Source organism: Phyllobates terribilis, unplaced genomic scaffold, assembly GCF_046119375.1.
Source record: "Phyllobates terribilis strain yellow unplaced genomic scaffold, ASM4611937v1 Scaffold_3__8_contigs__length_932513732, whole genome shotgun sequence".
In the NCBI taxonomy this organism is placed as follows: domain Eukaryota; kingdom Metazoa; phylum Chordata; class Amphibia; order Anura; family Dendrobatidae; genus Phyllobates; species Phyllobates terribilis.
This window is the reverse complement of record NW_027362763.1, coordinates 616,411,539-616,483,627: the sequence shown is the minus strand read 5'-3', so window position 1 is coordinate 616,483,627 and position 72,089 is coordinate 616,411,539.

Sequence of the window (72,089 nt, the reverse complement as noted above, 5' to 3'; positions counted from 1 at the left end):
CACCTGTGATGTTCCAGTGGCTTACTGGGTTAATGCACCTGTCTTATAAACAATAGTTCATGAGTTCTAATCCTTAGAAAGATTTTTTCATTTCCTTACTAATAAGCTTCCTATAGAGCTAATGGAAATTTGCATTCATTTTGGGCTTGAGATAGTGCAATTGTGAGATAGAATCTGTATTTCGTTAAGTGTTCAGAAAGGACAATATTTCATCAAACACTATAAGATTGGCATTAAGAATAACAGAGTGAAACCAATGGGTTTGTTTTTGAACTTACCTAATAGTGATTCATTGTTCCCTGCCCTTTTTGATATTACTTTGCATTTGTGAGGTTCTAGTGGCTTAGTGGGTTAATGCACCTGTCTTGTAAACAGGCGTTCATGAGTTCTAATCCTTGCAGAGTCTTTTTCATTTCCTTACTAATAAGCTTCCTATAGAGCCAATGGAAATTTGCATTGATTTTGGGCTTGAGATAGTGCAATTGTAAGATATAGAATCTGTATTAAGTGTTCATCAAGAGCATTATGTCATCATGCGCTGCAAAGATTGGCATTAAGAATAACATAGTGAAACCAATGGATTTCTTTTTGAACTTACCTAATAGTGATTCATTGTTCACTGCCCTTCTTGACATCGCTTTGCACATGTGATGTTCCAGTGGCTTACTGGGTTAATGCACCTGTCTTGTAACTGGAGTTTATGAGTTCTAATCCTTGGAGAGATTTTTTCATTTCCTTACTAATAAGCTTCCTATAGAGCTAATGGAAATTTGCATTGATTTTGGGCTTGAGATAGTGCAATTGTGAGATAGAATCTGTATTTCGTTAAGTGTTCAGAAAGGACAATATTTCATCAAACACTATAAGATTGGCATTAAGAATAACAGAGTGAAACCAATGGGTTTGTTTTTGAACTTACCTAATAGTGATTCATTGTTCCCTGCCCTTTTTGATATTGCTTTGCATTTGTGAGGTTCTAGTGGCTTAGTGGGTTAATGCACCTGTCTTGTAAACAGGCGTTCATGAGTTCTAATCCTTGCAGAGTCTTTTTCATTTCCTTACTAATAAGCTTCCTATAGAGCCAATGGAAATTTGCATTGATTTTGGGCTTGAGATAGTGCAATTGTAAGATATAGAATCTGTATTAAGTGTTCATCAAGAGCATTATGTCATCATGCGCTGCAAAGATTGGCATTAAGAATAACATAGTGAAACCAATGGATTTGTTTTTGAACTTACCTAATAGTGATTCATTGTTCACTGCCCTTCTTGACATCGCTTTGCACATGTGATGTTCCAGTGCCTTACTGGGTTAATGCACCTGTCTTGTAACTGGAGTTTATGAGTTCTAATCCTTGGAGAGATTTTTTCATTTCCTTACTAATAAGCTTCCTATAGAGCTAATGGAAATTTGCATTGATTTTGGGCTTGAGATAGTGCAATTGTGAGATAGAATCTGTATTACGGTAAGTGTTCATAAAGGACAATATTTCATCAAACACTCTAAGATTGGCATTAAGAATAACAGAGTGAAACCAATGGGTTTCTTTTTGAACTTACCTAATAGTGATTCATTGTTCACTGCCCTTCTTGACATCACTTTGCACCTGTGATGTTCCAGTGGCTTACTGGGTTAATGCACCTGTCTTATAAACAATAGTTCATGAGTTCTAATCCTTAGAAAGATTTTTTCATTTCCTTACTAATAAGCTTCCTATAGAGCTAATGGAAATTTGCATTGATTTTGGGCTTGAGATAGTGCAATTGTGAGATAGAATCTGTATTTCGTTAAGTGTTCAGAAAGGACAATATTTCATCAAACACTATAAGATTGGCATTAAGAATAACAGAGTGAAACCAATGGGTTTGTTTTTGAACTTACCTCATAGTGATTCATTGTTCCCTGCCCTTTTTGATATTGCTTTGCATTTGTGAGGTTCTAGTGGCTTAGTGGGTTAATGCACCTGTGTTGTAAACAGGTGTTCATGAGTTCTAATCCTTGCAGAGTCTTTTTCATTTCCTTACTAATAAGCTTCCTATAGAGCCAATGGAAATTTGCATTGATTTTGGGCTTGAGATAGTGCAATTGTAAGATATAGAATCTGTATTAAGTGTTCATCAAGAGCATTATGTCATCATGCGCTGCAAAGATTGGCATTAAGAATAACATAGTGAAACCAATGGATTTCTCTTTGAACTTACCTAATAGTGATTCATTGTTCACTGCCCTTCTTGACATCGCTTTGCACATGTGATGTTCCAGTGGCTTACTGGGTTAATGCACCTGTCTTGTAACTGGAGTTTATGAGTTCTAATCCTTAGAGAGATTTTTTCATTTCCTTACTAATAAGCTTCCTATAGAGCTAATGGAAATTTGCATTGATTTTGGGCTTGAGATAGTGCAATTGTGAGATAGAATCTGTATTACGGTAAGTGTTCATAAAGGACAATATTTCATCAAACACTCTAAGATTGGCATTAAGAATAACAGAGTGAAACCAATGGGTTTCTTTTTGAACTTACCTAATAGTGATTCATTGTTCACTGCCCTTCTTGACATCACTTTGCACCTGTGATGTTCCAGTGGCTTACTGGGTTAATGCACCTGTCTTATAAACAATAGTTCATGAGTTCTAATCCTTAGAAAGATTTTTTCATTTCCTTACTAATAAGCTTCCTATAGAGCTAATGGAAATTTGCATTGATTTTGGGCTTGAGATAGTGCAATTGTGAGATAGAATCTGTATTTCGTTAAGTGTTCAGAAAGGACAATATTTCATCAAACACTATAAGACTGGCATTAAGAATAACAGAGTGAAACCAATGGGTTTGTTTTTGAACTTACCTAATAGTGATTCATTGTTCCCTGCCCTTTTTGATATTGCTTTGCATTTGTGAGGTTCTAGTGGCTTAGTGGGTTAATGCACCTGTCTTGTAAACAGGCGTTCATGATTTCTAAGCCTTGCAGAGTCTTTTTCATTTCCTTACTAATAAGCTTCCTATAGAGCCAATGGAAATTTGCATTTATTTTGGGCTTGAGATAGTGCAATTGTAAGATATAGAATCTGTATTAAGTGTTCATCAAGAGCATTATGTCATCATGCGCTGCAAAGATTGGCATTAAGAATAACATAGTGAAACCAATGGATTTCTTTTTGAACTTACCTAATAGTGATTCATTGTTCACTGCCCTTCTTGACATCGCTTTGCACATGTGATGTTCCAGTGGCTTACTGGGTTAATGCACCTGTCTTGTAACTGGAGTTTATGAGTTCTAATCCTTGGAGAGATTTTTTCATTTCCTTACTAATAAGCTTCCTATAGAGCTAATGGAAATTTGCATTGATTTTGGGCTTGAGATAGTGCAATTGTGAGATAGAATCTGTATTACGGTAAGTGTTCATAAAGGACAATATTTCATCAAACACTCTAAGATTGGCATTAAGAATAACAGAGTGAAACCAATGGGTTTCTTTTTGAACTTACCTAATAGTGATTCATTGTTCACTGCCCTTCTTGACATCGCTTTGCACCTGTGATGTTCCAGTGGCTTACTGGGTTAATGCACCTGTCTTATAAACAGTAGTTCATGAGTTCTATTCCTTGGAGTGTCTTTTTCATTTCCTTACTAATAAGCTTCCTATAGAGCCAATGGAAATTTGCGTTGATTTTGGGCTTGAGATAGTGCAATTGTGAGATATAGAATCTGTATTAAGTGTTCATCAAGAGCAATATGTCATCATGCGCTGCAAAGATTGGCATTAAGAATAACATAGTGAAACCAACGGATTTCTTTTTGAACTTACCTAATAGTGATTCATTGTTCACTGCCCTTCTTGATATCGCTTTGCATTTGTGAGTTTCTAGTGGCTTAGTGGGTTAATGCACCTGTCTTGTAAACAGGAGTTCATAAGTTCTAATCGTTGCAGAGTCTTTTTCATTTCCTTACTAATAAGCTTCCTATAGAGCCAACGGAAATTTGCATTGATTTTGGGGTTGAGATAGTGCAATTGTGAGATAGAATCTGTATCACGTTAAGTGTTCATAAAGGACAATATTTCATCAAACATTTCAAGATTGGCATTAAGAATAACAGAGTGAAACCAATGGATTTCTTTTTGAACTTACCTAATAGTGATTCATTGTTCACTGCCCTTCTTGATATCGCTTTGCATTTGTGATGTTCCAGTGGCTTACTGGGTTAATGCACCTGTCTTGTAACAGGAGTTCATGAGTAGTGTTGAGCGATACCTTCCGATATCAGGAAATATCGTATCGGATTGGATCGGGCCGATACCCAAAAAGTATTGGATATCGCCGATTCCGATACCGGAAACCAATGCAAATCAATGGGACACAAATATCGGAATGAAAATAAACCCTTTCTTTCCTTGTAGGTTAATTCTACATGAAGTAAAACAACTAAGAATAATGTAGAATGACATGAAAAGCCGGCAATTCATCAGCGGCATTCACCGGTACCCGACAATTTACAACAGAAAGAATAGAGCTTCACACATAGATTAGATAGATAGAAACATGTCAGCCACATATATAAGAAGTACAGTGACAGTGTTGCTTACTGTACTTGTCATTTAGTGTAAAGGATTTATTTAAAAAAATAATAGTGTTTTCATGCACTGTCTCTTTAAGAAAGCCGGCTGGCAATTCAGCAGCGGTACCCGACAATTTATAACAGAAAGAATAGAGCTTCACACATAGATTAGATAGATAGAAACATGTCAGCCACATATATAAGAAGTACAGTGACAGTGTTGCTTACTGTACTTGTCATTTAGTGTAAAGGATTTATTTAAAAAAATAATAGTGTTTTCATGCACTGTCTCTTTAAGAAAGCCGGCCGGCAATTCAGCAGCGGTACCCGACAATTTATAACAGAAAGAATAGAGCTTCACACATAGATTAGATAGATAGAAACATGTCAGCCACATATATAAGAAGTACAGTGACAGTGTTGATTACTGTACTTGTCATTTAGTGTTAAAATAAAGGATTTATTTAAAAAAAAATTGGCGTGGTGTTCCCCTTAATTTTAGGCTCTAGCGGAGGTTAAGCAGACAGCTGGGGCAAATGTTTGAAGCCTGGGAAGGGGGTAATACCCACGGAGCTTCCCAGGCTACTAATATCAGCCCCCAGCTGAATACCTAGCCTTTACTAGCTATTAAAATGGGGGTCCCCCCTAATTTAATAGTTAGCACAGGCTAGGCAGACAGCTGGGGGCTGATATTAATAGCCCAGGAAGGGTGCCATGAATATTGGCCCCCTCCCAGGCTAGAAACACCAGCCGTCAGCCGCCCCAGAAATGGCGCATCCATAGGATGCGCCAATTCTGGCACTTAGCCTCGCTCTTCCACGCTGCCCTGGTGCGGTGGCAGGGGGTAATAGGGTTGGGGTTGATGTCAGCTTATAATGCCAGCTGACATCAAGCCCAGGTTAGTAATGGAGAGGCGTCTATAAGACACCCCCATTACTAACCCCATAGTCAAAGTTAAAATAAAACACAAACACCCAGAATAAAGTCCTTTAATTGAAATAAAGACACAATTCTTTATTGTTCTAAATTAAACCATACTTACCATCACGCCCATTCCAGCTGAAGCCAACGATCTCCTGCAATAAAAGTAAAATAATAAAGCAACCTCATCCTTACCTTTCCATGGTTCCCACGACAGCTTCAGCTCTGCTACATCGAGATGACAGGCTGGACCGCAGCAGAACGCTGCCATCCAGCCTGTCATCCCGCAGACACTGAGAAGCGCAGGCATGCTTGCGCTCCTCAGTGTCTCTCTGTGACGTCATCCAGATGAGCCGAGTTCATGTCCAATGAACTCAGCTCACCTCATGCACGTCACTGACAGCGTGGGAAAATTCTCCTGCACTCAGCGCTTCAGCGTGAGAATTCTCCCACGCTGTCAGTGACATACATGAGGTGAGGTCATGTCCAATGAACTCAGCTCACCTCATGCACGTCACTGACAGCGTGGGAAAATTCTCACGCTGAAGTGCTGAGTGCAGGAGAATTTTCCCACGCTGTCAGTGACGTACATGAGGTGAGCTGAGTTCATTGGACATGACCTCGGTTCATCTTTATGCCGTCACAGCGAGACACTGAGGAGCGCAAGCATGCCTGCGCTTCTCAGTGTCTGCGGGATGACAGGCTGGATGGCAGCGTTCTCCTGCGGTCCAGCCTGTCATCTCGATGTAGCAGAGCTGAAGCTGTCGTGGGAACCATGGAAAGGTAAGGATGATGTTGCTTTATTATTTTACTTTTATTGCAGGAGATCGTTGGCTTCAGCTGGAATGGGCGTGATGGTAAGTATGGTTTAATTTAGAACAATAAAGAATTGTGTGTTTATTTCAATTAAAGGACTTTTTTCTGGGTGTTTGTGTTTTTTTAAATACTTTACTAGAAATTCATGGTGGTCATGTCTAATATTGGCGTGACCCCATGAATTTCGGGCTTAGGGCCAGCTGATAATGCCAAGCTGGCCTTAACCCCTTTATTACCCAGTGAGCCACCGCACCAGGGCCCTGGATGAGTTGGGTACAGCGCCAGAAGATGGCGCTTCTATGAACGCGCCATTTTCTGGGGCGGCTGCGGACTGCAATTTGCAGCGGGGGTGGCCCAGAAAGCTTGGGTCTCCCTGCGCTGCGGATTCTAGCCCCCAGCTGCCTAGTTGTATCTGGCTGGGCACAAAAATAGGGCAAAGCCCCACGCATTTTTTTTTTAAATTATTTCATGAAATTCATGGAATAATTAAGAAAAAAAGGGCTTCCCTATATTGTTGTGTCCAACCAGGTACAAATAGGCAGCTGGTGGTTGGGGGCAGCCCATTCCTGCCTGCTGTACCTGGCTGGACACAAATATAGTGCGAAGCCCCACTTCAATTTTTTTTTAATTATTTCATGAAATAATTTTTTTAAAAAAGGGCTTCCCTATATTGTTGTGTCTGGCCAGGTACAAATAGGCAGCTGGTGGTTGGGGGCAGCCTGTTCCTGCCTGCTGTACCTGGCTGGACACAAATATAGGGCGAAGCCCCACGTCAATTTTTTTTAAAATAAATCCTTTATTTTAACACTAAATGACATTTGAGGAGTTAATAAAGATGCAGTCCCTAAATTATTATTTATTTTTTAATTAATTTTTCCCAAAACTTTTGACGTGGGCTTCGCCATATTTTTGTATGCCAGCCAGGTACAGCATCCAGCTTCTATGAACGCGCCATTTTCCGGGGTGGCTGCGGACTGCAATTTTCAGCGGGGAGGGGGGGGGGGGGCAGAAAGCTTGGGCCTCCCTGCGCTGCAGATTCCATCCCCCAGCTGCCTAGTTGTACCTGGCTGGACACACAAATAGGGCGAAGCCCCACGTTTTTTTTTTTTAAATTCATGAAATTCATGGAATAATTAAGAAAAAAAGGGCTTCCCTATATTGTTGTGTCCAACCAAGTACAAATAGGCAGCTGGTGGTTGGGGGCAGCCCGTTCCTGCCTGCTGTACCTGGCTGGACACAAATATAGTGCGAAGCCCCACGTCAATTTTTTTTAAATCATTTCAGGAAATTCATGAAATAATTAAAAAAAATTGATGTGGGGCTTCGCCCTATATTTGTGTCCAGTCAGGTACAGCAGGCAGGAACGGGCTGCCCCCAACCACCAGCTGCCTATTTGTACCTAGCCGGACACAACAATATAGGGAAGCCCTTTTTTTCTTAATTATTCCATGAATTTCATGAATTTAAAAAAAAAAAACGTGGGGCTTCGCCCTATTTTTGTGTCCAGCCAGGTACAACTAGGCAGCTGGGGGCTGGAATCTGCAGCGCAGGGAGGCCCAAGCTTTCTGGGCCCCACCCGCTGCAAATTGCAGTCCGCAGCCGCCCCGGAAAATGGCGCGTTCATAGAAGCGCCATCTTCTGGCGCTGTACCCAACTCATCTCATTATGCGAAGCCCCACATAATTTTTTTTTAATTATTTCATGAATTTCCTGAAATAATTAAAAAAAAATTGACGTGGGGCTTTGCACTATATTTGGGTCCAGCCAGGTACAGCAGGCAGGAACGGGCTGCCCCCAACCACCAGCTGCCTATTTGTACCTGGTTGGACACAACAATATAGGGAAGCCCTTTTTTTCTTAATTATTCCATGAATTTCATGAAATAATTAAAAAAAAAAAAACGTGGAGCTTCTCCCTATTTTTGTGTCCAGCCAGGTACAACTAGGCAGCTGGGGGATGGAATCTGCAGCGCAGGGAGGCCCAAGCTTTCTGCCCCCCGCTGAAAATTGCAGTCCGCAGCCGCCCCGGAAAATGGCGCCTTCATAGAAGCTGGATGCTGTACCTGGCTGGCATACAAAAATATGGCGAAGCCCACGTCAAAAGTTTTGGGAAAAATTAATTAAAAAATAAATAATAATTTAGGGACTGCATCTTTATTAACTCCTCAAATGTCATTTAGTGTTAAAATAATGGATTTATTTTAAAAAAAAATGGCGTGGGATCCCCCATAATTTTAGTCTCTAGCGGAGGTTAAGCAGACGGCTGGGGCAGATGTTTGAAGCCTGGGAAGGGGGTAAAACCCACGGAGCTTCCCAGGCTACTAATATCAGCCCCCAGCTGAATACCTAGCCTTTACTAGCTATTAAAATGGGGGACCCCGCCAAAAAAAATGACGTGGGGTCCCCCCTATTTTAATAGCTAGCAAAGGCTAGGCAGACAGCTGGGGGCTGATATTAATAGCCCAGGAAGGGTGCCATGAATATTGGCCCCCTCCCAGGCTAGAAACACCAGTCATCAGCCGCCCCAGAAATGGCGCATCCATAGGATGCGCCAACTCTGGCACTTAGCCTCGCTCTTCCATGCTGCCCTGGTGCGGTGGCAGGGGGTAATAGTGGTGGGGTTCATGTCAGCGCCAGCTGCCATGAAGCCCAGGTTAGTAATGATGGGCGTCTATAAGACACCCCCATTACTAACCTACAAAGTGTTAAAAAGAAAAAACACACTACACCCAGAAAAAAATAATTTATTTGAAATAAAACACACAATTTTATTTAATTCTTAGTTTACTAAAAATAATAGTTACCTGTCCACGTTCCTGCGCTGATCTCCCATGCACAGCTGTCACATCTGGAGAAGGTGACAGCTGTGCATGGCTGCTGTAAGCTCACGCTGCCGGGAACACGTCCGCTCCCGGCAGCGGGAGCCACTGACTGAGGTCACCGGAGTGCATTCAGGCAGCGCAGCTCCGGAGACCTCCTTTACGGCAGTGCTGTACCGTGGGAATTTCTCACGATACAGCAGGGCCGTAAAGGAGCTAACCGGAGCAGCGCTGCCTGAACTCCGGTGAACCCTTACGGCCCCGTCATTCTAGCGGCGGCAGCGGTTCAGAGCGGTCACATTCTATGTGGCTGCTCTGAACTGGAGATCTTCGTGGGACACTCGTGGACTGCTACGGAGGGGTAAGGATAAGGTTGTGGTTTATTATTTTATATTTTATTACAGGAGATCGATGGCTTCGGGGAATTAGGTGTCTAGGTGAGTATAGGTGTAGTTTTTTATTTTTTACTTTATTTTAGGTGGCGATTGGCGGGGACAGGTAATGTATGAACTAATTTATTGTAGGTAACCACTGGCCACCAATGACATGTATTTAACATTTATTGGGGACACAGTAGGGCAATTTAAATAGCAGGATCAGGCTGATGGGAACTACTACTCCCATCGAGCTGATCCTGCTGGCAGGAGTGGACGGGGGACAGACATAGGCCGATGGGAGTAGTAGTGTCACATCGGCCTATGTCTGCCTGCACGCACAGACACCGCGCACACCCGCACAAACATCGCACAGACACCCCGCACACACACCCCGCACACACACCCCGCACACACACCCCGCACACATCGCACAGACACCGCGCACACCCGCACAAACATCGCGCACACACCCCGCACACACACACCAATCATGACGGGTCTGGGAGGTGAGGCTGACCTGTGCGGCCGTGGGAAAGTTCATGTGAGTTCATGCAGTCAAGCATGAACTCACATGAACCCTCTGAGGGCAACGCGGCGACTTCAAATGAACAGCTGATCAGCATCACCTGATACCTCAGCTGTTCATTTGATATAACCGGCGGGAAAGCGCAGCACAGAATGGGAAAGCCGGCGGTGAAGTCTTTTCACTGCCGGCTTCCCCGCCCGGGTCCTTCACTCCCCGCTCCTTGGAGCTGCGCTGCCCGCCCGGTCCTAACTTACGATCGGGATCGGAGGTGGCGAGGGGAGCGGAAGATCGGGGTGGGAGGCTGCGGTGAAGCAGTATGGGGCTGTGTGATTGTTTAAAAGCCGGCGGCTTTTTACCGCCCGCCGGCTTTTAAACAATCAGGAGAATTCTCCCCCGCTGGGATGGCATTCTGATGACAGGCTGGATCGCGCTGCCATCCAACTTGTCATCCTTCACAGACACTGCAGAGTGCAGGCATTATGGGAACTTTTGATTCCGGTATCCGATATTGCAAAAGTATCGGAATTAAGTATCGGAATTCCGATACCGCGAATATCGGCCGATACCCGATATTACAGTATCGGAATGCTCAACACTATTCATGAGTTCTAATCCTTTGAGAGATTTTTTCATTCCCTTACTAATAAGCTTCCTATAGAGCCAATGGAAATTTGCATTGATTTTGGGGTTGACATAGTGCAATTGTGAGATAGAATCTGTATCACGGTAAGTGTTCATAAAGGACAATATTTCATCAAACACTTCAAGATTGGCATTGCGAATAACATGGTGAAACCAATGGATTTCTTTTTGAACTTACCTAATAGTGATTCATTGGTCACTGCCCTTCTTGACATCACTTTGCACCTGTGATGTTCCAGTGGCTTATTGGGTTAATGCACCTGTCTTGCAAATGGAGTTCATGAGTTCTAATCCTTGGAGAGATTTTTTCATTTCCTTTCTAATAAGCTTCCTATAGAGCCAATGGAAATTTGCTTTGATTTTGGGCTTGAGATAGTGCAATTGTGAGATAGAATCTGTATTACTGTATGTGTTCATAAAGGACAATATTTCATCAAACACTCTAAGATTGGTATTAAGAATAACAGAGTGAAACCAATGGGTTTCTTTTTGAACTTACCTAATAGTGATTCATTGTTCACTGCCCTTCTTGACATCACTTTGCACCTGTGATGTTCCAGTGGCTTACTGTGTTAATGCACCTGTCTTGTAAACAGGAGTTCATGAGTTCTAATCCTTGCAGAGTCTTTTTCATTTCCTTACTAATAAGCTTCCTATAGAGCCAATGGAAATTTGCATTGGTTTTGGGCTTGAGATAGTGCAATTGTGAGATATAGAATCTGTATTAAGTGTTCATCAAGAACAATATGTCATCATGCGCTGCAAAGATTGGCATTAAGAATAAAATAGTGAAACCAACGGATTTCTTTTTGAACTTACCTAATAGTGATTCATTGTTCACTGCCCTTCTTGATATCACTTTGCACCTGTGTTGGTCTAGTGGCTTAATGGGTTAATGCACATGTTTTGTATACAGGAGATTATGAGTTCTCATCCTGGGAGAGGTTATTTCATTTACTTACTAATAAGCTTCCTATAGAGCCAATGGAAATTTGCGTTGATTTTGGGCTTGAGATAGTGCAATTGTGAGATATAGAATCTGTATTAAGTGTTCATCAAGAGCAATATGTCATCATGCGCTGCAAAGATTGGCATTAAGAATAACATAGTGAAACCAATGGATTTCTTTTTGAACTTACCTAATAGTGATTCATTGGTCACTGCCCTTCTTGACATCACTTTGCACCTGTGATGGTCTAGTGGCTTAATGGGTTAATGGACATGTTTTGTATACAGGAGATTATGAGTTCTAATCCTTGGAGAGATTTTTTCATTTCCTTACTAATAAGCTTCCTATAGAGCCAATGGAAATTTGCGTTGATTTTGGGCTTGAGATGGTGCAATTGTGAGATAGAATCTGTATTACTGTAAGTGTTCATAAAGGACAATATTTCATCAAACACTCTAAGATTGGTATTAAGAATAACAGAGTGAAACCAATGGGTTTCTTTTTGAACTTACCTAATAGTGATTCATTGTTCACTGCCCTTCTTGACATCACTTTGCACCTGTGATGTTCCAGTGGCTTACTGGGTTAATGCACCTGTCTTATAAACAATAGTTCATGAGTTCTATTCCTTGGAGTGTCTTTTTCATTTCCTTACTAATAAGCTTCCTATAGAGCCAATGGAAATTTGCATTGATTTTGGGCTTGAGATAGTGCAATTGTGAGATATAGAATCTGTATTAAGTGTTCATCAAGAACAATATGTCATCATGCGCTGCAAAGATTGGCATTAAGAATAACATAGTGAAACCAACGGATTTTTGTTTGAACTTACCTAATAGTGATTCATTGTTCACTGCCCTTCTTGACATCACTTTGCACCTGTGTTGGTCTAGTGGCTTAATGGGTTAATGCACATGTTTTGTATACAGGAGATTATGAGTTCTCATCCTCGGAGAGGTTATTTCATTTACTTACTAATAAGCTTCCTATAGAGCCAATGGAAATTTGCGTTGATTTTGGGCTTCAGATAGTGTAATTGTGAGATATAGCATCTGTATTAAGTGTACATCAAGAGCAATATGTCATCATGCGCTGCAAAGATTGGCATTAAGAATAACATAGTGAAACCAATGGATTTCTTTTTGAACTTACCTAATAGTGATTCATTGGTCACTGCCCTTCTTGACATCACTTTGCACCTGTGATGTTCCAGTGGCTTATTGGGTTAATGCACCTGTCTTGCAAATGGAGTTCATGAGTTCTAATCCTTGGAGAGATTTTTTCATTTCCTTTCTAATAAGCTTCCTATAAAGCCAATAGAAATTTGCTTTGATTTTGGGCTTGAGATAGTGCAATTGTGAGATAGAATCTGTATTACTGTTAGTGTTCATAAAGGACAATATTTCATCAAACACTCTAAGATTGGTATTAAGAATAACAGAGTGAAACCAATGGGTTTCTTTTTGAACTTACCTAATGTTTTGTATACAGGAGATTATGAGTTCTAATCCTTGGAGAGATTTTTTCATTTCTTTACTAATAAGCTTCCTATAGAGCCAATGGAAATTTGCATTGATTTTGGGGTTGAGATAGTGCAATTGTGAGATAGAATCTGTATCACGGTAAGTGTTCATAAAGGACAATATTTCATCAAACACTTCAAGATTGGCATTGAGAATAACATAGTGAAAAAAACGGATTTCTTTTTGAACTTACCTAATAGTGATTCATTGTTCACTGCCCTTCTTGACATCATTTTGCACCTGTGATGTTCCAGTGGCTTATTGGGTTAATGCACCTGTCTTGTAACAGGAGTTCATGAGTTCTAATCCTTGGAGAGATTTTTTCATTTCCTTACTAATAGTCTTCCTATAGAGCCAATGGAAATTTGCATTGATTTTGGGCTTGAGATAGTGCAATTGTGAGATAGAATCTGTATTACGGTAAGTGTTCATAAAGGACAATATTTCATCAAACACTCTAAGGTTGGCATTAAGAATAACAGAGTGAAACCAATGGGTGTCTTTTTGAACATACCTAATAGTGATTCATTGTTCACTGCCCTTCTTGATATCACTTTGCATTTGTGTCGTTCTAGTGGCTTAGTGGGTTAATGCAACTGTCTTGTAAACAGGAGTTCATGAGTTCTAATCCTTGCATAGTCTTTTTCATTTCCTTACTAATAAGCTTCCTACAGAGCCAATGGAAATTTGCATTGATTTTGCGGTTGAGATAGTGCAATTGTGAGATTGAATCTGTATTACGGTAAGTGTTCATGAAGGACAATATTTCATCAAACACTCTAAGATTGGCATTAAGAATAACAGAGTGAAACCAATGGGTTTCTTTTTGAACTTACCTAATAGTGATTCATTGTTCACTGCCCTTCTTGATATCGCTTTACATTTGTGAGGTTCTAGTGGCTTAGTGGGTTAATGCACCTGTCTTGTAAACAGGAGTTCATGAGTTCTAATCCTTGCAGAGTCTTTTTCATTTCCTTACTAATAAGCTTCCTATAGAGCCAATGGAAATTTGCATTGATTTTGGGCTTGAGATAGTGCAATTGTGAGATATAGAATCTGTATTAAGTGTTCATCAAGAACAATATGTCATCATGCGCTGCAAAGATTGGCATTAAGAATAAAATAGTGAAACCAACGGATTTCTTTTTGAACTTACCTAATAGTGATTCATTGTTCACTGCCCTTCTTGATATCACTTTGCACCTGTGTTGGTCTAGTGGCTTAATGGGTTAATGCACATGTTTTGTATACAGGAGATTATGAGTTCTCATCCTGGGAGAGGTTATTTCATTTACTTACTAATAAGCTTCCTATAGAGCCAATGGAAATTTGCGTTGATTTTGGGCTTGAGATGGTGCAATTGTGAGATAGAATCTGTATTACTGTAAGTGTTCATAAAGGACAATATTTCATCAAACACTCTAAGATTGGTATTAAGAATAACAGAGTGAAACCAATGGATTTCTTTTTGAACTTGCCTAATAGTGATTCATTGTTCACTGCCCTTCTTGACATCACTTTGCACCTGTGGTGTTCCAGTGGCTTACTGGGTTAATGCACCTGTCTTATAAACAATAGTTCATGAGTTCTAATCCTTGCAGAGTCTGTTTCATTTCCTTACTAATAAGCTTCCTATAGAGCCAATGGAAATTTGCATTGATTTTGGGCTTGAGATAGTGCAATTGTGAGATATAGAATCTGTATTAAGTGTTCATCTAGAACAATATGTCATCATGCGCTGCAAATATTGGCATTAAGAATAACATAGTGAAACCAATGGATTTCTTTTTGAACTTATCTAATAGTGATTCATTGTTCACTGCCCTTCTTGACATCACTTTGCACCTGTGTTGTTACAGTGGCTTACTGGGTTAATGCGTCTGTCTTGTAAAACGGAGTTCACAAGCTCTAATACATATAGAGATTTTTTCATTTCCTTACTAATAAGCTTCCTATAGAGCCAATGGAAATTTGCATTGATTTTGGGTTTGAGATAGTGCAATTGTGAGTTAGAATCTGTATTACTGTAAGTGTTCATAAAGGACAATATTTCATCAAACACTCTAAGATTGGCATTAAGAATAACAGAGTGAAACCAATGGGTTTCTTTTTGAACTTACCTAATATCGATTCATTGTTCACTGCCCTTCTTGATATCGCTTTGCATTTTTGAGGTTCTAGTGGCTTAGTGGGTTAATGCACCTGTCTTGTAAACAGGAGTTCATGAGTTCTAATCCTTGCAGAGTCTGTTTCATTTCCTTACTAATAAGCTTCCTATAGAGCCAATGGAAATTTGCATTGATTTTGGGCTTGAGATAGTGCAATTGTGAGATAGAATCTGTATTAAGTGTTCATCTAGAACAATATGTCATCATGCGCTGCAAATATTGGCATTAAGAATAACATAGTGAAACCAATGGATTTTTTTTGAACTTATCTAATAGTGATTCATTGTTCACTGCCCTTCTTGACATCACTTTGCACCTGTGTTGTTACAGTGGCTTACTGGGTTAATGCGTCTGTCTTGTAAAACGGAGTTCACAAGCTCTAATACATATAGAGATTTTTTCATTTCCTTACTAATAAGCTTCCTATAGAGCCAATGGAAATTTTGCATTGATTTTGGGCTTGAGAAATTGCAATTGTGAGATATAGAATCTGTATTAAGTGTTCATCAAGAACAATATGTCATCATGCGCTGCAAAGATTGGCATTAAGAATAACATAGTGAAACCAACGGATTTCTTTTTGAACTTACCTAATAGTGATTCATTGGTCACTGCCCTTCTTGACATCACTTTGCACCTAAGATGGTCTAGTGGCTTAATGGGTTAATGCACATGTTTTGTATACAGGAGTTTATGAGTTCTAATCTTTGCAGAGTCTTTTACATTTCCTTACTATTAAGCTTCCTTTAGAGCCAATGGAAATTTGCATTGATTTTGGGCTTGAGATAGTGCAATTGTGAGATATAGAATCTGTATTAAGTGTTCATCAAGAGCAATATGTCATCATGCGCTGCAAAGATTGGCATTAAGAATAACATAGTGAAACCAATGGATTTCTTTTTGAACTTACCTAATAGTGATTCATTGTTCACTGCCCTTCTTGACATCACTTTGCAACTGTGTTGTTCCAGTGGCTTACTGGGTTAATGCGTCTGTCTTATAAACAATAGTTCATGAGTTCTATTCCTTGGAGTGTTTTTTTCATTTCCTTACTAATAAGATTCCTATAGAGTAAATGGAACAATATGTCATCATGCGCTGCAAAGATTGGCATTAAGAATAACATAGTGAAACCAATGGATTTCTTTTTGAACTTATCTAATAGTGATTCATTGTTCACTGCCCTTCTTGACATCACTTTGCACCTGTGTTGGTCTAGTGGCTTAATGGGTTAATGCACATGTTTTGTATACAGGAGATTATGAGTTCTCATCCTCGGATAGGTTATCTCATTTACTTACTAATAAGCTTCCGATAGAGCCAATGGAAATTTGCGTTGATTTTGGGCTTGAGATAGCGCAAATGTAAGATAGAATCTGCACTAAGTGTTCATCAAGAACAATATGTCATCATGCACTGCAAAGATTGGCATTAGGAATAACATAGTGAAACCAATGAATTTCTTTTTGAACTTACCTAATAGTGATTCATTGTTCACTGCCCTTCTTGACATCACTTTGTACCTGTGTTGTTCCAGTAGCTTACTGGGTTAATGCATCTGTCTTTTAAAACGGAGTTCACGAGCTCTAATACATAGAGAGATTTTTTTAATTTACCTACTAATAAGCTTCCTATAGAGCAAATGGAAATTTTTTTTGATTTAGGGCTTGAGATATTGCAATTGTGAGATATAGAATCTGTATTAAGTGTTCATCAAGAGCAATATGTCATCATGTGCTGCAAAGAATGGCATTAAGAATAACATAGTGAAGCCAATGGATTTCTTTTTGAACTTACCTAATAGTGATTCATTGGTCACTGCCCTTCTTGACATCACTTTGCACCTGTGATGTTCCAGTGGCTTACTGGGTTAATGTACCTGTCTTGTAATTGGAGTTCATGAGTTCTAATCCTTGGAGAGATTTTTTCATTTCCTTTCTAATAAGCTTCCTATAGAGCCAATGGAAATTTGCATTGATTTTGGGCTTGAGATAGTGCAATTGTGAGATATAGAATCTGTATTAAGTGTTCATCAAGAACAATATGTCATCATGCGCTGCAAAGATTGGCATTAAGAATAACATAGTAAAACCAATGGATTTCTTTTTGAACTTACCGAATAGTGATTCTTTGGTCACTGCCCTTCTTGACATCGCTTTGCACCTGTGATGTTCCAGTGGCTTACTGGGTTAATGCACCTGTCTTATAAACAATAGTTCATGAGTTTTATTCGTAGGAGTGTCTTTTTCATTTCCTTACTAATAAGATTCCTATAGAGCAAATGGAAATTTGTATTGATTTTTGGCTTGAGATAGTGCAATTGTGAGATATACAATCTGTATTAAGTGTTCATCTAGAACAATATGTCATCATGCGCTGCAAAGATTGGCATTAAGAATAACATAGTGAAACCAATGGATTTCTTTCTGAACTTACCTAATAGTGATTCATTGGTCACTGCCCTTCTTGACATCACTTTGCACCTGTGTTGTTCCAGTGGCTTTTTGGGTTAATGCACCTGTCTTGTAACAGGAGTTCATGAGTTCTAATCCTTGGAGAGATTTTTTCATTTCCTTACCTATAAGCTTCCTATAGAGCTAATGGAAATTTGCATTGATTTTGGGCTTGAGATAGTGCAATTGTGAGATAGAATCTGTATTACGGTAAGTGTTCATAAAGTACAATATTTCATCAAACACTCTAAGATTGGCATTAAGAATAACAGAGTGAAACCAATGGGTTTCTTTTTGAACTTACCTAATAGTGATTCATTGTTCACTGCCCTTCTTGACATAACTTTGCACCTTTGGTGTTCTAGTGGCTTACTGGGTTAATGCACCTGTCTTATAAACAATAGTTCATGAATTCTATTCCTTGGTGTGTCTTTTTCATTTCCTTACTAATAAGCTTCCTATAGAGTAAATGGAAATTTGTATTGATTTTGGGCTTGAGATAGTGCAATTGTGAGATATAGAATCTGTATTAAGTGTTCATCAAGAACAATATGTCATCATGCGCTGCAAAGATTGGCATTAAGAATAACATAGTGAAACCAATGGATTTCTTTTTGATCTTATCTAATAGTGATTCATTGTTCACTGCCCTTCTTGACATCACTTTGCACCTGTGTTGTTCCAGTGGCTTACTGGGTTAATGCGTCTGTCTTGTAAAACAGAGTTCACAAACTCTAATACATAGAGAGATTTTTTAATTTCCTTACTAATAAGCTTCCTATAGAGCCAATGGAAATTTGCATTGATTTTGGGTTTGAGATAGTGCAATTGTGAGTTAGAATCTGTATTACTGTAAGTGTTCTTAAAGGACAATATTTCATCAAACATTCTAAGATTGGCATTAAGAATAACAGAGTGAAACCAATGGGTTTCTTTTTGAACTTACCTAATATTGATTCATTGTTCACTGCCCTTCTTGATATCGCTTTGCATTTTTGAGGTTCTAGTGGCTTAGTGGGTTAATGCACCTGTCTTGTAAACAGGAGTTCATGAGTTCTAATCCTTGCAGAGTCTGTTTCATTTCCTTACTAATAAGCTTCCTATAGAGCAAATGGAAATTTGCATTGATTTTGGGCTTGAGATAGCGCAATTGTGAGATAGAATCTGTATTAAGTGTTCATCTAGAACAATATGTCATCATGCGCTGTAAATATTGGCATTAAGAATAACATAGTGAAACCAATGGATTTTTTTTTGAACTTATCTAATAGTGATTCATTGTTCACTGCCCTTCTTGACATGACTTTGCACCTGTGTTGTTCCAGTGGCTTACTGGGTTAATGCGTCTGTCTTGTAAAACGGAGTTCACAAGCTCTAATACATAGAGAGATTTTTTCATTTCCTTACTAATAAGCTTCCTATAGAGCCAATGGAAATTTGCATTGATTTTGGGCTTGAGATAGTGCAATTGTGAGATATAGAATCTGTATTAAGTGTTCATCAAGAACAATATGTCATCATGCGCTGCAAAGATTGGCATTAAGAATAACATAATGAAACCAACGGATTTCTTTTTGAACTTACCTAATAGTGATTCATTGGTCACTGCCCTTCTTGACATCACTTTGCACCTGAGATGGTCTAGTGGCTTAATGGGTTAATGCACATGTTTTGTATACAGGAGTTTATGAGTTCTAATCCTTGGGGAGATTTTTTCATTTCCTTACTAATTAGCTTCCTATAGAGCCAATGGAAATTTGCGTTGAGTTTGGGCTTGAGATAGTGCAATTGTGAGATATAGAATCTGTATTAAGTGTTCATCAAGAACAATGTCATCATGCGTTGCAAAGATTGGCATTAAGAATAACATAGTGAAACCAAAGGATTTCTTTTTGAACTTACCTAATAGTGATTCATTGTTCACTGCCCTTCTTGACATCACTTTGCACCTGTGTTGTTCCAGTGGCTTACTGGGTTAATGCGTCTGTCTTGTAAAACGGAGTTCACGAGCTCTAATACGTAGAGAGATTTTTTCATTTCCTTACTAATAAGCTTCCTATAGAGCCAATGGAAATTTGCATTGATTTTGGGCTTGAGATAGTGCAATTGTGAGATATAGAATCTGTATTAAGTGTTCATCTAGAACAATATGTCATCATGTGCTGCAAAGATTGGCATTAAGAATAACATAGTGAAACCAACGGATTTCTTTTTGAACTTACCTAATAGTGATTCATTGGTCACTGCCCTTCTTGACATCACTTTGCACCTGTGTTGGTTTAGTGGCTTAATGGGTTAATGCACATGTTTTGTATACAGGAGATTATGAGTTCTCATCCTCAGAGAGGTTATCTCATTTACTTACTAATAAGCTTCCTATAGAGCCAATGGAAATTTGCGTTGATTTTGGGCTTGAGATAGCGCAAATGTGAGATACAATCTGCACTAAGTGTTCATCAAGAGCAATATGTCATCATGAGCTGCAAAGATTGGCATTAGGAATAACATAGTGAAACCAATGGATTTCTTTTTGAACTTACCAAATAGTGATTCATTGTTCACTGCCCTTCTTGACATTGCTTTGCACCTGTGGTGTTCCAGTGGCTTACTGGGTTAATGCACCTGTCTTATAAACAATAGTTCATGAGTTCTATTCCTTGGTGTGTCTTTTTCATTTCCTTACTAATAAGCTTCCTATAGAGTAAATGGAAATTTGTATTGATTTTGGGCTTGAGATAGTGCAATTGTGAGATATAGAATCTGTATTAAGTGTTCATCTAGAACAATATGTCATCATGCGCTGCAAAGATTGGCATTAAGAATAACATAGTGAAACAAATGGATTTCTTTTTGAACTTATCTAATAGTGATTCATTGTTCACTGCCCTTTTTGACATCACTTTGCACCTGTGTTGTTCCAGTGGCTTACTGGGTTAATGCGTCTGTCTTGTAAAACAGAGTTCACGAACTCTAATACATAGAGAGATTTTTTAATTTCCTTACTAATAAGCTTCCTATAGAGCCAATGGAAATTTGCATTGATTTTGGGTTTGAGATAGTGCAATTGTGAGTTAGAATCTGTATTACTGTAAGTGTTCATAAAGGACAATATTTCATCAAACACTCTAAGATTGGCATTAAGAATAACAGAGTGAAACCAATGGGTTTCTATTTGAACTTACCTAATATTGATTCATTGTTCACTGCCCTTCTTGATATAGCTTTGCATTTTTGAGGTTCTAGTGGCTTAGTGGGTTAATGCACCTGTCTTGTAAACAGGAGTTCATGAGTTCTAATCCTTGCAGAGTCTGTTTCATTTCCTTACTAATAAGCTTCCTATAGAGCCAATGGAAATTTGCATTGATTTTGGGCTTGAGATAGTGCAATTGTGAGATAGAATCTGTATTAAGTGTTCATCTAGAACAATATGTCATCATGCGCTGCAAATATTGGCATTAAGAATAACATAGTGAAACCAATGGATTTCTTTTTGAACTTATCTAATAGTGATTCATTGTTCACTGCCCTTCTTGACATCACTTTGCACCTGTGTTGTTCCAGTGGCTTACTGGGTTAATGCGTCTGTTTTGTAAAACGGAGTTCATGAGCTCTAATACATAGAGAGATTTTTTCATTTCCTTACTAATAAGCTTCCTATAGAGCCAATGGAAATTTGCATTGATTTTGGGCTTGAGATAGTGCAATTGTGAGATATAGAATCTGTATTAAGTGTTCATCAAGAACAATATGTCATCATGCTCTGCAAAGATTGGCATTAAGAATAACATAGTGAAACCAACGGATTTCTTTTTGAACTTACCTAATAGTGATTCATTGTTCACTGCCCTTCTTGACATCACTTTGCACCTGTGATGTTTCAGTGGCTTACTGGGTTAATGCACCTGTCTTGTAAACAGGAGTTCTTGAGTTCTAATCCTTGCAGAGTCTTTTTCATTTAATTACTAATAAGCTTCCTTTAGAGCCAATGGAAATTTGCATTGATTTTGGGCTAGAGATAGTGCAATTGTGAGATATAGAATCTGTATTAAGTGTTCATCTAGAACAATATGTCATCATGCGCTGCAAAGATTGGCATTAAGAATAACATAGTGAAACCAATGGATTTCATTCTGAACCTACCTAATAGTGATGCATTGGTCACTGCCCTTCTTGACATCACTTTGCACTTGTGTTGTTCCAGTGGCTTTTTGGGTTAATGCACCTGTCTTGTAACAGGAGTTCATGAGTTCTAATCCTTGGAGAGATTTTTTCATTTCCTTACTAGTAAGCTTCCTATAGAGCCAATGGAAATTTGCATTGATTTTGGGCTTGAGATAGTGCAATTGTGAGATATAGAATCTGTATTAAGTGTTCATCTAGAACAATGTCATCATGCGCTGCAAAGATTGGCATTAAGAATAACAGAGTGAAACCAATGGGTTTGTTTTTGAACTTACCTAATAGTGATTCATTGTTCCCTGCCCTTCTTGATATCGCTTTGCATTTGTGAGGTTCTAGTGGCTTAGTGGGTTAATGCACCTGTCTCCTAATCAGGAGATCATGAGTTCTAATCCTTGCAGAGTCTTTTTCATTTCCTTACTAATAAGCTTCCTATAGAGCCAATGGAAATTTGCATTGATTTTGGGCTTGAGATAGTGCAATTGTGAGTTATAGAATCTGTATTAAGTGTTCATCAAGAGCATTATGTCATCATGCGCTGCAAAGATTGGCATTAAGAATAACATAGTGAAACCAATGGATTTCTTTTTGAACTTACCTAATATTGATTCATTGTTCACTGCCCTTCTTGACATCACTTTGCACCTGTGATGTTCCAGTGGCTTACTGGGTTAATGCACCTCTCTTGTAACTGGAGTTTATGAGTTCTAATCCGTGGACAGATTTTTTCATTTCCTTACTAATAAGCTTCCTATAGAGCCAATGGAAATTTGCATTGATTTTGGGCTTGAGATAGTGCAATTGTGAGATATAGAATCTGTATTAAGTGTTCATCTAGAACAATGTCATCATGCGTTGCAAAGATTGGCATTAAGAATAACATAGTGAAATCAATGGGTTTCTTTTTGAACTTACCTAATAGTGATTCATTGGTCACTGCCCTTCTTAACATCACTTTGCACCTGTGATGTTCCAGTGGCTTACTGGGTTAATGCACCTGTCTTATAAACAATAGTTCATGAGTTCTATTCCTTGGAGTGTCTTTTTCATTTCCTTACTAATAAGCTTCCTATAGAGTAAATGGAAATTTGTATTGATTTTGGGCTTGAGATAGTGCAATTGTGAGATATAGAATCTGTATTAAGTGTTCATCTAGAACAATATGTCATCATGCGCTGCAAAGATTGGCATTAAGAATAACATAGTGAAACCAATGGATTTCTTTCTGAACTTACCTAATAGTGATTCATTGTTCACTGCCCTTCTTGACATCACTTTGCACCTGTGATGTTCCAGTGGCTTAGTGGGTTAATGCACCTGTCTTATAAACAATAGTTCATGAGTTCTATTTCCTTGGAGTGTATTTTTCATTTCCTTACTAATAAGATTACTATAGAGTAAATGGAAATTTGTATTGATTTTGGGCTTGAGATAGTGCAATTGTGAGATATAGAATCTGTATTAAGTGTTCATCTAGAACAATATGTCATCATGCGCTGCAAAGATTGGCATTAAGAATAACATAGTGAAACCAATGGATTTCTTTCTGAACCTACCTAATAGTGATTCATTGGTCACTGCCCTTCTTGACATCACTTTACACCTGTGTTGTTCCAGTGGCTTTTTGGGTTAATGCACCTGTCTTGTAACAGGAGTTCATGAGTTCTAATCCTTGGAGAGATTTTTTCATTTCCTTACTAATAGGCTTCCTATAGGGCTAATGGAAATTTGCATTGATTTTGTGCTTGAGATAGTGCAATTGTGAGATAGAATCTGTATTACGGTAAGTGTTCATAAAGGACAATATTTCATCAAACACTCTAAGATTGGCTTTAAGAATAACAGAGTGAAACCAATGGGTTTGTTTTTGAACTTACCTAATAGTGATTCATTGTTCCCTGCCCTTCTTGATATCGCTTTCCATTTGTGAGGTTCTAGTGGCTTAGTGGGTTAATGCACCTGTCTTGTAAACAGTAGTTCATGAGTTCTAATCCTTGCAGAGTCTTTTTCATTTCCTTACTAATAAGCTTCCTATAGAGCCAATGGAAATTTGCATTGATTTTGGGCTTGAGATAGTGCAATTGTGAGATAGAATCTGTATTACGGTAAGTGTTCATAAAGGACAATATTTCATCAAACACTCTAAGATTGGCATTAAGAATAACAGAGTGAAACCAATGGGTTTCTTTTTGAACTTACCTCATAGTGATTCATTGGGCACTGCCCTTCTTGACATTACTTTGCACCTGTGATGTTCCAGTGGTTTACTGGGTTAATGCACCTGTCTTATAAACAATCGTTCATGATTTCTATTCCTTGGAGTGTCTTTTTCATTTCCTTACTAATAAGCTTCCTATAGAGTAAATGGAAATTTGCATTGATTTTGGGCTTGAGATAGTGCAATTGTGAGATATAGAATCTGTATTAAGTGTTCATCTAGAACGATATGTCATCATGCGCTGCAAAGATTGGCATTAAGAATAACATAGTGAAACCAATGGATTTCTTTTTGAACTTACCTAATATTGATTCATTGTTCACTGCCCTTCTTGATATCGCTGTGCATTTGTGAGGTTCTATTGGCTTAGTGGGTTAATGCACATGTCTTGTAAACAGGAGTTCATGAGTTCTAATCCTTGAAGAGTCTTTTTAATTTCCTTACTAATAAACTTCCTATAGAGCCAATGAAAATTTGCATTGATTTTGGGCTTGAGATAGTGCAATTGTGAGATATAGAATCTGTATTAAGTGTTCATCAAGAGCAATATGTCATCATGCGCTGCAAAGATTGGCATTAAGAATAACATAGTGAAACCAATGGATTTCTTTCTGAACTTACCTAATAGTGATTCATTGGTCACTGCCCTTCTTGACATCACTTTGCACCTGTGTTGTTCCAGTGGCTTTTTGGGTTAATGCACCTGTCTTGTAACAGGAGTTCATGAGTTCTAATCCTTGGAGAGATTTTTTCATTTCCTTACTAATAAGCTTCCTATAGAGCTAATGGAAATTTGCATTGATTTTGGGCTTGAGATAGTGCAATTGTGAGATAGAATCTGTATTACGGTAAGTGTTTATAAAGGACAATATTTCATCGAACACTTTAAGATTGGCATTAAGAATAACAGAGTGAAACCAATGGGTTTCTTTTTGAACTTACATAATACTGATTCATTGTTCACTGCCCTTCTTGACATCACTTTGCACTTGTGATGTTCCAGTGGCTTACTGGGTTAAAGCACCTGTCTTATAAACAATAGTTCATGAGTTCTATTCCTTGGAGTGTATTTTTCATTTCCTTACTAATAAGATTACTATAGAGTAAATGGAAATTTGTATTGATTTTGGGCTTGAGATAGTGCAATTGTGAGATATAGAATCTGTATTAAGTGTTCATCAAGAGCATTATGTCATCATGCGCTGCAAAGATTGGCATTAAGAATAACATAGTGAAACCAATGGATTTCTTTTTGAACTTACCTAATAGTGATTCATTGTTCACTGCCCTTCTTGACATCACTTTGCACCTGTGATGTTCCAGTGGCTTACTGGGTTAATGCACCTGTCTTGTAACTGGAGTTTATGAGTTCTAATCCTTGGAGAGATATTTTCATTTCCTTACTAATAAGCTTCCTATAGAGCCAATGGAAATTTGCATTGATTTTGGGCTTGAGATAGTGCAATTGTGAGATAGAATCTGTATTACGGTAAGTGTTCATAAAGGACAATGTTTCATCAAACACTCTAAGATTGGCATTAAGAATAACAGAGTGAAACCAATGGGTTTCCTTTTGAACTTACCTAATAGTGATTCATTGGTCACTGCCCTTCTTGACATCACTTTGCACCTGTGATGTTCCAGTGCTTACTGGGTTAATGCACCTGTCTTATAAACAATAGTTCATGAGTTCTATTCCTTGGAGAGTCTTTTTCATTTCCTTACTAATAAGCTTCCTATAGAGTAAATGGAAATGTGTATTGATTTTGGGCTTGATATAGTGCAATTGTGAGATATAGCATCTGTATTAAGTGTTCATCAAGAGCAATATGTCATCATGCGCTGCAAAGATTGGCATTAAGAATAACATAGTGAAACCAATGGATTTCTTTCTGAACTTACCTAATAGTGATTCATTGTTCACTGCCCTTCTTGACCTCACTTTGCACCTGTGATGTTCCAGTGGCTTACTAGGTTAATGCACTTGTCTTATAAACAATAGTTCATGAGTTCTATTCCTTGGAGTGTATTTTTCATTTTGTTACTAATAAGATTACTATAGGGCTAATGGAAATTTGCATTGATTTTGGGCTTGAGATAGTGCAATTGTGAGATAGAATCTGTATTACGGTAAGTGTTCATAAAGGACAATATTTCATCAAACACTCTAAGATTGGCATTAAGAATAACATAGTGAAACCAATGGGTTTGTTTTTGAACTTACCTAATAGTGATTCATTGTTCCCTGCACTTCTTGATATCGCTTTGCTTTTGTGAGGTTCTAGTGGCTTAGTGGGTTAATGCACCTGTCTTGTAAACAGGAGTTCATGAATTCTAATCCTTGCAGAGTCTTTTTCATTTCCTTACTGATAAGCTTCCTATAGAGCCAATGGAAATTTGCATTGATTTTGGGCTTGAGATAGTGCAATTGTGAGATATAGAATCTGTATTAAGTGTTCATCTAGAACAATATGTCATCATGCGCTGCAAAGATTGGCATTAAGAATAACATAGTGAAACCAATGGATTTCTTTCTGAACTTACCTAATAGTGATTCATTGGTCACTGCCCTTCTTGACATCACTTTGCACCTGTGTTGTTCCAGTGGCTTAGTGGGTTAATGCACCTGTCTTGTAAACAGGCGTTCATGAGTTCTAATCCTTGGATCGATTTTTTCATTTCCTTACTAATAAGCTTCCTATAGAGCTAATGGAAATTTGCATTGATTTTGGGCTTGAGATAGTGCAATTGTGAGATAGAATCTGTATTACCGTAAGTGTTCATAAAGGACAATATTTCATCAAACACTCTAAGATTGGCATTAAGAATAACATAGTGAAACCAATGGGTTTCTTTTTGAACTTACCTAATATTGATTCATTGTTCACTGCCCTTCTTGATATCGCTTTGCATTTGTGAGGTTCTAGTGGCTTAGTGGGTTAATGCACCTGTCTTGTAAACAGGAGTTCATGAATTCTAATCCTTGCAGAGTCTTTTTCACTTCCTTACTAATAAACTTCGTATAGAGCCAATGAAAATTTGCATTGATTTTGGGCTTGAGATAGTGCAATTGTCAGATATAGAATCTGTATTAAGTGTTCATCAAGAGCAATATGTCATCATGCGCTGCAAAGATTGGCATTAAGAATAACATAGTGAAACCAATGGATTTGTTTTTGAACTTACCTAATAGTGATTCATTGTTCACTGCCCTTCTTGACATCACTTTGCATCTGTGTTGTTCCAGTTGCTTACTGGGTTAATGCGTCTGTTTTGTAAAACGGAGTTCACGAGCTCTAATACATAGAGAGATTTTTTTCATTTCCTTACTAATAAGCTTCCTATAGAGCCAATGGAAATTTGCATTGATTTTGGGCTTGAAATAGTGCAATTGTGAGATATAGAATCTGTATTAAATGTTCATCAAGAGCAATATGTCATCATGCGTTGCAAAGATTGGCATTAAGAATAACATAGTGAAGCCAATGGATTTCTTTTTGAACTTACCTAATAGTGATTCATTGTTCACTGCCCTTCTTGACATCACTTTGCACCTGTGATGTTCCAGTGGCTTACTGGGTTAATGCACCTGTCTTATAAACAATAGTTCATGAGTTCTATTCCTTGGAGTGTGTTTTTCATTTCCTTACTAATAAGATTACTATAGAGTAAATGGAAATTTGGATTGATTTTGGGCTTGAGATAGTGCAATTGTGAGATATAGAATCTGTATCAAGTGTTCATCTAGAACAATATGTCATCATGCGCTGCAAAGATTGGCATTAAGAATAACATAGTGAAACCAATGGATTTTTTTCTGAACTTACCTAATAGTGATTCATTGGTCACTGCCCTTCTTGACATCACTTTGCACCTGTGTTGTTCCAGTGGCTTTTTGGGTTAATGCACCTGTCTTGTAACAGGAGTTCATGAGTTCTAATCCTTGGAGAGATTTTTTCATTTACTTACTAATAAGCTTCCTATAGAGCCAATGGAAATTTGCATTGATTTTGGGCTTGAGATAGTGCAATTGTGAGATAGAATCTGTATTAAGTGTTCATCTAGAATAATATGTCATCATGCGCTGCAAAGATTGGCATTAAGAATAACATAGTGAAACCAATGGATTTTTTTCTGAACTTACCTAATAGTGATTCATTGGTCACTGCCCTTCTTGACATCACTTTGCACTTGTGATGTTCCAGTGGCTTACTGGGTTAATGCACTTGTCTTATAAACAATAGTTCATGAGTTCTATTCCTTGGAGTGTATTTTTCATTTCCTTACTAATAAGATTACTATAGAGTAAATGGAAATTTGTATTGATTTTGGGCTTGAGATAGTGCAATTGTGAGATAGAATCTGTATTAAGTGTTCATCTAGAACAATATGTCATCATGCGCTGCAAAGATTGGCATTAAGAATAACATAGTGAAACCAATGGATTTTTTTTTGAACTTACCTAATAGTGATTCATTGTTCACTGCCCTTCTTGACATCACTTTGCACCTGTGATGTTCCAGTGGCTTACTGGGTTAATGCACCTGTCTTATAAACAATAGTTCATGAGTTCTAATCCTTGGAGAGATTTTTTCATTTCCTTACTAATAAGCTTCCTATAGAGCTAATGGAAATTTGCATTGATTTTGGGCTTGAGATAGTGCAATTGTGAGATAGAATCTGTATTTCGTTAAGTGTTCATAAAGGACAATATTTCATCAAACACTATAAGATTGGCATTAAGAATAACAGAGTGAAACCAATGGGTTTGTTTTTGAACTTACCTAATAGGGATTCATTGTTCCCTGCCCTTCTTGATATCGCTTTGCATTTGTGAGGTTCTAGTGGCTTAGTGGGTTAATGCACCTGTCTTGTAAACAGGCGTTCATGAGTTCTAATCCTTGCAGAGTCTTTTTCATTTCCTTACTAATAAGCTTCCTATAGAGCCAATGGAAATTTGCATTGATTTTGGGCTTGAGATAGTGCAATTGTGAGATAGAATCTGTATTAAGTGTTCATCTAGAATAATATGTCATCATGCGCTGCAAAGATTGGCATTAAGAATAACATAGTGAAACCAATGGATTTTTTTCTGAACTTACCTAATAGTGATTCATTGGTCACTGCCCTTCTTGACATCACTTTGCACTTGTGATGTTCCAGTGGCTTACTGGGTTAATGCACCTGTCTTATAAACGAATAGTTCATGAGTTCTATTCCTTGGAGAGTATTTTTCATTTCCTTACTAATAAGATTACTATAGAGTAAATGGAAATTTGTATTGATTTTGGGCTTGAGATAGTGCAATTGTGAGATATAGAATCTGTATTAAGTGTTCATCAAGAGCAATATGTCAACATGCGTTGCAAAGATAGGCATTAAGAATAACATAGTGAAACCAATGGATTTTTTTTTGAACTTACCTAATAGTGATTCATTGTTCACTGCCCTTCTTGACATCACTTTGCACTTGTGATGTTCCAGTGGCTTACTGGGTTAAAGCACCTGTCTTATAAACAATAGTTCATGAGTTCTATTCCTTGGAGTGTATTTTTCATTTCCTTACTAATAAGATTACTATAGAGTAAATGGAAATTTGTATTGATTTTGGGCTTGAGATAGTGCAATTGTGAGATATAGAATCTGTATTAAGTGTTCATCAAGAGCATTATGTCATCATGCGCTGCAAAGATTGGCATTAAGAATAACATAGTGAAACCAATGGATTTCTTTTTGAACTTACCTAATAGTGATTCATTGTTCACTGCCCTTCTTGACATCACTTTGCACCTGTGATGTTCCAGTGGCTTACTGGGTTAATGCACCTGTCTTGTAACTGGAGTTTATGAGTTCTAATCCTTGGAGAGATATTTTCATTTCCTTACTAATAAGCTTCCTATAGAGCCAATGGAAATTTGCATTGATTTTGGGCTTGAGATAGTGCAATTGTGAGATAGAATCTGTATTACGGTAAGTGTTCATAAAGGACAATGTTTCATCAAACACTCTAAGATTGGCATTAAGAATAACAGAGTGAAACCAATGGGTTTCTTTTTGAACTTACCTAATAGTGATTCATTGGTCACTGCCCTTCTTGACATCACTTTGCACCTGTGATGTTCCAGTGCTTACTGGGTTAATGCACCTGTCTTATAAACAATAGTTCATGAGTTCTATTCCTTGGAGAGTCTTTTTCATTTCCTTACTAATAAGCTTCCTATAGAGTAAATGGAAATGTGTATTGATTTTGGGCTTGATATAGTGCAATTGTGAGATATAGCATCTGTATTAAGTGTTCATCAAGAGCAATATGTCATCATGCGCTGCAAAGATTGGCATTAAGAATAACATAGTGAAACCAATGGATTTCTTTCTGAACTTACCTAATAGTGATTCATTGTTCACTGCCCTTCTTGACCTCACTTTGCACCTGTGATGTTCCAGTGGCTTACTAGGTTAATGCACTTGTCTTATAAACAATAGTTCATGAGTTCTATTCCTTGGAGTGTATTTTTCATTTTGTTACTAATAAGATTACTATAGGGCTAATGGAAATTTGCATTGATTTTGGGCTTGAGATAGTGCAATTGTGAGATAGAATCTGTATTACGGTAAGTGTTCATAAAGGACAATATTTCATCAAACACTCTAAGATTGGCATTAAGAATAACATAGTGAAACCAATGGGTTTGTTTTTGAACTTACCTAATAGTGATTCATTGTTCCCTGCACTTCTTGATATCGCTTTGCTTTTGTGAGGTTCTAGTGGCTTAGTGGGTTAATGCACCTGTCTTGAAAACAGGAGTTCATGAATTCTAATCCTTGCAGAGTCTTTTTCATTTCCTTACTGATAAGCTTCCTATAGAGCCAATGGAAATTTGCATTGATTTTGGGCTTGAGATAGTGCAATTGTGAGATATAGAATCTGTATTAAGTGTTCATCTAGAACAATATGTCATCATGCGCTGCAAAGATTGGCATTAAGAATAACATAGTGAAACCAATGGATTTCTTTCTGAACTTACCTAATAGTGATTCATTGGTCACTGCCCTTCTTGACATCACTTTGCACCTGTGTTGTTCCAGTGGCTTAGTGGGTTAATGCACCTGTCTTGTAAACAGGCGTTCATGAGTTCTAATCCTTGGATCGATTTTTTCATTTCCTTACTAATAAGCTTCCTATAGAGCTAATGGAAATTTGCATTGATTTTGGGCTTGAGATAGTGCAATTGTGAGATAGAATCTGTATTACCGTAAGTGTTCATAAAGGACAATATTTCATCAAACACTCTAAGATTGGCATTAAGAATAGCATAGTGAAACCAATGGGTTTCTTTTTGAACTTACCTAATATTGATTCATTGTTCACTGCCCTTCTTGATATCGCTTTGCATTTGTGAGGTTCTAGTGGCTTAGTGGGTTAATGCACCTGTCTTGTAAACAGGAGTTCATGAATTCTAATCCTTGCAGAGTCTTTTTCACTTCCTTACTAATAAACTTCGTATAGAGCCAATGAAAATTTGCATTGATTTTGGGCTTGAGATAGTGCAATTGTCAGATATAGAATCTGTATTAAGTGTTCATCAAGAGCAATATGTCATCATGCGCTGCAAAGATTGGCATTAAGAATAACATAGTGAAACCAATGGATTTCTTTTTGAACTTACCTAATAGTGATTCATTGTTCACTGCCCTTCTTGACATCACTTTGCATCTGTGTTGTTCCAGTTGCTTACTGGGTTAATGCGTCTGTTTTGTAAAACGGAGTTCACGAGCTCTAATACATAGAGAGATTTTTTTCATTTCCTTACTAATAAGCTTCCTATAGAGCCAATGGAAATTTGCATTGATTTTGTGCTTGAAATAGTGCAATTGTGAGATATAGAATCTGTATTAAATGTTCATCAAGAGCAATATGTCATCATGCGTTGCAAAGATTGGCATTAAGAATAACATAGTGAAACCAATGGATTTCTTTTTGAACTTACCTAATAGTGATTCATTGTTCACTGCCCTTCTTGACATCACTTTGCACCTGTGATGTTCCAGTGGCTTACTGGGTTAATGCACCTGTCTTATAAACAATAGTTCATGAGTTCTATTCCTTGGAGTGTGTTTTTCATTTCCTTACTAATAAGATTACTATAGAGTAAATGGAAATTTGGATTGATTTTGGGCTTGAGATAGTGCAATTGTGAGATATAGAATCTGTATCAAGTGTTCATCTAGAACAATATGTCATCATGCGCTGCAAAGATTGGCATTAAGAATAACATAGTGAAACCAATGGATTTTTTTCTGAACTTACCTAATAGTGATTCATTGGTCACTGCCCTTCTTGACATTACTTTGCACCTGTGTTGTTCCAGTGGCTTTTTGGGTTAATGCACCTGTCTTGTAACAGGAGTTCATGAGTTCTAATCCTTGGAGAGATTTTTTCATTTACTTACTAATAAGCTTCCTATAGAGCCAATGGAAATTTGCATTGATTTTGGGCTTGAGATAGTGCAATTGTGAGATAGAATCTGTATTAAGTGTTCATCTAGAATAATATGTCATCATGCGCTGCAAAGATTGGCATTAAGAATAACATAGTGAAACCAATGGATTTTTTTCTGAACTTACCTAATAGTGATTCATTGGTCACTGCCCTTCTTGACATCACTTTGCACTTGTTATGTTCCAGTGGCTTACTGGGTTAATGCACTTGTCTTATAAACAATAGTTCATGAGTTCTATTCCTTGGAGTGTATTTTTCATTTCCTTACTAATAAGATTACTATAGAGTAAATGGAAATTTGTATTGATTTTGGGCTTGAGATAGTGCAATTGTGAGATAGAATCTGTATTAAGTGTTCATCTAGAACAATATGTCATCATGCGCTGCAAAGATTGGCATTAAGAATAACATAGTGAAACCAATGGATTTTTTTTTGAACTTACCTAATAGTGATTCATTGTTCACTGCCCTTCTTGACATCACTTTGCACCTGTGATGTTCCAGTGGCTTACTGGGTTAATGCACCTGTCTTATAAACAATAGTTCATGAGTTCTAATCCTTGGAGAGATTTTTTCATTTCCTTACTAATAAGCTTCCTATAGAGCTAATGGAAATTTGCATTGATTTTGGGCTTGAGATAGTGCAATTGTGAGATAGAATCTGTATTTCGTTAAGTGTTCATAAAGGACAATATTTCATCAAACACTATAAGATTGGCATTAAGAATAACAGAGTGAAACCAATGGGTTTGTTTTTGAACTTACCTAATAGGGATTCATTGTTCCCTGCCCTTCTTGATATCGCTTTGCATTTGTGAGGTTCTAGTGGCTTAGTGGGTTAATGCACCTGTCTTATAAACAGGCGTTCATGAGTTCTAATCCTTGCAGAGTCTTTTTCATTTCCTTACTAATAAGCTTCCTATAGAGCCAATGGAAATTTGCATTGATTTTGGGCTTGAGATAGTGCAATTGTGAGATAGAATCTGTATTAAGTGTTCATCTAGAATAATATGTCATCATGCGCTGCAAAGATTGGCATTAAGAATAACATAGTGAAACCAATGGATTTTTTTCTGAACTTACCTAATAGTGATTCATTGGTCACTGCCCTTCTTGACATCACTTTGCACTTGTGATGTTCCAGTGGCTTACTGGGTTAATGCACCTGTCTTATAAACGAATAGTTCATGAGTTCTATTCCTTGGAGAGTATTTTTCATTTCCTTACTAATAAGATTACTATAGAGTAAATGGAAATTTGTATTGATTTTGGGCTTGAGATAGTGCAATTGTGAGATATAGAATCTGTATTAAGTGTTCATCAAGAGCAATATGTCAACATGCGTTGCAAAGATAGGCATTAAGAATAACATAGTGAAACCAATGGATTTTTTTTTGAACTTACCTAATAGTGATTCATTGTTCACTGCCCTTCTTGACATCATTTCACCTGTGATGTTTCAGTGGCTTACTGTGTTAAAACACCTGTCTTATAAACAATAGTTCATGAGTTCTATTCCTTGGAGTGTATTTTTCATTTCCTTACTAATAAGATTACTATAGAGTAAATGGAAATTTGTATTGATTTTGGGCTTGAGATAGTGCAATTGTGAGATATAGAATCTGTATTAAGTGTTCATCTAGAACAATATGTCATCATGCGCTGCAAAGATTGGCATTAAGAATAACATAAAGAAACCAATGGATATCTTTCTGAACTTACCTAATAGTGATTCATTGGTCACTGCCCTTCTTGACATCACTTTGCACCTGTGTTGTTCCAGTGGCTTTTTGGGTTAATGCACCTGTCTTGTAACAGGAGTTCATGAGTTCTAATCCTTGGAGAGATTTTTTCATTTCCTTACTAATAAGCTTCCTATAGAGCTAATGGAAATTTGCATTGATTTTGGGCTTGAGATAGTGCAATTGTGAGATAGAATCTGTATTACGGTAAGTGTTCATAAAGGACAATATTTCATCAAACACTCTAAGATTGGCATTAAGAATAACAGAGTGAAACCAATGGGTTTCTTTTTGAACTTACCTAATAGTGATTCATTGTTCACTGCCCTTCTTGACATTACTTTGCACCTGTGATGTTCCAGTGGCTTACTGGGTTAATGCATCTGTCTTATAAACAATAGTTCATGAGTTCTAATCCTTGGAGAGATTTTTTCATTTCCTTACTAATAAGCTTCCTATAGAGCTAATGGAAATTTGCATTGATTTTGGGATTGAGATAGTGCAATTGTGGGATAGAATCTGTATTTCGGTAAGTGTTCATAAAGGACAATATTTCATCAAACACTATAAGATTGGCATTAAGAATAACAGAGTGAAACCAATGGGTTTGTTTTTGAACTTACCTAATAGTGATTCATTGTTCCCTGCCCTTCTTGATATCGCTTTGCATTTGTGAGGTTCTAGTGGCTTAGTGGGTTAATGCACCTGTCTTGTAAACAGGAGTTCATGAGTTCTAATCCTTGCAGAGTCTTTTTCATTTCCTTACTAATAAGCTTCCTATAGAGTCAATGGAAATTTGCATTGATTTTGGGCTTGAGATAGTGCAATTGTGAGATATAGAATCTGTATTAAGTGTTCATCAAGAGCATTATGTCATCATGCGCTGCAAAGATTGGCATTAAGAATAACATAGTGAAACCAATGGATTTGTTTTTGAACTTACCTAATAGTGATTCATTGTTCACTGCCCTTCTTGACATCACTTTGCACCTGTGATGTTCCAGTGGCTTACTGGGTTAATGCACCTGTCTTATAAACAATAGTTCATGAGTTCTATTCCTTGGAGTGTGTTTTTCATTTCCTTACTAATAAGATTACTATAGAGTAAATGGAAATTTGGATTGATTTTGGGCTTGAGATAGTGCAATTGTGAGATATAGAATCTGTATCAAGTGTTCATCTAGAACAATATGTCATCATGCGCTGCAAAGATTGGCATTAAGAATAACATAGTGAAACCAATGGATTTTTTTCTGAACTTACCTAATAGTGATTCATTGGTCACTGCCCTTCTTGACATCACTTTGCACCTGTGTTGTTCCAGTGGCTTTTTGGGTTAATGCACCTGTCTTGTAACAGGAGTTCATGAGTTCTAATCCTTGGAGAGATTTTTTCATTTACTTACTAATAAGCTTCCTATAGAGCCAATGGAAATTTGCATTGATTTTGGGCTTGAGATAGTGCAATTGTGAGATAGAATCTGTATTAAGTGTTCATCTAGAATAATATGTCATCATGCGCTGCAAAGATTGGCATTAAGAATAACATAGTGAAACCAATGGATTTTTTTCTGAACTTACCTAATAGTGATTCATTGGTCACTGCCCTTCTTGACATTACTTTGCACTTGTGATGTTCCAGTGGCTTACTGGGTTAATGCACCTGTCTTATAAACAATAGTTCATGAGTTCTATTCCTTGGAGTGTATTTTTCATTTCCTTACTAATAAGATTGCTATAGAGTAAATGGAAATTTGTATTGATTTTGGGCTTGAGATAGTGCAATTGTGAGATAGAATCTGTATTAAGTGTTCATCTAGAACAATATGTCATCATGCGCTGCAAAGATTGGCATTAAGAATAACATAGTGAAACCAATGGATTTTTTCTTGAACTTACCTAATAGTGATTCATTGTTCACTGCCCTTCTTGACATCACTTTGCACCTGTGATGTTCCAGTGGCTTACTGGGTTAATGCACCTGTCTTATAAACAATAGTTCATGAGTTCTAATCCTTGGAGAGATTTTTTCATTTCCTTACTAATAAGCTTCCTATAGAGCTAATGGAAATTTGCATTGATTTTGGGCTTGAGATAGTGCAATTGTGAGATAGAATCTGTATTACGGTAAGTGTTCATAAAGGACAATATTTCATCAAACACTCTAAGATTGGCATTAAGAATAACAGAGTGAAACCAATGGGTTTCTTTTTGAACTTACCTAATAGTGATTCATTGTTCCCTGCCCTTCTTGATATCGCTTTGCATTTGTGAGGTTCTAGTGGCTTAGTGGGTTAATGCACCTGTCTTGTAAACAGGCGTTCATGAGTTCTAATCCTTGCAGAGTCTTTTTCATTTCCTTACTAATAAGCTTCCTATAGAGCCAATGGAAATTTGCATTGATTTTGGGCTTGAGATAGTGCAATTGTGAGATAGAATCTGTATTAAGTGTTCATCTAGAATAATATGTCATCATGCGCTGCAAAGATTGGCATTAAGAATAACATAGTGAAACCAATGGATTTTTTTCTGAACTTACCTAATAGTGATTCATTGGTCACTGCCCTTCTTGACATCACTTTGCACTTGTGATGTTCCAGTGGCTTACTGGGTTAATGCACCTGTCTTATAAACAATAGTTCATGAGTTCTATTCCTTGGAGAGTATTTTTCATTTCCTTACTAATAAGATTACTATAGAGTAAATGGAAATTTGTATTGATTTTGGGCTTGAGATAGTGCAATTGTGAGATATAGAATCTGTATTAAGTGTTCATCAAGAGCAATATGTCAACATGCGTTGCAAAGATAGGCATTAAGAATAACATAGTGAAACCAATGGATTTTTTTTTGAACTTACCTAATAGTGATTCATTGTTCACTGCCCTTCTTGACATCATTTCACCTGTGATGTTTCAGTGGCTTACTGTGTTAAAACACCTGTCTTATAAACAATAGTTCATGAGTTCTATTCCTTGGAGTGTATTTTTCATTTCCTTACTAATAAGATTACTATAGAGTAAATGGAAATTTGTATTGATTTTGGGCTTGAGATAGTGCAATTGTGAGATATAGAATCTGTATTAAGTGTTCATCTAGAACAATATGTCATCATGCGCTGCAAAGATTGGCATTAAGAATAACATAAAGAAACCAATGGATATCTTTCTGAACTTACCTAATAGTGATTCATTGGTCACTGCCCTTCTTGACATCACTTTGCAACTGTGTTGTTCCAGTGGCTTTTTGGGTTAATGCACCTGTCTTGTAACAGGAGTTCATGAGTTCTAATCCTTGGAGAGATTTTTTCATTTCCTTACTAATAAGCTTCCTATAGAGCTAATGGAAATTTGCATTGATTTTGGGCTTGAGATAGTGCAATTGTGAGATAGAATCTGTATTACGGTAAGTGTTCATAAAGGACAATATTTCATCAAACACTCTAAGATTGGCATTAAGAATAACAGAGTGAAACCAATGGGTTTCTTTTTGAACTTACCTAATAGTGATTCATTGTTCACTGCCCTTCTTGACATCACTTTGCACCTGTGATGTTCCAGTGGCTTACTGGGTTAATGCATCTGTCTTATAAACAATAGTTCATGAGTTCTAATCCTTGGAGAGATTTTTTCATTTCCTTACTAATAAGCTTCCTATAGAGCTAATGGAAATTTGCATTGATTTTGGGATTGAGATAGTGCAATTGTGGGATAGAATCTGTATTTCGGTAAGTGTTCATAAAGGACAATATTTCATCAAACACTATAAGATTGGCATTAAGAATAACAGAGTGAAACCAATGGGTTTGTTTTTGAACTTACCTAATAGTGATTCATTGTTCCCTGCCCTTCTTGATATCGCTTTGCATTTGTGAGGTTCTAGTGGCTTAGCGGGTTAATGCACCTGTCTTGTAAACAGGAGTTCATGAGTTCTAATCCTTGCAGAGTCTTTTTCATTTCCTTACTAATAAGCTTCCTATAGAGTCAATGGAAATTTGCATTGATTTTGGGCTTGAGATAGTGCAATTGTGAGATATAGAATCTGTATTAAGTGTTCATCAAGAGCATTATGTCATCATGCGCTGCAAAGATTGGCATTAAGAATAACATAGTGAAACCAATGGATTTGTTTTTGAACTTACCTAATAGTGATTCATTGTTCACTGCCCTTCTTGACATCACTTTGCACCTGTGATGTTCCAGTGGCTTACTGGGTTAATGCACCTGTCTTATAAACAATAGTTCATGAGTTCTATTCCTTGGAGTGTGTTTTTCATTTCCTTACTAATAAGATTACTATAGAGTAAATGGAAATTTGGATTGATTTTGGGCTTGAGATAGTGCAATTGTGAGATATAGAATCTGTATCAAGTGTTCATCTAGAACAATATGTCATCATGCGCTGCAAAGATTGGCATTAAGAATAACATAGTGAAACCAATGGATTTTTTTCTGAACTTACCTAATAGTGATTCATTGGTCACTGCCCTTCTTGACATCACTTTGCACCTGTGTTGTTCCAGTGGCTTTTTGGGTTAATGCACCTGTCTTGTAACAGGAGTTCATGAGTTCTAATCCTTGGAGAGATTTTTTCATTTACTTACTAATAAGCTTCCTATAGAGCCAATGGAAATTTGCATTGATTTTGGGCTTGAGATAGTGCAATTGTGAGATAGAATCTGTATTAAGTGTTCATCTAGAATAATATGTCATCATGCGCTGCAAAGATTGGCATTAAGAATAACATAGTGAAACCAATGGATTTTTTTCTGAACTTACCTAATAGTGATTCATTGGTCACTGCCCTTCTTGACATCACTTTGCACTTGTGATGTTCCAGTGGCTTACTGGGTTAATGCACCTGTCTTATAAACAATAGTTCATGAGTTCTATTCCTTGGAGTGTATTTTTCATTTCCTTACTAATAAGATTGCTATAGAGTAAATGGAAATTTGTATTGATTTTGGGCTTGAGATAGTGCAATTGTGAGATAGAATCTGTATTAAGTGTTCATCTAGAACAATATGTCATCATGCGCTGCAAAGATTGGCATTAAGAATAACATAGTGAAACCAATGGATTTTTTTTTGAACTTACCTAATAGTGATTCATTGTTCACTGCCCTTCTTGACATCACTTTGCACCTGTGATGTTCCAGTGGCTTACTGGGTTAATGCACCTGTCTTATAAACAATAGTTCATGAGTTCTAATCCTTGGAGAGATTTTTTCATTTCCTTACTAATAAGCTTCCTATAGAGCTAATGGAAATTTGCATTGATTTTGGGCTTGAGATAGTGCAATTGTGAGATAGAATCTGTATTACGGTAAGTGTTCATAAAGGACAATATTTCATCAAACACTCTAAGATTGGCATTAAGAATAACAGAGTGAAACCAATGGGTTTCTTTTTGAACTTACCTAATAGTGATTCATTGTTCCCTGCCCTTCTTGATATCGCTTTGCATTTGTGAGGTTCTAGTGGCTTAGTGGGTTAATGCACCTGTCTTGTAAACAGGCGTTCATGAGTTCTAATCCTTGCAGAGTCTTTTTCATTTCCTTACTAATAAGCTTCCTATAGAGCCAATGGAAATTTGCATTGATTTTGGGCTTGAGATAGTGCAATTGTGAGATAGAATCTGTATTAAGTGTTCATCTAGAATAATATGTCATCATGCGCTGCAAAGATTGGCATTAAGAATAACATAGTGAAACCAATGGATTTTTTTCTGAACTTACCTAATAGTGATTCATTGGTCACTGCCCTTCTTGACATCACTTTGCACTTGTGATGTTCCAGTGGCTTACTGGGTTAATGCACCTGTCTTATAAACAATAGTTCATGAGTTCTATTCCTTGGAGAGTATTTTTCATTTCCTTACTAATAAGATTACTATAGAGTAAATGGAAATTTGTATTGATTTTGGGCTTGAGATAGTGCAATTGTGAGATATAGAATCTGTATTAAGTGTTCATCAAGAGCAATATGTCAACATGCGTTGCAAAGATAGGCATTAAGAATAACATAGTGAAACCAATGGATTTTTTTTTGAACTTACCTAATAGTGATTCATTGTTCACTGCCCTTCTTGACATCATTTCACCTGTGATGTTTCAGTGGCTTACTGTGTTAAAACACCTGTCTTATAAACAATAGTTCATGAGTTCTATTCCTTGGAGTGTATTTTTCATTTCCTTACTAATAAGATTACTATAGAGTAAATGGAAATTTGTATTGATTTTGGGCTTGAGATAGTGCAATTGTGAGATATAGAATCTGTATTAAGTGTTCATCTAGAACAATATGTCATCATGCGCTGCAAAGATTGGCATTAAGAATAACATAAAGAAACCAATGGATATCTTTCTGAACTTACCTAATAGTGATTCATTGGTCACTGCCCTTCTTGACATCACTTTGCAACTGTGTTGTTCCAGTGGCTTTTTGGGTTAATGCACCTGTCTTGTAACAGGAGTTCATGAGTTCTAATCCTTGGAGAGATTTTTTCATTTCCTTACTAATAAGCTTCCTATAGAGCTAATGGAAATTTGCATTGATTTTGGGCTTGAGATAGTGCAATTGTGAGATAGAATCTGTATTACGGTAAGTGTTCATAAAGGACAATATTTCATCAAACACTCTAAGATTGGCATTAAGAATAACAGAGTGAAACCAATGGGTTTCTTTTTGAACTTACCTAATAGTGATTCATTGTTCACTGCCCTTCTTGACATCACTTTGCACCTGTGATGTTCCAGTGGCTTACTGGGTTAATGCATCTGTCTTATAAACAATAGTTCATGAGTTCTAATCCTTGGAGAGATTTTTTCATTTCCTTACTAATAAGCTTCCTATAGAGCTAATGGAAATTTGCATTGATTTTGGGATTGAGATAGTGCAATTGTGGGATAGAATCTGTATTTCGGTAAGTGTTCATAAAGGACAATATTTCATCAAACACTATAAGATTGGCATTAAGAATAACAGAGTGAAACCAATGGGTTTGTTTTTGAACTTACCTAATAGTGATTCATTGTTCCCTGCCCTTCTTGATATCGCTTTGCATTTGTGAGGTTCTAGTGGCTTAGTGGGTTAATGCACCTGTCTTGTAAACAGGAGTTCATGAGTTCTAATCCTTGCAGAGTCTTTTTCATTTCCTTACTAATAAGCTTCCTATAGAGCCAATGGAAATTTGCATTGATTTTGGGCTTGAGATAGTGCAATTGTGAGATATAGAATCTGTATTAAGTGTTCATCAAGAGCATTATGTCATCATGCGCTGCAAAGATTGGCATTAAGAATAACATAGTGAAACCAATGGATTTGTTTTTGAACTTACCTAATAGTGATTCATTGTTCACTGCCCTTCTTGACATCTCTTTGCACATGTGATGTTCCAGTGGTTTACTGGGTTAATGCACCTGTCTTATAAACAATAGTTCATGAGTTCTATTCCTTGGAGTATATTTTTCATTTCCTTACTAATAAGATTACTATAGAGTAAATGGAAATTTGTATTGATTTTGGGCTTGAGATAGTGCAATTGTGAGATATAGAATCTGTATTAAGTGTTCATCTAGAACAATATGTCATCATGCGCTGCAAAGATTGGCATTAAGAATAACATAGTGAAACCAATGGATTTCTTTCTGAACTTACCTAATAGTGATTCATTGGTCACTGCCCTTCTTGACATCACTTTGCACCTGTGTTGTTCCAGTGGCTTTTTGGGTTAATGCACCTGTCTTGTAACAGGAGTTCATGAGTTCTAATCCTTGGAGAGATTTTTTCATTTCCTTACTAATAAGCTTCCTATAGAGCTAATGGAAATTTGAATTGATTTTGGGCTTGAGATAGTGCAATTGTGAGATAGAATCTGTATTACGGTAAGTGTTCATAAAGGACAATATTTCATCAAACACTCTAAGATTGGCATTAAGAATAACAGAGTGAAACCAATGGGTTTCTTTTTGAACTTACCTAATAGTGATTCATTGTTCCCTGCCCTTCTTGATATCGCTTTGCATTTGTGAGGTTCTAGTGGCTTAGTGGGTTAATGCACCTGTCTTGTAAACAGGCGTTCATGAGTTCTAATCCTTGCAGAGTCTTTTTCATTTCCTTACTAATAAGCTTCCTATAGAGCCAATGGAAATTTGCATTGATTTTGGGCTTGAGATAGTGCAATTGTGAGATAGAATCTGTATTAAGTGTTCATCTAGAATAATATGTCATCATGCGCTGCAAAGATTGGCATTAAGAATAACATAGTGAAACCAATGGATTTTTTTCTGAACTTACCTAATAGTGATTCATTGGTCACTGCCCTTCTTGACATCACTTTGCACTTGTGATGTTCCAGTGGCTTACTGGGTTAATGCACCTGTCTTATAAACAATAGTTCATGAGTTCTATTCCTTGGAGAGTATTTTTCATTTCCTTACTAATAAGATTACTATAGAGTAAATGGAAATTTGTATTGATTTTGGGCTTGAGATAGTGCAATTGTGAGATATAGAATCTGTATTAAGTGTTCATCAAGAGCAATATGTCAACATGCGTTGCAAAGATAGGCATTAAGAATAACATAGTGAAACCAATGGATTTTTTTTTGAACTTACCTAATAGTGATTCATTGTTCACTGCCCTTCTTGACATCATTTCACCTGTGATGTTTCAGTGGCTTACTGTGTTAAAACACCTGTCTTATAAACAATAGTTCATGAGTTCTATTCCTTGGAGTGTATTTTTCATTTCCTTACTAATAAGATTACTATAGAGTAAATGGAAATTTGTATTGATTTTGGGCTTGAGATAGTGCAATTGTGAGATATAGAATCTGTATTAAGTGTTCATCTAGAACAATATGTCATCATGCGCTGCAAAGATTGGCATTAAGAATAACATAAAGAAACCAATGGATATCTTTCTGAACTTACCTAATAGTGATTCATTGGTCACTGCCCTTCTTGACATCACTTTGCAACTGTGTTGTTCCAGTGGCTTTTTGGGTTAATGCACCTGTCTTGTAACAGGAGTTCATGAGTTCTAATCCTTGGAGAGATTTTTTCATTTCCTTACTAATAAGCTTCCTATAGAGCTAATGGAAATTTGCATTGATTTTGGGCTTGAGATAGTGCAATTGTGAGATAGAATCTGTATTACGGTAAGTGTTCATAAAGGACAATATTTCATCAAACACTCTAAGATTGGCATTAAGAATAACAGAGTGAAACCAATGGGTTTCTTTTTGAACTTACCTAATAGTGATTCATTGTTCACTGCCCTTCTTGACATCACTTTGCACCTGTGATGTTCCAGTGGCTTACTGGGTTAATGCATCTGTCTTATAAACAATAGTTCATGAGTTCTAATCCTTGGAGAGATTTTTTCATTTCCTTACTAATAAGCTTCCTATAGAGCTAATGGAAATTTGCATTGATTTTGGGATTGAGATAGTGCAATTGTGGGATAGAATCTGTATTTCGGTAAGTGTTCATAAAGGACAATATTTCATCAAACACTATAAGATTGGCATTAAGAATAACAGAGTGAAACCAATGGGTTTGTTTTTGAACTTACCTAATAGTGATTCATTGTTCCCTGCCCTTCTTGATATCGCTTTGCATTTGTGAGGTTCTAGTGGCTTAGTGGGTTAATGCACCTGTCTTGTAAACAGGAGTTCATGAGTTCTAATCCTTGCAGAGTCTTTTTCATTTCCTTACTAATAAGCTTCCTATAGAGCCAATGGAAATTTGCATTGATTTTGGGCTTGAGATAGTGCAATTGTGAGATATAGAATCTGTATTAAGTGTTCATCAAGAGCATTATGTCATCATGCGCTGCAAAGATTGGCATTAAGAATAACATAGTGAAACCAATGGATTTGTTTTTGAACTTACCTAATAGTGATTCATTGTTCACTGCCCTTCTTGACATCTCTTTGCACATGTGATGTTCCAGTGGTTTACTGGGTTAATGCACCTGTCTTATAAACAATAGTTCATGAGTTCTATTCCTTGGAGTATATTTTTCATTTCCTTACTAATAAGATTACTATAGAGTAAATGGAAATTTGTATTGATTTTGGGCTTGAGATAGTGCAATTGTGAGATATAGAATCTGTATTAAGTGTTCATCTAGAACAATATGTCATCATGCGCTGCAAAGATTGGCATTAAGAATAACATAGTGAAACCAATGGATTTCTTTCTGAACTTACCTAATAGTGATTCATTGGTCACTGCCCTTCTTGACATCACTTTGCACCTGTGTTGTTCCAGTGGCTTTTTGGGTTAATGCACCTGTCTTGTAACAGGAGTTCATGAGTTCTAATCCTTGGAGAGATTTTTTCATTTCCTTACTAATAAGCTTCCTATAGAGCTAATGGAAATTTGAATTGATTTTGGGCTTGAGATAGTGCAATTGTGAGATAGAATCTGTATTACGGTAAGTGTTCATAAAGGACAATATTTCATCAAACACTCTAAGATTGGCATTAAGAAAAACAGAGTGAAACCAATGGGTTTGTTTTTGAACTTACCTAATAGTGATTCATTGTTCCCTGCCCTTCTTGATATCGCTTTGCATTTGTGAGGTTCTAGTGGCTTAGTGGGTTAATGCACCTGTCTTGTAAACAGGAGTTCATGAGTTCTAATCCTTGCAGAGTCTTTTTCATTTCCTTACTAATAAGCTTCCTATAGAGCCAATGGAAATTTGCATTGATTTTGGGCTTGAGATAGTGCAATTGTGAGATATAGAATCTGTATTAAGTGTTCATCAAGAGCATTATGTCATCATGCGCTGCAAAGATTGGCATTAAGAATAACATAGTGAAACCAATGGATTTCTTTTTGAACTTACCTAATAGTGATTCATTGTTCACTGCCCTTCTTGACATCACTTTGCACATGTGATGTTCCAGTGGCTTACTGGGTTAATGCACCTGTCTTGTAACTGGAGTTTATGAGTTCTAATCCTTGGAGAGATTTTTTAATTTCCTTACTAAGAAGCTTATTATAGAGCCACTGGAAATTTGCATTGATTTTGGGCTTGAGATAGTGTAATTGTGAGAAAGAATCTGTATCACGGTAACTGTTCATAAAGGACAATATTTCATCAAACACTCCAAGATTGGCATTAAGAATAACAGAGTGAAACCAATGGGTTTGTTTTTGAACTTACCTAATAGTGATTCATTGTTCCCTGCCCTTCTTGATATCGTTTTAAATTTGTGAGGTTCTAGTGGCTTAGTGGGTTAATGCACCTGTCTTGTAAACAGGCGTTCATGAGTTCTAATCCTTGCAGAGTCTTTTTCATTTCCTTACTAATAAGCTTCCTATAGAGCCAATGGAAGTTTGCATTGATTTTGGGCTTGAGATAGTGCAATTGTGAGATATAGAATCTGTAATAAGTGTTCATCAAGAGCATTATGTCATCATGCGCTGCAAAGATTGGCATTAAGAATAACATAGTGAAACCAATGGATTTCTTTTTGAACTTACCTAATAGTGATTCATTGTTCACTGCCCTTCTTGACATCATAGAATCATAGAATCATAGAATGGTAGAGTTGGAAGGGACCTCCTGGGTCATCTGGTCCAACCCCCTGCTCAAAGCAGGATTCACTAGATCATCTCAGACAGATGTCTGTCCAGCCTCTGTTTGAAGACGTCCATTGAAGGGGAACTCACCACCTCTCGTGGCAGCCTGTTCCACTCATTAATCACCCTAACTGTCAAAAAGTTTTTTCTAATATCTAATCTGTGTCTCCTCCCATTTAGTTTCATCCCATTGCTTCTAGTCTTTCCTTGTGCAAATGAGAATAAAGATGATCCTTCTACAATGTGACAGCCCTTGACATATTTGTAGACAGCTATTAAGTCTCCTCTCAGTCTTCTTTTTTGCAAGCTAAACATTCCCAAATCCTGCAACCGTTCCTCATAGGACATGGTTTGCAGACCAGTCACCATTCTGGTCGCTCTTCTCTGAACTTGCTCCAGTTTGTCTATGTCTTTTTTAAAATGTGGTGCCCAAAACTGTACACAGTATTCCAGATGAGGTCTGACCAAAGAAGAGTAAAGACCGATAATGACTTCACGTGATCTAGACTGTATGCTTCTGTTAATATATCCCAGAATTGTATTTGCCTTTTTTGCTGCTGCATCACACTGTTGACTCATGTTCAGTCTATGATCTATTAGTATACCTAAGTCTTTTTCACATGTACTGTTGCTTAGCTCTATTCCTCCCATTCTGTATATGCTTTTTTTATTTTTATTGCCCAGATGTAGTACTTTGCATTTTTCCCTGTTAAAAACCATTCTGTTGGTTGCTGCCCACTGCTCCAGTTTATTTAGGTCTTTTTGAATCCTCTCTCTCTCTTCTCTAGTATTAGCTATCCCTCCTAGCTTTGTGTCATCAGCAAATTTAATCAGTTTACCCTCAATTCCTTCATCTAAATCATTGATAAAGATGTTGAACAATACAGGTCCCAGGACGGAGCCCTGTGGTACCCCACTTGAGACATTCATCCAGCCGGATGTGAAGCCATTTACAACCACCCTTTGAGTCCGATCACTAAGCCAGTTATGAATCCACCTAACAGTTGCCTGGTCCATTGCATACTTGGTCATTTTTTCAATAAGGATGATGTGAGATACTTTGTCAAATGCTTTGCTGAAGTCAAGATATACTATATCTACAGCATTTCCCTGATCCACCCAGTCAGTGATTCTGTCATAGAAGGAAATTAAGTTAGTCTGACATGACTTGTTAGTTACAAACCCATGCTGACTCTGGTTAATCACTTCATTCTTATCCATGTACTTACATATATGTTGTTTATTAATTTGTTCAAAGATCTTTCCTGGTATAGAAGTCAGACTCACCGGCCTATAGTTCCCTGGGTCCACCTTCTTCCCCTTTTTGAAGATAGGAACAACATTTGCTCTTCTCCAGTCTTCTGGGACTTCTCCTGTTCTCCAAGAATTTTCAAAGATTATGGAGAGTGGTTCTAAAATTTCTTCTACGATCTCCTTCAGTACTCTGGGGTGTAATTCATCTGGACCTGGAGACTTGAACTCATTTATGTTAGCTAAATATTCCCTCACAATCTTTCTGTTTACAGATAACTTGGATTCCTCTATTCCTTTAAAAGGACAGTGAAGATCAGTTGATGTTACATTTTCTTTCTGAGAGAAAACAGATGCAAATAGGAATTAAAAAGTTCGGCCTTCTCAACATCCTCTCTTACCATTTCTCCATTTTCATCCTGTAAAAATCCTATAGCATCTTTGACTTTTCTTTTACTTTTGACATACCCCCAAAATCCTTTTTTATTGCTTTTGACATCTCTTGCAAGCCTTAATTCATTGTCAGCTTTAGCTAACCTGATACGTGCCCTACAGGATCTGCAGACTGCATTATAATCTTCTTTAGATATGCCTCCCTCTTTCCATTTAATAAACATTTCTTTCTTTCTTTTTAGCATGTGTTTAAGTTCTGTGTTCATCCATCCTGGTTTCCTTAAATGCTTCCCATTCTTCCTACTTTTCGGGATTGTTAACGATTGTGCTTTGAGAATCTCATTTTTAAAAATTTCCCATTCTTCCTGGACATTTTTGTCCTTAAGGACATCCAGCCATTGGATCCCTCCTATTCTCTTTCTGAGTCTCTTAAAATCTGCCTTTCTAAAATCTAACCTTGAAGTTTGAGTCTTCACATGTCTTCCTCCTCTAGTTATCCAAAATTCTATAATAGCATGATCGCTGCCTCCTAGGGTCCCAGCCACCTTTACCTCCTCAACCATTTCCTCCCTGTTTATAAGGATTAGATCCAAAGTAGCAGATCCCCTTGTTTTCTCCCCTATCTTTTGGAAGATAAAGTTGTCAGCAAGAGAGGATAAGAATTTGCTTGACCTGTTAGTTTTACTTGAGAGAGATTCCCAACAAATGTCTGGATAGTTGAAATCTCCCATGACCACTACGTCATATTTTTTGGAGAACTTGGTCATTTGATACATAAAGAGTTCATCCATATCTTCAGCTTGCCCAGGTGGCCTGTAGTAAATGCCTACAATGGTGTCCTTTCCGTTGTTCTCTCCTTGTATTCTTACCCAAACAGTTTCCACAGAACTCCCAGTCTCTGAAGCTTCAATCTCTGTGCAGATATACGCTTTTCTAACATACAATGCAACACCTCCTCCTCGTTTATCAAGTCTGTTTCTTGCAAATAAGTTGTATCCTTTTAGCCTTTTATTCCAATCATGTGTATCGTCCCACCAAGTTTCAGTGATTCCAATGACATCATATTCCTTTTCCTGCATTAGTAGTTCCAATTCTCCTTGTTTGTTGCCCATACTTTGTGCATTTGTATAAAAACATTTTAGTTTGTGATTGGTTTCTCTTCCTCCCATATTTTTATTATTTAAATTGTTTTGTCTTTGTTCTTCCTTTCCACTTCCAGTAGCAGAGATCTCAATAGTATTTGTCAGCTGTATGGCTTTTTCTGGCCTTTTGCTTCCCTTCCCACATTGTTCTAGTTTAAAGCTCTTCTGATGAGTGTAGCAAGGCAACTTCCAAATACATGTTTTCCAGTCTTCGTAAGGTGCACCCCATCTCTAGCAAGTAGTCCATCGTATAGGTAATTCATTCCGTGATCCAGAAATCCAAATCCTTGTTGACGGCACCATCGACGTAGCCAGTTGTTCACCTGTAGAATCTTATTCCACCTCATTGTTCCATGGCCATCCACTGGGAGGATGGATGAGAAGACCACCTGCGCTCCCAATTCTTTCACTTTCTTGCCTAAGTCTTCAAAGTCACTGCAGATGGTTTCCAGGTCCTTTCTTGCGGTGTCATTTGTCCCCACATGTATTAGCAGGAATGGGTAGTGATCTGTAGGTCTGAAGAGTCTTGATATCCTGTCAGACACATCTTTAATTTTTGCTCCTGGAAGACAGCACATTTCTCTTGAGGTTATGTCTGGTCTGCAGATAGCGGCCTCTGTTCCTCTTAACAGGGAATCCCCCATGACCACCACTCTCCGTTTTTTCTTCACAACATTCTTCTTTCTCCATCCAGGAGGATTCTGAGGGCTTACAAGGTTATTCATTGCTGGCAAAGTCTTATTTTGCTGTATTTCTTCATGGTTCTCCTGCGTGAGAGCCTGGTACTGGTTCCTGAGCAGTATGGGTGCTGACTGCCTCTCGATCCTCCTGCTTCTGTGGGTCACATGCTTCCATTCCTCTGTTTCGTCAGGTGCAGTTCGAATTTCTTCTCTTTCTGAATCATGAAGAGATAATTCTGCTCTGTCTAAGAACTCTTCACCTTCCTTAATGATTTTCAAGGTAGTTAACCTCTCTTCTAGATTTCGCAACTTTTCCTCCAACAGGGACACAAGCTTGCATTTCTGGCATGTGAAGTTTGGCTTTTCCACTGGCAAGTCTGTGAACATATAGCAGGATATGCAGCTCACCAAATGGCTCATGGACTCTTCCATGTTCTTATTGTTAATGTTCTGAAAACAGTGAAAAAAGCTTAAAAAAAAGCTTCAAAATTGGCGCGCGGTTTATCGATGTCCTCTTTTCAGCTCCAACAGGCAAAATCCAGTGTTCTTTGAGCTCGCGGAGACTCTTCACTTACCTCAAAATGCAGTAGGAATATGCAAATTATCTCCTCAGGACTCCTCCCCTGGTTTTTGTGGAGTCCAGTCTGTGGAGTGGTTTCTCAGGGCTCTATCCCTCATTTATGATGACCCTGACTGTATCTCCTTGGCTGAGTCCAGGTTAGGTTGCGTCGCCTTCATCAGGGAAATCGGTCGGTGGAGACGTACAACTCTGAATTCCGCAGACGGGCAACTGATACTAAATGGAATGACCCAGCCCTTAGAAGCCAATTTTGTCAGGTCCTTACTGAAAAATTGAAAGATGATTTGGCCATGTATGAAACCCCTGAGTCCTTGGAGTCTGCCATGTCGTTAGCTATACTTGTTGATAGACTCGTTCGGGATAGGTGGGTGAGACCACCTTCACCGAAGCCTTCTTGTCGAAGTGGTGCTCCTTTGCCGGGGGAGCGGTCTAGCAGTGAACCAGTAATGGGGGAGGTGGAAGAACCCATGCACTTGGGGGGTGCCTGTGCATCTTACATTTCCCCAGAGATTTGCAAAAAGAAGGCGTGTTGTTTTTTGTGGAAAAAAAGGACATTTTATTGCGGCCTGTTCTTTGATACCTAAGCAAAAGAAAAACTTGTTAACTCTTGGTAGTCAGGAGTTGTATAAGCAAGGGGTGCATTTATCGTCACCCTGCAGTTCCCAGTTTGTCGTGACAGCAGAGGTGGTGCTAGAGAGCAAAACTGAGAAAATTTCTGTGTTTGTTGACAGTGGAGCTGGAGTCAGCATGGTTGATGCTGAGTTTGTGAGAACTCATGGTCCTGCTTGCTGTACTTTAGCTAAGCACATTCCCATCTTTGCCATCAACTAAACGCCACTTGCACACAAAGCTCTGATTCAGATTGTACATAATGTAAGACTGAGGGTGGGGTCGGTTCATTGTGAGAGAATTCCTTGCTATGTCCTGGACGATCTTCCCACCCCGATTGTATTGGGTCTAGCCTGGTTAGTGAAACATCCGTTGGTGGATTGGCAAGCCAGGGAGATCATTGAGTGTGGAGATTACTGCCATGAGAACTGTTTAAATATTTCCCTTTCTACAGTCTATACGGAGACCTTACCTGCATTTTTGTCTGGTTTTAAGGATGTTTTTTCTGAGAGGGGGTGTCAGGATTGCCTCCTCATTTTTCATATTACTATCCTATTGAACTGACACCCGGAGCTAAACTACCAAAGTCCAGTCTGGAGAAGGGACATATCAGACCCTCACTGTTGCCCGTCCTGGCAGGGTTCTTTTTCGTGAAGAAAAAAGATGACGGTCTACATTCGTGTTTAGATTTCCGGGAATTAAATCAAATTACCATCTGAGATCCATACCCTCTTCCTTTGATTCCAGATGTTAGACAGGTGCTTCAGATATTAAGGGATAAAAAACTATATGCCAAACTAGAAAAATGTTTTCGCCGTCTAGGAGGTGCAGTTTTTGGGGTACCTGTTGTCATCTTTGGGTTTTCGGATGGATCTGGAGAAGATCTATGCAGTCCTTGATTGCGACCATCCTGAGAATCTGAAGGCTCTACATTTTCTGGGCTTTACTAATTTTTACTGGAAATTCATCCAAAATTATTCAGTAATTATGAAACCTCTTACTGGCATGACAAGAAGGGGTCTGATTTTTCCAAATGGTCGGATTCCGCCCTGCATGCTTTTTCCTCCCTAAAGAGTTGTTTTGCCACGGCACCTATACTCTGTCAACCCAATGTTTCCCAATCCTTTATTGTGGAAGTTGATGCGTCAGAGGTGGCGGTTGGGGCTGTGTTGTCTCAGGGTCCATCTCCTGGTAAATTGCGTCCATGCACTTTCTTTTCCAAGAAATTATCTTCGGCTGAGAGAAATTATGACGTGGGTAATAGGGAGCTTTTGGTTATTAAATTGGCATTCGAAGAATGACGATATTGGTTGGAGGGGGCTGTCCATCCTATTACTGTTATCATAAGAACCTATCATATTTTCAGTCGGCTAAACGTCTTAACCCTAGGCAAGCTAGATGGCCCCTGTTTTTTACTAAGTTCAATTTTGTTGTCACTTTCCGTCCAGGGGTCAAAAACGTCAAGGCTGATGCTTTCTCCTGGAGCTTCACTGGTGGTGGTGACCATGAGAACCCTGCCCCGATTTTACAGAAGGGGGTAGTTATTTTGGCATTGTACCCTGTACTGGAGGGTGAGGTGTTGGAGGCCCAGGGGGCCGCCCCTGTCTCCTGCCTTTCAGGAAGGTAATTTGTACCATCTAATCTGCGCCACAAAGTAATTAGTGAACATCACAATTCTGTGCTTGCTGGTCATCCAGGTGGCAAGACAACTGCGGACCTCCTTTCTCTTCATTTTTGGTGGCCGGGGTTGCATCGGGATGTGGTTGAACACGTATATGCTTGTAGTATTTGCGCACGTTCTAAAGTATTGCATACCCATCCATCTGGTACTCTTCTTCCGCTACCGATTCCTAGCAGGCCATGGACACACTTGTCCATGGAGGATTTTATTACTGACTGTGAGGAGCTGTCCACTTACTAAAGACTATGATACTTTTTCAGCACAGACCACCATTTTTGTCAATATTATTATTCTGTTTTATTAGTGATTTACTTGTTATGTTTTATATAGTTCTGCTAACTTTTCAGTATGTGCACTAGATTCACTTGTAAAAATGTCCAGCATTCCATTAATCTCATCTGTATCTCAAGAGTCTCTAACCATTGTTCCAACAGCCAATAATCTCATGTGTGTGTAGATTGTAGACACAGTGGAGCCGTCACCTCAGGGTGTCTTGCATGCAGTCTCAGATGAAGGCTTCTAGAATATTCTTCATTGTTTTAGCTAACTGTAAATGCTTAAGGGGAAGGGTGTCATCACTTCTGACCTGGGACTGATCCCAGTGAAGGAAAAGAGAGACATATTTTATTGGAAGGTGTGTGTGGAAGGACATTTAAGCAAGAGGATGGAGATTCAGGACTTGGAAGCATGGATGAATAAACATGTTACCATTGTGGGATCTGTCGTTTGGATTTAACTTTCTTAAAGGATTGTTGCTACAGGATACCTGTGTTTCCATCGTTTTACTTGCAGCATGGAGGATCGTGGACTGTGGCTACATACTATACTGGCTGGAGATACGAAATCTGTGGGCCAACCAAAAGTTGGGAGACAGTGAGTATCGCCTGATACACAGCCTGTGGAACTACTAATCCCAGGTTGGGAATTTAAGCACTGAGAGAACTGTATTTTGGCCATTTACCTGGAATTGCTGAATTACCATGGATGTGATTAATAAAATATTGTTGCCTCATTAACCTGCCTACGTGATTACTTACAACCCAGAACCTCAGATCTTCACACTGACCTTCCAGTGTCTTTAGGCAAAACTGTGGTTTTGGTGATAGGTTCAGTAAAATGGTTCCCTTCTTCTCATTACCGGCGCTTCTGAATGCCAAGAATTCTTGCTCAGGTGTTTTTAAATGAGATTGTGAAGCTTCACGGGGTTCCCTCCGATGTGGTGTCAGATCTGGGGATTCAGTTTGTTTTAAGTTCTGTAGGGCATTCTGTTCTCGACTGGGGGAGCAGCTATCCTTTTCCTCTGCCTTCCATCCCCAGTCGAATGGACAGACCAAGCGCATTAATCAGAAATTGGAGGCTTACCTCAGGTGTTTTGTCTCCGAAAATCAGGAGGAGTGGGCATTCCACTTACCGCTGGCAGAATTTGCTATTAATAATAATCGTCAAGAATCTACTGGCAGGTCACTTTTCTTTGGTACATACGGTTACCATCCACAGTTTGGTACTTTTAGTGGGGGAGGGGCTTTAGGAGTTCCTGAGGAGGAACGCTTTGCTTTGACGTTTTCTGCAGTGTAGGGGGGGTTCTGAGTAATTTGAAAATCATGGGAGACAGGTACAAGCGTATGGCTGACAGAAAACGCTTGCCAGGTCCGGACCTGAATGTGAATGACTTTGTGTGGTTGTCTACCAGGAATATCAAGTTGAAGGTTCCTTCCTGGAAGCTTTGACCTAGATTTATTGGTCCCTATAAAACAACTGCCTTCATTAACACAGCAGCATTTCGTCTTGAGCTGCCTCAGGCCCTTAAGATCCACAATGTCTTTCGGAGGTTTCGGCTCAAGAAATATGTGGAACCTCTTGAGTCCTCACCCCTACTGGCGCCCTCAATAATGGTTGATAATCTGGAGTTAAAGATTTTGAGGATTGTAGATTCTGGTCTCCAACGTCATTCCCTACAATATCTGGTGCACTGGAAGGGTTATGGTCCAGAGGAAAGGATGTGGGTTTTAGCATCAGAGGTGAAAGCCTCTGATGCTGAAAAAACATCTTGACTTGGGTGTTTATAAGCTCTGTCACTTCAGGGAGTCGCCGGTGATATTCACATGTTTCCTTGTGAATGCTTGGAGCTATAGCAGTCTGCTTACTTCCTCTCTGGTGCCCTTGGAGGACGTTTGGTGTTATCTCTCTGGAGTCTGCTCAAGCTAAGTTTCTCCCCCCTTGTTTGTCTCCTTTGTTGTCTTTAGTTTATAGTGGGGACTGACCAGTGCTCATCGCCCCACTCCCTATCCAGGGCCTAGCTCTAGGGATATACAAGGGTTAGGTTTCCTGCTCGGCGTTTGGTGTGGAATCAATATAGGGAAGGTAGGGTAGGCAGGGTGTTATTAGATCTGCCTAGGCGTCTCCACTCCCCCTTTCTCTAGTGTCTGGGCTTCCTTTCCCTCATCCCTTTGTGTTGCACTTTGTCTTCCCCACACTGTGCAAGACATGTGAACTCAAAATATCCATTTTTATGTTCACACTACACCCATCCACAAAAAGAACAGCTGCAGTAGGCACCTGGGCCATGGGTGTGTTGTCCTTGTTCTGCGTCTGAAGGCAGATGAGGCTGATGTGACCAGTTTGGTTGCGGGTATAGTACTGGCGGGAGTCAGATGAAGGCCGGCTGGCAGGGACACCGGGGGTGGTAGTCAGCTTATCCCGTTTCCAGCTGGTGACGGCTGACTTCTGCCCCTCAGTTGTGCGGTTGGCCTCATAGGCATCTGCAATCTGTTCTGCTTAAGCGGCCTACTTTGGCTCCCGGTCCAGCACAAACTGTCGCACCTCCAGAGGACAGAGATGAAGAAATTGGTCCTTTACTATTAGACCCTTCAAGTCCTCGAAGGTGGTGACTGACAGTCCTTTGACCCACTGTTCAAAGTTGGTTCGGAGCCCATCCACCACATCACTATAGCTTTCATGTGGGCCACGCTGGAGGGCTCAGAACTTTTTGCGTTATACCTCAGAAGTAAGCTGACACTTTTTTTTATCAGGGCCTGCTTGATAACCTTGTAGTGTCCATCTTGTTCTCGAGGTAGAGAAGAAAATCTTTCCCTTGGAGCCCTGGAGTTAAATATCGGGCCCACTGGTCCTCAGGCAGCTGATACTGCCTGCAGGTTTTTTGAAACACCAGCAGAAATATTTTGAAGTCCCTATCCTTGTCCATCACAGGAAAATGCTCAGAATGGGGTTTAAAACTGGTGACCTTGTTGGACTCACGGTTGTGTGGGGAAGGTCTCTGCAGCTGAATTCGGGCTAACACCAGCTAGTACTGTCTCTCCTCCTGCTCGGCTTGTCACTCAGCCTGTCACTCAGCTTGATGCTCAGCTCTCTCAGCCTGTCGCTCTGCAAACACACGCTCTGTTTTGCGTTCTTGTAGCACCAGCTGCAGGCACGCTTGTGGGTCACAGTCTCCAACGTGCTGCAGAAGGAGGGGCACACGAGTTCATTCCATTCTGGGAGCTCTGTTGGATGCTAGCCCCCTTCTTAGTCTGCCACCTCTGGAGCCAGAGCCATAGGTAGGTCTCCTGGTGCTCCACTGGTCCCTAGCTCTGTGGCCACCTTGGGTTGGTCTCTGGCATCATCCTCCCCCAAGGCACGGATTACCATCTCCTTGGTCTTGTCTGATCCATCGAAACCTCGCTCTTTACACAGCCTGAACAGCACAGCTTTCTCGTGCTTTTTATAAGCAGCTGCCATCTTAGCAGTTACTTGCCAAATAAAAGATAGAATAGAAAAACAAGAAAAGGGGGGGATGCAATTGCTACACGTACAGCAATGTCCCAGACGAAGAATAATAAAAAGACTGAGTCTGATTCCTCAAAACTCTGCAATGAATTCTTGCAAGAACCACGCAAGTTTCCAGTGACAGGAATGATTGCTCAAACCAGATCACTGATGTTCTGTAAGATCCCACCGCTTGCCTCCAATTTGTCAGGGATTTAGATCCAATTATCACAGAGACCACACGCTGTGATCTTTGGAACGAACAGCTCTCTTCTGCCCCCTATTGTCCAGACAATTACACGATTGGCTGACGATCAACCTAGGAGGCTGCAGGCTGTTCCAACTAATTAGTTATCGGAAAACTAACAGAGAGTAACTGCTAACTCTACAATAACCCCACACTACTTGCTGCCACCACCAGTCTGGTTTTAAAATACAGGATGACTGGACTCCTGGGATAGGTAGCGTATGGTTTTGAGGCGAGGACCAAAGGAACAGAACTATTACATTTTATATGTAATCCAAAGGGAGGCAGTGTTTGTGAAAAATATACTAAATATTTTACTAAGGGGACAAAACAATACAGCATATACAGTTGCAGGAAAAAAAAAGGGATTAACAGAAGAAGTTACTGTACCGATCGTAGAGACGATTCAGTTTAGCCAAAGGAGAGTGCTTCGAGGGGCCGTTTCACGGGGTTACTGCTTACACGCACAATGTATCTCTATGCACAAACACAGATCATAGTTTGGCTTGATCTTTTATCAGCCCTGAGTCCCACCCACACACTCTAGTGTGATTCCCTCACATGGGCCAGGTTGTGGGTTGGTCTCAGCCCTTCATGATTTTATGAAATCTCCAATTTATGAGAACTCCTCTTCAGATGGTCTTAGAAGTTGGAGATTGATGCCATATTTTTATAGGGATTTTATATTTTCTTAGAGACCAAGCATGGCATAGCTGCTGTCAGTTATCTTTTCATTGTTGATTTATGGCTCATCGGCAGGTGTCACAGATATAAGAAAAATATGCATATTGTTCCCCAATTAGCCCTGCCACTAAAACACCTCACAATTGGATTGATAGAAACTCCTCTATTCTATATTTTTTTCGATGCCTCAGCTTCCAGCAAATACAAGTGAATGAAGGAAATGTGCACCTGTGAAGGACAATAGCTATTCTAAAGGGTGTGATATATTCCCTTTTATCCGTAACAAACTGTTTTCTATCTATTCAATCTGTACTCTGTCTATACGCAATACACATCCTTGTTCAGTCACCTGGCCCATATTTTAAACTGTGTCTATGCGTCAACACATTTCTATGGCTGTCCGACTCTCTGAAAAGACTTCTCCTGCCCCAATTACCTGTCAATTGTATAGCTCTCTGTTCTACAAAACGCTGTTATGTGTTAATTAACCTGGTTCACTATTTAATTTCCTACATGTGTCAGTCTATTGTACAATCCTTCATCTAAGTGTCAGCTCAGATTTCAAATGACAAAGTGAAGGAGGGAGGGGCGAGTGACTTAAGAGATTTTTAATATTTTCTATGACAATACCCCTCACATTTTTGTAAATATTTTATTATATCTTTTCATGGGATAAAACTGAAGATATGACACTTTGCTACAATGTAAAGTAGTCAGTATACAGCTTGTATAACAGTGCAAATTTGATGTGCCCTCTAAATAACTCAACACCGTGCCATTAAGTTCTAAACCGCTGGCAACAAAAGTTAGTAACCCCTCAGTGAAAATGGCCTAATTGTGCCCAATTAGATATTCCAAATAAATTTTTATATCTTGAACCTATGCGCTTTTGAGCAGTCACCTGCGAGCCTATTAGAACGTTTCCACTAAACTTACTGTGGAGTCTCTATCATTATCCACGGGAGCGCCTCCAGTAATCTCGTATGCCTAAAAATTATGCACGACAGAGCACACTGTGACTCCATCTGCATCATTATAGTCAGTGGTGCTGTCGTATGCCCGAATCCTGTTGAACGGTAGTACAGACAAAAGCCCAAATGGAAGCATCTGCCACTACATTCAGTGACATGTGAATTCAGCCTTATAAAGGCAAAATTCTGAACATTTAAGCCAAACTAGGGAACGCTGCTGAAAAATTGCAAAGCCTCACCTATCCTGCAGTTCAGTTGGCAAGACTGTCCCTGCAAAATAGTGATTGTTGGCACGTATTAAAGTACCATGGTACAGCCCTTGTTCACTGCAAGGATTCCGAGTAAATTATGCATAGGCTAACCCTTCTGAAATTTGAGGGACATACAGGGGAATAATTAAAAGTACTGGGCAGTATAGCAAACTTTTGAGGGGTCATAAAAACCCTGTCAAGTATTTAACTGATCTACAGTGATGAGCGAGCATGCTTGCCACTGCTCGATACTCGATTGTGTCTGGTACTACCGTGCTACGTAAACCAGGGCACATCTGAGCTTTTAATTCTTTTGTGCTGATATTCTGCTCCATCCAGGGGTTCACATTATAAAATCTAGTAGTGTGCTCCAGCCACACTATCTGAGCAAATAAATGCTGATTGGAAATTTATTGACAGGTGACTGACAGGTTTGAACATAGGTTTGTTAAACAGCTAGTTAAAAGAGGGGAAGGGTACATCCAAAATGAGTGGGAAAAAGCGAGGTCTTGGTGGAAGGAAGAATAGGCTTGGTGTACAAGATGTACATAGGGTAGGTGGTAATGTTAGTGAAAGCTTTACTGAACAAACACCATCACATTCTATCCAAAGACAACTGACAACTTCTGTTAATGGACAGGCTACTATAATCACTTTCTTTAGCAGCCACATAGATGTATGTCTTGTAGATTAGGACCAGAAAGAGCATGTGCTGCAGTGGATGGCACACATAGTACAGTCCTCAGAGGTGGCATCCCAATTACTCTTGTTTACCCCCGGGTTACAACTCTCCAACCAGCCAACTGACTGTAGGGAACCACAGATAGACGAGTCTGCAGAGCTGTTCACACATTCTATGCCATGGGCATCAGAGGTCTGCTCCAAACTTTCACTGACTAAAGAGGAGGAAAGCATCTCCACTGATGCCAAAAATGTTATTTCTGTTGGATCCGGGGCTGGACAAAGTAGGGACTGAGCAGAATCTTGACCCTCGTCACCAGAAGTTAACCCCCGGCGGGATCACGTGATCCTGATGGGGCGCACAGGGACTGAGGCGCATGCGGACTGAACTGTGCTGTCAGGGCAGGAAGAGGAGGAAGATGACTCTCAGGGCGATTAGTGGGAAAACAGAGAGGATAATGATGATGTTGAGCCCACTGGGTGTGAACCCAGAGGCACGCTGCTGAGTAGCTCAGCAGAGGAGGTGGAGGAGGAGGAAGACAAGGAGGTTATGTTGCGGCCTCCCCCACAGACATGGAGTGATGCAACTATGACAAGCACCACATACTCAGCCACAACTGTGGCTGTGGCCAGCAGCGGTCGCAGGTCTGCAGTTCGCAGGGGCAGCAAGGGTTGCCTAACCTCAGCCTTTTTTGAGACCGCAAAGGATGACCCAACTCGCATTATCTGCCAAGTTTGTAAAAAAATGACTCAGTAGAGGCAAAAATTGCAATAATTTGACTACTACATGCATGAACCTGCACGTGCGCAATCAACATGTCTTAGTCTTGGAATCTCACTGCAATAAAATGCGGACTAGTGGACCTTACCAACCACCAGCCGCTCATCAACCGCATCTGCTGCTTCTTCCTCACTCATCATTTTGGCAAGTGTTCTCACACAGGTCTCAGAACCTCCACTTGTTTACCTGCTACAGTAGGGGTGAGTTACAGCATCTCCGCCTGTACCTCACTCACAGTCCAGCAGTTTGTGTGTTCACCCTACTCCACTCTCTCTCAGCACAGCAGCCAGCCCTCGGTCCCGCAGTTGTGGTCACGTAAAAGATTGTTTCCTCCTACACATGCCAAAGCTAAGAGCTTGAACACCAGTATCTCCAATCTGTTGGCCATGGAAATGCTGCTTTTCCCCCTGGTGGATACAGACGGTTTCTGAAAGCTGATGGCTGTCGCAGTCCCCAAGTACAAGTTCCCCAGCCGCCATTACTTCTCTAAGAAATATGTTTCTACTCTACACCAGCATGTCGCAGACAATATCACCCATTCCTTGAAAAAATCTGTCTGCCAGGGTGCATTTCACCACAGACACCTGAACGAAGAAGCATGGCCAGGGGCATTACATCTCGCTGACTGAAAAAAAACAAAAAACAAGGAGGGCACCAACTGATAAGTGGGATCAACCCGCAGCATGTCAATTTTAACTAAGCAAAAAAACTGGAGTCATAAAGGAAATAGATGCCAGGGTGTTGTTGAGACTAGAATCCCCTTGGGCACCAACATACGACATCCAGCAATTTTTTAATGTGAGTCCCAAGCGATGCCGAAGGGGCCGTCGGAGGGTCAGAAATCCATGCTAGAGGCAAAAGGGAATAGGAACAGGGGGTACAAGAACTGTAACCCACTACAACAAGAGACGCCAGTAACAGCTATCACAAAACCCACCATAAGAAATGCAGGTAATTAACAAATTATTAATTTGTTAACATATGCTTTGTCTGATATGGAGGAATCTGTTTTGTCACGTGGTTTGTCATTCTCCCCATGAATACCCTCAACAAATTTGAGGTAGTAAAGGATCTTTATCTCTTTTGCCGTCAGCAGGCTTTCAAACTTTTGTATCACCAGCCTTCCCTTATTGGCAACTTGCCGCCTGATGAAAAACAAACTTTTTCGCAATCTTTTGGATCTCCTACAAGAAAATGAAAATCCCCACTCTCGAAAAACGTTCTCAGGGAGACTTCTGTCTCAAGCTACTCCTGCATTTTCTGTGTTTCCAGCAGTACAAATCTTTTTTGACCATACCTGTAGAGACATCTGGGATTTAAAATTGGACCTCAATAGACGGAATAACCTCAACCGTGAAGAAAGGGATGCTTCAACTTAAAACCAATCAAGAATTCATCAACCGGGAGGCTGACAAAGGAGGTAACATTGTTTTGTGGCCAAATACACTCTATATTAAAGAGGCCAGACATCCATTATTGAATCCTCTATGCTATCATCTGTTACCATCTGACCCCACCTCTTTTTTCAAGGATAGATTGGACTCTCTGATTAATACAGCCGAGAGTAATAACATCTTGAACAAAAAGGAAATGGATTTCCTCACCACTCCTCATCCAAGAGTGCCAACATTTTATTTGCTACCAAAGGTACACAAATCGTTGGTGGAGCCTCCAGGTAGGCCAGTTGTTTCGGGAATTGGGGGCCTCTTTGAAGCGCCGTGCATACATCTAGATTACTTTTTCCAACGATTGGCTCTCTTTAACCCCTTTAAAGCCCAAGACGTATTAATACGGATCTGCGCCCTGGGCTTTAAGAGCCTGATACGTATTAGTACGTCTTTGCAATCTCGCCCGCACACAGGCTGTGCGGGCGCGATCGCCTCCGGGTGTCAGCTGATTGTCACAGCTGACACCCGGTGCTATGTGCAGGGAGCGATCCCGCACTGCTCCTGGCACATTAACCCCTGAAATGCTGCGATCGAAGTCGATCGCAGCATTGCGGTGGCAAGGGGAGGTGATCGGGATACTCACCTCTACTGCCGGCCTCCAGCGCTGTCTGCCGCGACTTCCTGGATGTTGCCATGATGACCCGATGTTGTCATGGCAACATCCAGGTCACCAGACAGCAGGAAGATATTTTGGTCAGCGCTGACAGCCTGTATAGCTCAGGGATGGTGCTCCATATTTGTGCTATACAGGCGATCAGAATAAAAAAAGTGAAAGTCCCATAGTGGGACAAAGAATAAAAGTAAAAAAAGTGTCAAAGTGAAAAAATATAAAAAAAAAAATAAAAAAAATAATCCACCCCCCCAAAAAATATAATGTACCCATCAATACATATTATTATAAAAAACAAACAAATCAATAAAAAGTACACATATTTGGTATTGCCGTGTCCGGAACGACCTGACCTATAAAACTGTCCCACTAGTTAACCCCTTTAGTGAACATGGTAAAAAAAATAAACGAAGCAAAAAACAATGCTTTATCATACCGCCAAACAAAAAATGGAATAACACGCGATCAAAAAGACAAATGTAAATAAAAATGGTACCGCTGAAAACGTCATCTTGTCCCACAGAAAACAAGCCGCCATACAGCTCCATCAGCTGAAAAATAAAGTTATAGCTCCCAGAATAAAGCGATGCAAAAAAATGATTTTTAAAAGCTAAAAATAGCTTTTATTGTGTAAAAGCGCCAAAACATAGAAAAACAATATAAATGTGGTACCGCTGTAAACGTACTGACCCAAAAAATAAAGCTACCTTATAAATTTTACCACACGCGGAACAGCATTAAAAAATAAAAAAAATAAAACAATTCCTGAATTGTTAATTTTTGTTTATTCTGCCTCCCAAAAATCGGAGTAGAAAGCGATCAAAAAATGTCACGTGCCTTAAAATGGCACCAATAAAAATGTCAACTCATCCCGCAAAAAAACAAGCCGTCACATGACTCTGTCGGCCAAAATATGGAAAAATTATAGCTCTCAAAATATGACGATGCAAAAACTAGATTTTACAAAAAAATACGTCTTTTAGTGTGTGACAGCTGTCAAAAACCCTATATGATCCTGGTATCGTTGTAATCGCACTGACCCGAAGAGTAAAGTCGTCTAATCACTAATACCGCACAAGGAACGGCGTAAAAAATAAACTCTCCGGCTAGGGTTGGACTAGGGTTGGGGTTAGGGTTGGGCTAGGGTTGGTGTTAGGGTTGGGTTAGGGTTGAGGTTGGGGTTGGGCTAGGGTTAGGGTTGGGCTAGAATTAGGGTTGGGGTTAGGGTTAGGGTTGGGATTTTTTTTCAAAAGTAAAAAAAAAAAAGATGACAATATGGTGACTAGTGTTGAGCGCAAATGCTTGGGTATGCACTAGAGTGACATGCTCGAGTCTCTGCCCCATATGCTTCGCGGCCAAAAAAACTTAGCGGTGATTGCCTGCCATAAATGAGTGATCCCCGCATGTTTTTTTTTTGGGTGTCTAATAACCGTGAAACATGCGTGCAGAGACTCGAGCATGTCTCTCGAGCACCCACGATACATGGTGCATACCTGAGTACCCGATGCAAACTCCTGTAGCGAGCACTTGCGCTCAAGACTAATGACAACTTATTCAATATAATGACCTAATGTTATCACATTCTGTGTCGTACCTCTGGGTTAAAAATGTTCACTATACCCCTTGATAAAATCCTTGAGGGGTGTAGTTTCCAAAATGGTGTCACTTGTGGGGGTTTCCACTGTTTAGGCACATCAGGGGCTCTCCAAACGCAACATGGCGTCCGCTAATTATTCAAGGAAATTTTACAATCAAAAAGTCAAATGGCGCTCCTTCCCTTCCGATCCCTGCCGTGCGCCCAAACAGTGCTTTTCCCCCACATATGGGGTATCTGCATGCTCAGGGGAAATTGCACAAAAAAATTGAGGGGTGCAGTTTTTAGAATGGTGTCACTTTTGGGTATTTTCTGTCATAAAGACCCCTCAAGGTGACTTCAAATGTGATGTGGTCCCTTTAGAAATGGTTTTGTAAATTTTGTTGGAAAAGTGAGAAATCGCTGGTCAACTTTTAACCCTTATAGCTCCCTAATAATAATAATAAAAAATTTGGGTTCCAGAATTGTGCTGATGTAAAGTAGACATGTGGGAAATGTTATTTATTAACTATTTTGTGTGACATATCTCTCTGATTTAAGGGCATAAAAATTCAAATTTAGAAAATTTCAAAATTTTCGCCAAATTTCTGTTTTTTTCACACATAAACGCAAGTGATATCAAAGAAATTTTGCCACAATCATGAAGAACAATATGTCACGAAAAAACAATCTCAGAATCAGGGGGATCCGTTGAAGTGTTCCAGAGTAATTACCTCATAACGGTCAGAATAGTAAAAAATTGTCCTGGTCATTAACGTGCAAACCACCTTGGGTTGTAAAGGGGTTAAAATCATATGTGAAAGACTCCTCCCACCCTATACAACATCTGAATGGCCTGGTTATCCCTGACAACACAGTCCTAGTGACTTTGGACGTAGAGTCCCTATATACAAGCATTTCACATGACCTAGGTATTCGGGCAGTGACTTACTTCCTTGACCTTCATTCCACAGGGCATCGCAAGCATAATTCGTTCATCTTGGAATTACTGCATTTTGTTCTCGACAAAAATTACTTTGTCTTTGACAGGAAGTTCTATAGACAGGTAGTGGGGACCACCATGGGCACACGATGTGCGCACTTATAAGCAAATCTGTATCTTGGATGGTGGGAGATGACACTGATGTATTTGCATGAGGAATTCCGAGACAAAGTTTTCACATCACATAGATTTATCGACTATGTTCTTCTATTGTGGACAGGCACCTTGGGTAAGTGCGAGGCTTTTATTGAAGAGTTAAATAAAAACGCACTGAACATCAAATTAACCTCCAATCTTTCCCACACAAATATTGACTCCCTGGACTTGAAACTGGTGAAAGACGGAACCTAAATCTCCACGATTCTATTCTGGAAGCCTACTTCCACCAACAATTTGTTACATTTCACGAGTTTCCATCCAACATACCTGAGGAACGGTATCCTGAAAGGACAGTTCCTTCAATTAAGGAGAAACTGCACTATGGTTGATGAATTCCAATGACAGTCAAAAGATTTGACATAACGGTTCACCAGGAGGGGATATCCACAACATGTGCTTTCCAAACAGTAAAGGACAGAGATCGCCAAGAACTTTTACAAACGCAGGTACGTACCCACACCAGAACACTCAGCCTGATTACTGCCTTTAACAATCAATGGCAAGACATCTGTGAGATTCTCACAAAGAATTGTGGGATACTCCTGAGCGAACCAAAATGACTTGCGCACATCTCGGTTGCTCTCAGCATGGTTGCTTGGAGAGCAAGAAATATAAAGGACAACCTAAGTCATAGCCATTACACAAGTCTATCTGTCAGACTGGATGGGGGCACAATGATCTTTGGCACCTACCCGTGTGGGTGGGTGCAACATCTGTCAATACATAGCTGCAAAAGATGGAATCACGCTCTCTATATTTCCTTATCAGATTCGGCCTAAAGCATATCTCAATTGCAGGTCTTGAAATTTGGTATATGCTATGATATGTGGGTGTCCAAAAATATACATTGGACTAACCACCCAGGAATTGAGGCCGTAGATACATTTGAGAGGTGTTGTTGAACTCTCGTCCAAGAGAGATCGGGTTAAAGAGAAGACATTAACATCAATAGCATCACACTTTTTGGATGTCCACAATAGCAAAACAGCTGGATTACAGGTAATGGGGTTGGATAACATACTAACAAACATCAGGGTAGACAATGTCACCAATGCCCTCCTGAGATGTGAATCTAAATGGATCTACAACCTACATAACTTCTCTCCCCAGCTCTTAAATGAGGAATTTTTGTTTACAGACAGTGAGATTCCGTTACAAACAGCATAGATCTTCTTCATGCTATAGAGATTGTGTTGATGAGTATGAGAGCTGCCTATTTATTTTGCAATTATATAACATCAGATGTACCCCTGGGACTGACATGGATTCGGACTGATTCATTTACTCGAAATCGAAGAACGATCGACTGGGCTAACAAACAAGTATCTTCTGATCTAGTCACATCAGGAAACAGATACTGATTGTGGCGCCTGTTTTGAGTTTGAAGAACTTGTGATCTGGGGGTCACCATATATGAACCGGGTGACTCGGCTACATCAGGAAAACCAAAGAGCTGAATCTGGGTTGTTACCGGTCACCTGTGTGCGATATGGACTTTTACCCTTTAAGGTTCTCTAGCCTTCTACATAAATGATAATATATTCTAGACTCTAAATATGTTTTTTTTTTCTGATGATCAGTACTAATATTCTATGTATTAGAGAGGTTCCCTCTCCGTTCTAACACCCCAAAGATATTTTCTTTTGGATATTTTCCTTTTTGGTCAACTGGGTGACATCTAGGTTGCATACGACAATTTCCTTCTGTATCCTGGGTGTTCTATTGAACACTTAGGGTTTCCTTTGGTACAATAAAGTGATATAAGAGCATATGTTCTGTAGGATTATCTTTACCTGTATCCCCCCAAAAAATGAACACATTATGGTGTATCCTATATGAATATTGGAGGGTGACCTTGTTGTATCCCTTTGACAGATATGAGATCAGGTGATTTTTAATATGTGTGCTATCTGTCTTCTATATGTGCATAGGTTGCTGGGGGGTAAAGGGTGGTTCCAGGGCATGCACTGGTCTATTGTCTTAGATGTCCTTCTTTGATCTTTAGGACAGTCTTACTCAAAATTGCGCTGATCCACTCTTATGTATCCGTGCATCTTTTTGTATTTGATCACCCCCCGGCCCCCTACAGCAATTTACAGTGTGAGGGTTGGCACCATAAATGCGCCGATTTATATCTCTGAACGTTCTCTTACAGTGGACTCTGTATATTCTTATATTCTTCATATATCTTTCTTATGGGGGGTATATCTATGTTTTGAGTGCATGGAGTTCTCTGCCCATGTGTAGACATCCTCTGGTCTGTAATACTATACTTAACTTTATTTGTATTCAAAAATTGAATAGATCAGGTCTGCACCCTACATATTGGAGTATGACTTGTAGAAGCTTTTGATAAATATGGGACCAGATTATCTCTGGCATGTGGGCGATTTGTCTCTTGTATGGGTACAGAGTCGTGTAGGGCAAATGGTTGCTCCAGTGCATGTTTGGAGTGAGTGTAGTCTGCATCTGTTTGACTTTAGGGTAGGTGTACCATATCTAACATTGCACCGACTTGTTTGTACATATTTGTGCATTCTGTCATTTTCTGCCCCCCGTAAGCCATCTGTTTGATGTCACAAAAATTCGAAGAAAGTAACTACCCTAGCCAAAGTCTACTCAGTGAAAAATCTAGAGCACTGGAACACGGCCCGCCACAACCTCCCACCGTTAAAGCCGAACTGGTGCCGTTTGTACATATCTACCACCCATTAATGTACAAAATTCACACTGCAATAAGGAAACACTGGCCCCATCTCTCCAGAGCCTATCCTGAGATTCCAGCCTTTAAGACCCCAGCTTTGATGTGCACTAGGAGAGCCACTAACATCAAGGACAAAATTATCAGAGCCAACCTAAGGAGCTCACGTACTACCCCATCACAACATTTACTTAGTACTCGCAAAAATGGGATGTTCCCCTGCTTAAACTGTGCCGCCTGTTCCAATATCATTAAGTCTGAAAATATCACGCACCCTAGGACTGGTAAGAGCTATCCCATCAGAGGGTTCTACACATGCGATTCAAATTTCATCATCTACGTAGTGAAATGTCCGTGTGGCCTTCTATACGTAGGCTAGACTACACAGCATATTAGGGACCGCATAGCAAGCCATAAATCCACCATTAGGTGCGGTAAAAACTGGCTACCACTACCTGACCACTTCTCCAGAGTTAATCATAATGTAGCACAACTCCGCTTCCAGGTCATTGAGCACATACCCAGGCCAAGGAGGGGTGGCAACCACGTAAAACTACTCAAACCACGTGAATCATACTGGATCTACGCCCTAAACACCCTTTCCCCTAGAGGCCTCAATAGAGAGATGGACTGGATCTACTAATGGGTATACTAAATTATCCATTTCTTCCACAGACTAACTGAATTCATCCAACCCACCGGGTGAGTGACTCATTCTTTCATTTCTTTTTCAATTGACATCCCAGCTAAGCCCTTCCCCTTGCTATCATCTTTACAATCATGGTCCCTAATTGACCTATCCTTACACACCGCCATCATATTCTCTCCATTGTGAGCCTTTGTACTGTCTTCCACCTACTTCTCATCTAAAGGAACATATACTGGCAATCTTTGCTTAATTGAGTCATTATATTGTCTATACATGATGTCTACATGTTGTTATATTCCCTTGATTTTGAGCCATTATATTCTCTTTAAATGTTTACATTCCCTTTACATGCTGGTATATTCTCTTGTTTGTTGAAGAATTATATTGTCTTCTATATTTTAGGTGGAAAAGGAATAGGTTTCTTATTCAGGTAATAATGAGGCACTTTATAAAATGATAAGGCAGGCGCTTATGGTCAAATCTCATAGTATTTGGACTCTCCACTTGTTTAGATTTGTACTGTATATTCAACACAATGCAACATTGACATACTATAGTGTTTTTTTTTTTTGGTAGCATCTTGTGGATCTCATTCCTCCTATATAGAGACAGTGTACTCAGCCTAGCTCCTATTTTAGACTACACCTTTGTTGTTATATCAATTGAAGAGTCGCTTCCACTAGGTGCGGGCCGAATGTGGTGGCGTGCACGCATGCGCTGAAGCTGGATTGCTTCTCGTAAGCATGAGTTCATTACTTCCGGCACAGAAGTAATGCTTCCGCCCCCGATGCACGCAGGACTGGGACCACGGGTCTCCACAGCTGGCTGGGATTTTCTTAAATTACACTAAGGTGTATATGTGTATAAAAAAAAAAAAAAAAAAATATATATATATATATATATATATATATATATATATATATAAAATTATACTATGTGTATGTATGTGTATATGTATGTATGTATGTATGTATATATATATGGGTCAGTCAATAAGTAATGCCTCCTATTTTTTTCTCCTTTTAATTGGCAAGAAATTCAAATGCAATTACATAGGTTGAAAACCACAACATTAACAAATAATTTGTCACTTTTCAATATAATCTCCATCCATTTACACAGTCTTGGTCCACCGTTTAACAACGGCATGTATTCCAGCATGGTAAAAAGCATTCTTGGGACCCACCATGCACAAACTTTTCTGTATCCCAGTTGTCCAATAATTTTCATCACACTGCCTTTACTGAGGCTGATAATGCCACACAATTCATCTGCAGTCACCCAGCGGTCACCACGAATGATGTCATCGACTCGCTGAATGTTGCTTGGAGTCACTGCGGTTACTGGCCTGCCACTCCGCATTTTGTCAGCCAACGGTAATGGCCCTTCAGCTGTGTTACAGCGACGAACCCATCGTCTAACAGTACTGACATCCACAGTTGCATCACCGTACACATTTTTCAGTCTCTCATGAATTAGAATGGGCGTTTTACCTTCTGCATGCAAGAATTCAATCACAGAATGTTGTCTAATACGAACATCGATGTCAGCCATTTTGCAAATGTGTCACCCCAGGCCTGGATGCCACAAATATTAAAGGCTGTGTCTGAGAGCAGGAGGGAGGTTCCCTGGTAAGGGACAATTAGCATACAGCAGCTCCTGTCCCAGGCCAGTAGGGGGAGCTGGCTACCCCTATAAAAGCTGGTACTGGGGGCAGGGTTAGAGAGAACTGGACGACCTAGCTCAGTACTGAGACTAGTCCCAGAGAAGAGGGACAGTTCAGCTGTAGCCGAGGAGTCCGTGAGGCAGAGGAGAAGCTGCGAGCCAGGGACAGAGGCGACGAGAGCCGGTCCTGGCTGAGGGAACTACACTACCGGACATTGGGGTCCGAGGCTGTGAGGGTTGAAAGCTCAGCAGCAGAGAACCAACCCGCGAGGGATTTCAGGTCCCTTAGCCTAAGAAGCCTGGAGGCTCCGCCACACAGAGGGACCAGTACAGCACGGAGAAACAAAAGGTACCTAAGGCCCGAGTTGCAAGCCATACAGGCGAAGTACACGGCCAGCTCAGGGACGTGGGCTATCACACCACGAAAAGGGGGATAGTCAGCAAGGGCAGAGAGAGAACGGTAGGCCTTCACACTCACCCTGACCAGTGGGGCTCGCCCGAATGCTCTCAGACACCCAGGCCCATTCCTACCCGGTACTCCTGTTGGGTCAGTAGTAATACTTACAATAAAGACCCTGGACTGTTTGAAGCGGACTCTGAACTCTTATTACTGCGGCCTGCACTATCACCCCCAGCATTCACATACGCTGCCCTGAGGCTACACTCTTCCCGTGGGGAGTTATCCTACCCCTGTGCTGCACACCAACATCAGCCTCAGCGGTCTGCCTAGCAGCGGCAGTCATCCCTGACCGCAATCCACGGGTGGCGTAGTCAGACATTCATAACTCTACAAATAGACTGCCACAGCATTTGGTCTGACCACCCTGAGCCACGGGATCGGGTTGCCACTACTACCCCCATCATCGCACTGAAGCCCGGTTCCGGGTGCCCCACGGCCCAGAGGGCGAGTCAGCTTTGGCGTAGTCGGCAGGATTGTGACCAACCCTCCACAAACGGGTATTGCGTGCCTGAAAAAGACTGTATACGTACCTTAAAAGGAAGTTTCTCGCCATTCGGAACCGTTTCCAGCCATCTTCGGTCGTTTCCTGCCATCTTCAGCCGTTTTCCCGCCGTCGGGCGCCATCTTCGGGATGCCACCCGGGAAGAAGAGGGGCGTGTACGTCCAAACCGTGCGAGACCTGAAGCCCCGCCCTACGCACCGACGCTGCGCAAGGTCCTGGAAGGAGAGAGAGCGACGCTGACGTCACCAGGACGTCAAGGTCCTCGCCCGGAGCAGCACCAGCGGAGCCGTGGCCTACAGAAGAGGATCAACGGAAGGTAGGCCATGGTTAACTAGGGGGGAGGAAGATGTCGGAAGCGGAGGCCCCCTCTACCACCAGCGTGGCTGCAGCAGCGGTGATGCTGTTCTCCATGCCCTACATCCCCGGAGCAACCTGGCTGCCCCAATACTCAGGGGAATCCCATAGATTAACTGACTTTAAGGAAAGGCTGCGCAGTTTATTTAAAGTTTATCCCCTGGCAGAAGAACAGAAAGTGAGCATTTTTACGGGGCAGCTAACCGGTGCAGCCCAGCGGGAAGTGAAATCATGGTCAGATGAGGAGAAAAGGACTGTAAAGGACATTCTGACCCGGCTGCGGGGTACCTTTGACACCCCTACCTGAGCAGAGATCAAAATGCGGTTCTATGGCTGTAAGCAGCGAGCCCAAGATAGTATCAGAGACTATGCCTTAAACCTGCAAGAAGCCCTGGGAGCAATCAAACAAGCCGACCCTGGCAGCGAGCAGGACACCGATAAACTGTTGACTGACCAGTTCATAGGAGGTCTGCCGTCCAGCACCCACAGAACCCAGCTGCGCCTCATGGCCCTACAGAATCCCGATTTGACTTTTGCGCAGTTCAAGGATAGGGCTATCCGGGTGCTCCGAGAACCCGCACCAGGTGGTGCTGTAGCTTCCCGGCGCCCTGCCATCACTTACCACCAGGGGGCGGCGCCCTACCCCGCAGACCTTGTGGGGGCTGATGCACAGGCCCTAAATCCATCCCAGCCTGCAAACCTGCACCATCAGGTCCAAGAACTAACAAAGAGTGTGGCTGCACTGACCAGGACCGTACAGTCGTTACAGATGGACCCGTCAGGACCAATCAAGCTGGCTTCCAGTCCGGAGGATGTCCCATAGCGTTGACGGAAGAGGATCCCATCGTTCAGAGGGAGGCCTGCCGATCGTTACACTGAGGATGGACAGCCGATTTGCCGCCATTGCAGCCAGCCGGGACACGTAGCCAGGTACTGTACTTTAAATGGGTCCGACCTGGGGCAGAGGCCAACCCCCAGGCATAAGGTCACCAGGCCCGTCTAATTGGCGTGATAAGTACGTAGGGGGGCGCCTGGTTTTACCCGTAGTGCTGGACGGTATCCCCATGAGTGCACTGCTGGACTTCGGGTCCCAAGTGACTACCATCCCCTATGTACTTTTCAAGCAGTACTGGAGAGACACTGACATAACCCACTATTCAGACAGTGACTTGAGCATCATCACCAGCAATGGCCAGCCCGTGCCGCAGGTGGGGTTCAGAGAGATGACCATTAAGATTGGTAAAGTTGAACTGCCGGCACAGGGAGTGA